Here is a 56,150-nt window from a genome sequence, read left to right as displayed (position 1 = left end):
CAAAACGGAAAGTCCGTAATCAAATGGCAAATTCAAATGATAAAACACATGGACAACAACTATCATATTTACAGGCATTTTCAAATGTAAAAAACAACAAGTTCTTGGTTTTTCTGGTGATTTTTTAGAGAAAGGAAGAGACATACTTAGACATTTGTTCATCAACTTTCTGCTCAAGACTGGTGCATATGAAATTATGCTATTCAGATCATGTAAAAAAATGTATGTATTTCAAGATTATCGTCAGGTTGTGTGTTTGCGTACGTCATACAATTTCGTATTTTGCATGCTTTTGTAGTGGAAATGATGCCTTCTGAAATGCATTCGAAATAGCACGAAACACCTAAGCATGGACATATAAACCCAATAATACGCTGTATAATAACCTTTGATTTACCCTAGCCATTGAGAGTGCCATTTACTTAAAGCTGGTTAGAAATTGTAAGTTTGCTTATGTAATTGTTATTGCTTTCTTCCCTGAATTTTGAGGTAGAAAATAGTCGTTTTGAGTTCGCATTTTAATGGTTTTTCCTCATTTTTTTCCACGGTGGATAGCATTTGAGTACCAATACGCAATTATCGCGGAAACGCTTGTTTCGTGTAACTGCTTTGCAGACTCGTACTGTGAAAGGTAAAATCACTATTAAATATTAAACTCCGAGGCAAATTCGAAACGGAAAGTCCCTAATCGAATGGCAAAATTAAAAGCTCACACAGATCTAACGAAAAGATAACCCCCGTCATATTCCTAAAATGGTACAGGCATTTGCTTATGATTACATTTCATAACTCATCAATTTCAAAAGCTTTCTCTCGATTTAATGATAAATAGTTAATATCCTAGTAAATTCTACCAAAGAAACAGAAGAAATGTAGCCAATTGATAGATGATAACAACTAATTGAGAATTTTAGAAGAGTTAATTATTATTTCATAACGTCACAAATGTCTTCAAATACAATGCAGGTATTTAAATTAAGGCAACAGTAGTATACCGCTGTTCGAAATTCATAAATCGATAGAGAAAAAACAAATCTGGGTTACAAACTAAACTTGAGGGAAACGCATCAAATACAAGAGAACTACGACATAACACAAAATGTAACACACAAGAAACGAACTATAATATAACAATGGCCATTTTCCTGACTTGGTACAGCGCCTTTTAAGAAAAAAAATGGTAGGTTGAACCTGGTTTTGTGGCATGCCATACCTCCTGCTTTAATGGCAATGTTAACTATAACATTAAAATGACTAACATTACATGACAGGACTACAATGCAAATAAATAATATAGGACAGAGAAACACACGAATAAAAGCCAACTAAGGCACCAAGTTAAAAATTTAGATAGGTTTCGGCTTGGTTGAGAAATAAATATTACTTAGAATGCAAGGTAGCATCAGTTTAAAGAGATGAACAATTAATCTTGATGTTTAACTTGTCTGTTGTGAATATTGCCATTTTTTTAAACTGAGTAAAAGTTCGTGCAGTGAAAAATATACCCGCTAGTAAAGTATTTCTAGAAATAATGGCATCTGTTCATTTGACAGTAAAACATAACATTGTGTTGGTAAATAAATTCGCATCCACATCTGATGAACGTAAATTTTTGTATCTACTGGACAGATTGTGTTCATGCATGCAATAGTTTTCCCTGAACGTCAAACCAATGAAAGAGTCAAAATTCGAATAACAAAAATATCGAACTCCGAGAAAATTGGAATTTTCTGATATAGAAGATGGTGGATTAACCTGGTTTTAACTTAGCCAAATCTCTCTTTGTATAAAAGTCGCTCAAAACTTCATTTTATTAGCAACAATGTATAAACAAAACAAAATGCCAAACACAAGGGAACAGTAGTCGACATAATGTTATAACCGTAATTACTATAGAAATCAAAGAAATATGTAAACAAAGAAATACAAAAAGGCATATAAACAAAGCATACAAGCAAACATTGAAGACAAGAATAACCAAAGCACAATGAATGGGATGTATAAGTACCAAACCACGTCAAATAGATAACACCAAAAATAAAAGTAACAGTTATCAAACATAAGGTCAAATACATAAAAACCGAGCTCCGAGGTAAATTCAACATGGAAAGACCGATTCAAATGGACAAATTAAAAGGTAAAAATATCATTAATAGGGACGATACAGCATTCGACATCGTGTTACAACTTTAATCACTATTAAAACAAATCAATATATCAACAAGGAAACGCAACAGGGCATACAGACACAGCACACTAGCCTCAACAAAAGTTCGTAATAAAAATAAATCCCCATAGCACAACAAAATAACGGGATGTATAAGTACCGAGCCACGTTAAATTAACATTACCAAAAAATAACTAATCAGTAACAATAATTGCTCTCAAAGTAAAGAATATTGTAAAACGTTATTAAAATGAGAAACAACGAACGTCGGCACCCAGAATCTACACTTCAAGACCATCGTGTATTATTTGTGAAGTTGACATCGAACATTTATCAACAAGGACTTAGGATCTTCGATGAACTTTTTTTTTCTGAAAGGACGAGACGTTCATTGATATAACCCTGGTTCGTCAACTTAATGATCGGACACAGCTGGTGACGTTTTACAACGTCTGAGTTGCGATGCAAGCTCTTGAATATCGAATAAGTTACGAAAGTTAGGAAATGTATATACCATATGCAGGAGAGTTGGTATATTGCAATTAAGGTATGGGGAGATTTGAAATTTGAAAATAAACGAACACTATTACACGTAATTAAGATGATAAACAATGTCAGAAACAAGAAACTATAAGTCAAGACCATCGTCTATTATTTTGTGAAGTTAATACGGAATATTGTTTAAACAAGGTCTTGGTATATTCCAGAAATTCCGATAAACGTTTTTATGAGAATAAGGGCGGGACGTTCTATAACGTCACCCTGGTTCATCAAGTTTTTACTCGGACACTGTTGACATTTTATAAAGTTTGAGTAGAAGCTGCAAGCTTTTGAATATCGGACTAGTTGAGAAATGTATGCGCCGTATGCAGTTAAAGATGGTATATTGCTACTGAAGTGGCGGAAAATGATAATAATAAAATTAAAAATCGTCTAGTATGTCATAGATTTTGGGACTTGGATGATCGCTTATGCCAATTTCAAGGTATAAGTCTAAAAATGAGGTAGATGAAGCTGTGTCTGTCCTCTTTGATTTCTTGTTCTGAAGGATGTTTAAGTTTGGATTGTTAATGAAAAGAACACCATCAATGTAACTGAATGTGCAATTAAATTATCTGGATATCTGACTAAAATTAGAGGAGGTCGACAAGGAGAGGCACACAGTTCCTTCCTATAGGGAGTACACCACTAATTCATGGTTCCATTGCTTTCTATGTTAAATTCCTCCATTTCAAGCAGGCACACCTCTTTCATTTTAAGTTCAAATAAAGTGGCAATCATTGCATGTCAAAGCAACACTTTATGGTGTCTTCTACTGAAAAAATCAACATACCCTTAATGGCATATAAGAAAGAACTCGAAACTTCGGATGTACCAAACAGGTACTTCAGATCTGACAAACAGACAAAATGTACCCTCTTTTTAAAATTTAGTGCAGTTTTTTTAATATTTAAAATTAAAAGTCCAAAAGTGTTCTACAATGATCACCAGTCCTTCAGCTTTCATTTGATGCCAAAAATACCTAAATATTCTTCATATTTTGAAAGTTACACTCATGCGTAGGAACTATTTTGCGTTAAATATGTACTACTTTCTGGTATGTGCTTTCTGGCAGGGCCCGAATTAGTGGTGTTACACCTATAGGAATGACAGCAATTTGTTGAAAATGCTTCCTCTAAATTCAACAAATATAATTAAATCAGAAACTCCAGCTTACTGATTATTTGTTCCTCTGTGTAGTATGTTTTACCTTTTTTGTTCACTATTAACAAATTTTACCGTATGCTTACACAAAGTACTAAATTTATAGCGTATGCTGCCATTTTTGTGTTTAAGTATTATGGATTATTTGTTTAAGACGATTTTCCAATTTCACATAGGAAATGGTGGTATAAAGGGTTTTGACAGATCTTATTTCAGAGACAGATTGAGTTAATTATTCATACGTTCTTTCGATGTTTTTTTAGAATCCATATATGGATACCACCACTAGTATTTCAGAAGACAATCTTTTACTGCGGACATATTTTTTGTCAATCTAATGAACAATTCGTTCTCCGAACATGCAGATGAACCGGCAATGTACTGTTTGTACTGAATTTTGTGAAGCTTAGATATCCAAGACAAACAAGATAAGTCATTTGATTTGCTGTTCATTGAATCATCGTAGGACTTAATTGTGATTCGCAAAAATCTCATCCTTGTCAAATGATATTATGTAGTGCTTCTTTCAATGGTGTGATGTTACACTATCGTTACAGGTAAGGGTGAAGGTTGGTACATATTAAAACGTTTAAAACCGCTGCATTTGTTTGCACCTGTCCTAAGTAGGAAACCTGTGTTCAGTGGTTGTCGCTTGTTGATGTTGTTCATAAGTGTTTCTCGTTTTTTATATAGAGTGACTGTTGGTTTTCTTGTTTGAATTGTTTTTGCACTAATCATTTTTGAAGCCCTTTATAGCTTGCTGTTCGGTGTGAGCCAAGACCGTACTTTGACCTATAATGGTTTACTTTTATAAATTGTTACTTGGATAGAGAGTTGTCTCATTGGTACTCATACCACATCTTCTTATATTTATTGTATGAGGGATTAGCTGAGTGCTCATTTGTTCCTATTTCTTTTATAAGACATTTCCAACTTGAAATTTAAAGTCGGAAGAGCATAAGTTAGGGAACAATTAAGATGGAAATATTTTTAGGTAATGGAGCTTCTTTTCGATATATCTGATTTTTAAAAAATGACGGGATAAGGCTAACTCAGACTTATACCTTATATCTGCATTCATTTTGGGGTATCAAATCGAAAGAAAAAAATAAAAAATATGCTAAAATTTTGGTAAATGACATTTAATGAGCTTTTGAAGTCTCAGATCAAAGAAAAATGGGTGTTATGGGACAAAATAATTTACCATGTATTGAAGGAAATAAACTATAGAGTCCGAACATTTGATACAAATTCCGAAACCTCGCAGAAGTACATCCTTAAACACTAGAATTCATTAAAAAAAACCAAGTGATTATTCAAATATAGATATTTTATATATTAAAATAAGTGTTACGTAACTTGTTTATTGAAATGATGATTTACATAAAATTACACTTCATATATCACAAATGCATGGATGTTACAAAGTGTCTCTTCCACAATCAGGAAACGCACTTTTTACCTGAACATATCCAACTTAGTGATGATAATTCTTACCGAGTTAGCTCCCGTAGTTTATACTATGACTACATAGATACGATTATCTATATTTTCAAGTTACTTGTAATATCAAGTATGAATAGACAACAAACACAATACCGCTGCCTGTATGCATGTATTATATGTTCTTGGGAGTTTTTTGAAAATATCGCTGCAATATTGTTTTCAATCGGCATCGTAAAAATATCGGCTTATTTATTTAGTCACACATATTGCATAAAGTGTATCTATAGCTGAACCTTCTAAACATAATCGTATGTGTAATGATTCTCGTTAATACAAATGATGATATCAAACATTTACATAAGCTATCTGATATTATTATGTTATACAAAGTAAACATTCCAACATTTTACCACATATGCTGTATTTCTCTGTGTTTTAATATGAACAAATTATGTTTCTAGTTGTTTTTAACTGCCCTATATAATACAACCATTCTTTCTGAATAATGTGGTAAGAGCATAAGAAATATATAATGTGTTTAGTTCAAGAGACCAGTTTGAGCTTCCAAGCTGTTGGCGCCCTATTCACTGTAAAATCGTACAACGTCCTTTAACGTCACTTGGGTCATTCGTCTTAAACACTTTCATAAAAAGTAATGACAGATGCTGTCTCTTTCAGTCTATACTTTTCCATTTTGTTTGCCAACTTCATCAGCTTCCAGAACAACTTCAACTTGAGTTTCTGTAATGTCTTTGTGGTGATGTATGAACAACAGAATAGCACACATTATGGCTCCTATTATATAAAAACAACCTGTCATCAGGAATGGATAGACATATGATCCCGTCATGTCATATATAAAACCTAAAATTTTAAATGTTAAATGGTTAATTGTATAGCAACGTATTCAAATATTTGAGTTATTATGTGTGACTTATATAGTTACTTACTTCTACGCCATTTTGGTCTTTGGTGGAGAATTGTCACATTGACAATCATGTCACATCTTTTAAATTTGAGATAGTTTGTAAAATGGTAGCGCCAGTTACACCGGAATTTATTTCAAACTAGGTTTGTTTTATTGTACTACAAACTACTTGACTATATAATGTATACTTAGATATTGTCAACTTTATGACGTATTTTAAATCATGTAAAAAAAATGTATATGCCATACGATGGCTCAAAACATCAATCTGGTCAGTTTTGGGTATGGTTAATTCGATCGTTTTGCAATATTAATAATTTGTGGAACATGTTCCACATCTTGTCATAGCCCGAATATTATTTCACTTTTTGATACAAAAAACATATAAATAAGATGCTCTTAACCAAAACGTTATTGATGTGTATTGCCCCTTTGATATTTAAGAGTTTATGTATTTCGAGGTTGATGTCCTTTTGAGTACAGTATATATGTATGTGTCATTAATCACAAGACTTGTATTCTAAAATTGGACTTTGTGGTTGCCATTCTTATTAGAAATTTCAAAGTTCAATCGAAATATTTTACACGTAAGACTTAAATGTCAGAGAACCGTGCAGAATCAAAGCTTACGTCGAATTATGATTATTTATATAAGTGTACAGTGGCGGATGCAGACATTTTCATAAGTGGGGGCCCGCTGACTGACCTAAGAGGGGGCCGCTCCAGTCACGCTTCAGTGATTCCTTTTATAAGCAACCAAATTTTTTCCCAAAAAGGGGGGCCCGGGCCCCCTGGGCCCCCCTCTAAATCCGCCTCTGGTGTAGATACAATTCATTTCAATATGATGAAAAATTTAATTTAGTTAAAATTTCAATCTTAAATCGGAACTATAAAATTATAACTATTATGTAATTTTTAAAATACATATAAAATAAATAAACAGACATGATAGGTAAAAATGACAAAACATTGTGTTATAATCTTAATCTACTTAGAACTACTTGGACAAGTCGACACCAAGTGCCCCTAGAAACCATGCCCTATGTTGTTTCTATTGTTTTACTACCATCAATAATTACCTGCTAAAGGTGGATCGATAATAAAAGTAAATCCTTGGAAAAATGCAATGATTCCAAATGCTACTGTCAGTTGATCAATTCCAAGAATATCAGCAATCAGGATTGTACGTAGGCACACTACTGTACCTGGAATAGTTAATAATAATATAACAAACGAAATTCTTGTCATCAAAATCTTTGTATTTAAATTATGATTTAACCTAAATTTCAAGTTAAAAGGAGTCGGTCATAATTTTTTTATTTCATTATTTAGGTTATAAGACATGCTTGCCACATAACATTTATTTGCTTTCATTAAACGTGTTCAACGTATACTGTTTCGTCAAGAAAATGTACTGAGTAAGCTTATGTTTTGTTCTTCCTAATTTACACCTTGGAACAATATATATGTTCCTAATTTACACATATTTCAATACTAATATGCCTAGTGCTAACATGATTGGACAACATTCATCAATATACTCGTTTCATCCTCCTCCCTCCATAACTGGCTAACCTATACAAGTTACTCTTGAAATCATTTTTTAATTGAATATAGTGGTTTTGGCCACCAGGGATATTCATCAAAATTAATATGCAAGTTTCCTTCCTTTTTTTTTTTGTACATGTTCAGCAATTATCATGTTTTTATGAATAGTTGTCTTTCTTGTCATCGAGATTAGCAGGCATATAGAATGAAATTCAAAACAGTGTGGCTGTGGCCATTGATTGACACATTAAATTCATCCATTGACTGGGACAATTTAGGTGAACGTTTGTATGTAACGACCATTGCTCACTGTGTACTTTTTAAAGACACTTAAACTATGGGGTCACCAAAGGTCCTCAACACCTTAATAAAGTATTTCGAAAAATTAATCGGGAATAACACGATGTTTTGATTTATATCAATTGTATAAATCAAAACATAAAGGTTATTCCTGATTAATTTTTCGAATTATTTTATAATTAAAGGCGTTAAGAAACCTTTGGTGACCCCACAGTTTAAATGTCTATTGTAGGTACGTCGTGAACAGTGGTCGTTACAGACACACGTTCACGTAAATTATCCCAGTCAATGGATGCATTTAATGTGTCAATCAATGGCCACAGCCACACTGTTTTGAATTTCATTCTATTAAAAAAAAAACGGTTAAAGGAAACGAACGTGTTATTTTTCCTGCTCAAATAGGATACTGTCTTTTTTATCTGTGATACATTATTTAACAGCAGGATGTTGCGAACTGGATAATCTGGTCTTAAATATGTTATCATTCGTTTAATTTTTATGTATCACATGAACATGTCTTTATTTATAGAAGTAGTATAATAAGAATTGTCATTAGTGACTTTATCGTTATACATATAAAGAATAATATGCAATCAAGACACCATTTAGCTAATACACGGTAATGAAAACATCTTCAAGGAAAATACTAGTGCATAAATGTCCCTACTACAAACAGCAACCCATAGACCGTCTCGATGCCAAAACTGGTTGACACTTTGGTTCCGCGGGTACCATCAGCCAGTGTCAACGTGAAATACCATTGCATTTTGATACGGTAATTTTCGTTTTTAAAATCTTGAACTATTTGAAAGAAATTATTATTTTCTACCCCAGACATAGATGAACTTAAGTGTATTTGGCACAACTTTTCGAATATTCGAGTTGCAATGTTCTTCAAATTCGTGTTTGTTTTACATTTAATTGTTTTTCATTCGGGTGCCACTGATGAGCCTTGTATAGACGAAACGTGCGTCTGTCGTGACATAAGCCTTGCATGCTTGCTAGGTTTTCACAAACAAATATTATGTATATTATAAATTTAACGAATAGTCTGTATTGAAGTAAAACCCGTATTTTACTATTAAGCGTCGAAAATATTCTACGAATACATGCATCGCTTGCGACATCACTCAAATGGAAATACAATGTATGAACGATAATCATGCTTTCAACAACATATTTAACATGTATAAATATTATTGTGTCTCTGCATGCATGTTTTTTTTGTGTTCTGACGTTTCATTCGAAGCTAAGAAGTGTTTAATTTAAACATTTCGCCACTAGGTCTATAATGATAACTTTCAAAAAGCCTCGGGAACAGGCACACGTTTTACAATCTCATGATTTTCAGGATGAATTACCTCTTTATCTGTCCGCGAAACTTACCCCTACCTATCCACCCCTGTTTCTGGTGACCTAGGTAGCGAACCTGATAAAAAATAAAACATAGTTGCGAAAATACTGATTTCTTACCCGTGTCATGCAACATGGAAAGAAAGATAGAAAATGCATTATAAGAAAGAAAATAGAATAAAGAAATCGGATGGAAGATTTAAATAGATTCACAAAATGGCAATTTCGGGTAACAATGTGATAAATCAACCACCATACATTCAATTTTACTGTTTCTTAATTTATAACACCGATAAAATAAGTTATCATGGTTGAAACATTCAATCAGTTTATAGAGGTAATGTTTTGCAATCGAAAAATTTTACTACGACTAATGGAAAGTAATAAAAATCTGAAAATACATGAAATTCTAAGAACATGTCTGAATTGCATCATGTTAGGCAAAATAGCAAAGCGGTTTTTTAAATGCACTTCAGTCTAAACATTCAAACTTTATTACTTTTCAAGAAATACGATTTTGGTTTTTACTTTTCTTATTTCAACCATGCATTTCTATGCTTATTATATTTAAATCAAACCCTAAATAAAAAAATAAGTATACTAATTTCTTTACATCATTTCCTGGAAATATACATGTATCTTTAAAAGTCTAAGGTATGATAAGGCCACCTTTAAGGACCGTTGAATTCGAAATTCAGAAATGTATTATAAATCTACCAAATGAAATCCTTCAAATGTTCATAAAACATAAGTCTGTGGGACATCAGTGTTTATAATTTTTCGAATGTTGCCTAACATATTGGAATTAGGGATTCGACTTCTAATATTAGTGCAAACACTGCCAAAACTACTCTCATTTTGAGATCTTGTCATTAATATTTAGATATGGGCAACAGATTTCCCTAAAAGATATTTTGCTACAAAAAAGATTTACCCTAAAAGAAATTTTGCTGCAAAATATATTTTATAAAGATGTGTTAATGTGTGTAAATATTTTTTGGGTAAAGCTTATATAAATTCTATTCACAAACTATGTGTGACCATTTAAAACGGTCAATTTCGTCATTTTAATTTTGTGTCGTTGTTCTCCTCTTATATTTAATGCGTTTCCCTCAGTTTTAGTTTGTTACCCAAATTTTGTTTTTTGTCCATAGATTTACGAGTTTTGAACAGCGGTATACTACTGTTGCCTTTATTAATGACTTCACAATATGGTGAAATCACAGGTGACCTTCTATAGTAAAGTGTCATGGCCATATAAACCACTTATGAAAAAATAGTTTAGACAGGCAATTTAAGTGACCAAATAATGTCTATTTTCATATCTCCTAGCTTTCAATCAAAGAGCAGTGAAGGCCACCGTAATCGCTAACATTATACATAGGAGGTCCCATATTGAATGTATCTTTGGCTTGCACGAATAATTTCTAAAAATGTAAAATATGGAGATGCGGTCAATCTAATTATAAACCGATCTCTCATCGCTCCTGTTTCTGATATGTCGCGTGGGAGATCTAACGAAACCCGCTTTGAGGTCGCATGTGAGGGACCTCGTAGGTGTGTCTTTTTCGACCAATGAAATTGAGTCTTCCACGATCTTGGAAGTTTAACGTAAGGCAAAGGGATGTAACTCATTTTATTTACGACGAAATCGTCAGTCATAATAATTCATAAACTTTTTTGATTGGCTTATTAATAGGTCGTCAACTCATTTGCATATCTTTATAAATTCATGACTTTTAGTTCACTCACATGTGACCTCAAAGCGGGTTTCGTTAGATCTCCCACGCGACATATCAGAAACAGGAGCGATGAGAGATCGGTTTTTAATTAGATTGAGATGCGGTATGATTGTCAATGAGACAACTATACATGTTTTATTTGACTAGACATAAAAATAGTACCCCAAGTGATTTAAATGTTTCATTTATCACTTGATGTGATTATTTTTTACCAATTGCTCATATATTCCAAACATGTATTATCAAATTTAAAATGGCAATATGTATTACTTTTATAAAATAATTTTACTTGACTCATTACATTTATTTTTTCTCAAAAATATACTTTATCGTTCCGATCATGCTATCGACTCAATCTGAACAAAAACCTGTTGAAAAGTATGATGATATTGGTTTGACAATTGCAGTCTATTTCACGCTATATAAAAACTGTTTATTTCAATCAGCGTTAATGACAAATAGCAAACTTGTTCAATTGAAGAATTGTTCTCGAAATCTTTAGTTTTATTTGGTGCAGGACATACATGACTTTCCAAGGCTACGGACGTAAAGTTATGAAAATGGTTTACATGAATCTTAAATGCAGATGAGAGTAGTACTAGTAGAATTTAACCTGCAAACATTTAATACATAAACCCTTAAATGTAGCCTACATGCATTTATAAAGAGTTATGCCGGTTTGCAGGCGTGAAAGAAAACTGAATTGATCTGATGTGTGTTGTATATTGCAAAACAGTAGTGATTTTTTTTATTAGTTGTAAAGTCATTGAGAAGGATTGTTTGAAGGATACAATTCGCCATTTCAGAATCTAATGCATCCTGGGTAATATTTTCAAAAGCGTACACCAAAGCGTTTTGATTGGTTTAAACGTTATAAACAATGGAAATTCAACCAATGACGTAACGTTATTTTCACTTTGGGGTACGAACAATGAAATTACCCATGATGCTTTAGATTCAGAAACGGCCAAATTGATACAATAAAATACGTTCCTGATGAAGGTAAATCTAAACAAGCGCTTCGTGCGCATGACATTTATAACGTGTTGTTTTCATATTTTTATATTGCTAATTTATTGAGTTTGTGAGAGAAAAAAAACATAAATATAAACACTTTAAATAGGCCTTTTAGTGCTTGGCATACCTTCTATTTAGTAAGTTTTCCATCTTTGCAAACATTCTTAATGTTTATAATGAAAGAAGACTATACTTGATAGAAGAATAAATGCAATATATTAAGATTTTAGTGAAACCTACCCATACATATTCCGAATCCAACAGCACATGTCGCTAGTAAAGGAAAACTGTCACACCAAGGTAATGCAATGTTGGTTATCGCCCCTAAACACAATGCTCCAAGGTAGAGATGGATACTTCGTACATGGAAAAAATCTACCGTAAATCCCGCTAAAATCCTGACAACGGTATTGGTTACACCAATAATTGATATCAACATGGCGGCATGATATCGTGGGATACCCTTTGAAACCACCATGTCTGGTATATAAGTCATAGTAATAGACTGTGCTGAAGAAAATGAATAAAAACAAATGTATTAATTAATTGTGTGTCTCTTTGTTAAACAAAATATATTTTTATTATTAATTAATACCTTGCAATTGTTGAAGAGATTTGGAAAGTTGAATATTAATAGGGTCGTTTGAATAACAATTAATCGGTCCCGACATTTTGCAAAACATAAACATTCCATTTAAATTGAAAGTGAGGTAAACAGAAACGTATCAATTTAAATAAGAATTTAAGGGACTTCTGTGTTTGGTTTTTTTATCTGTCAGATTGCATTATTTACTTCTCCCGAGCGTCCCTGACATCATTGTCATTTTGACCAAGTTTTTTTTTCTAATTCGGTTTATTCTATTTGTATAGAAACTTATCTCATGTCCATGAACTATGTTTACCGACATAAAAATATTTTCGTTGTGCCCGTTTCTTTAAGCAATATCGGAAGTAGGAAAATGTTCAACGCACATTGTTTTTTTCGCCTACGTGTTTTTATGAACCAGACAAAAGTTTTCATTCTGAGACGTTAGCATGACGACGTTTCCGTAGATTTTACTTTTTCCAGTGAATGCTTCATCTGTTGAATTATACTGTGAACGTTTTGTGAATATTTAAGTATATTTACCTATTTGAAAGCCCTGCATAACGTCAAATAAAAAAAGATAACAAATTGTTTAATCCCTATGAAAACTTGTAAGTTTTTGCTGCTATTTTTGCTAAACTGAGGTGCAATTTAAGAACTGTACGTTATGCATACATGTATGACTATAATAATTTTAGATCTACCGTGTAAACTTCATCAAGTAAACTCATGTCCAACACTTTTGAAATCAAAATAAATACATTGTTTGGGAGCACGAAAGCCAAAGAAGGCTTTAAAATTCAGAACCATACATGGTCAACTTAGCACTATTGAAATGCAAGTACACTCAACAATGGAAATAGGTTGAGCATTTCCTAAAATCTTGATGACTTAATTTCAACAACGTAACATATTCAGTGGCGGATCCAGGGGGGGGGGGGGGGGGGTTCCGGGGGTTGGAACCCCCCTTTTTTTTTGGCCGATCAATGCATTTGAATGGGAGCATATAGTTGGAACCCCACCCCCCTTTACTCTGGGTTGGGACCCCCCCCCCCCTTTTTTTAAATGGCTGGATCCGCCACTGATATTGGTTTATCAGCTTCATTTAAGAATTACATAGAAATATTTACACTTGCATATTAGTTCACGAAGGGTTAAAATTGGCCCTAATAATTTGGTGCTTTCTTAATCAGGCAAAAGTTCTACAATTTTACATAGAAATAGATGTGACATAACTATCATTCCAAAATAACTTCTTTTTGGAACGACGCATTATAAATGACGATCGAAGCAATGACCCCTCAGGTATGCATTATTTGTGTTGTAACGTCAATTTTAGCCAATTTGATCCGTTTTTAACATAATTTACTTTGGGCGCCACCCCTAATACAGATTTTTTTTGTGTCAAGAGATTTAATATTATAATTGGAAACTTTTTGCTGCAGAATATTTGAATCCTAGGTTGCAGCCAAATGTTTCCCCAAGCTCTTGAGTGAGAAAAATCGCGGCACAAAATCATCGTTTTTTGACGATTTATTCAAAATTGCAGACTTTGAAGCAAATAATGTACTATATGTGTTTAACCTAGTAGTAAAGGCTTTTGAAATAGATCCATTCAAGAACCAAAGTATGGCCATTTTTAATATTTTATGATAAAGTTGTATTTCAAGGCCATATTTGACCAAAAGTTAACCTTGTCCAATGGCCTTTACTGAAAGTCAAACAATTACTCGAAAATATTTGCATCATAATGTATTAAAATCATTTGACATTATAATTATAAAGTGATTGTTGTATATCATCAGAAGGTTATTAAAAAACCGATCTAGTGTTATTCGGAGCACATTCAGCTAAATACCCAACAATGTATTCACATAAAAATAAGGAGTATACTTACAAGTCCACATAACCATGCAACATAACAAAAGAGTAAATCGTAGTTGCCTAAACATCTGTATACAGCTTAGAAACAATGAATCTTTGTTTTCTTTTGCCTTCTCAGTTTCATCTTCTAAGCCGTTTTTGAACTTGCAGTCGTACGAAGGTAAAAAGTTGACACTTCCGGAGTAAAACACGTCGCTGCGTAACCTTGGTGATAGAAAAAAATGATATTCTGTTTTCCCGACATCAGTTGGTTTTATCGAGTTTAAATGTTGTTCACTGAAAAATTGTCTTTTATCAATATTGTCATTTATATTTGTGTTAAGAAATGACTTTAGTTCTTCACCAATCCCTGAGGTTGAGTTATAAATTTTAGTTGGTGAAAAAGAGTCTTCGTTCTTGCATCTGAAAGATAACATAGATCGTCTTTCATCGGAATCGGAAACAGAGTTTTCCTCTAAACATTTACAAGCAGAACTATCTATGTTTCGTCTCGTTAATGGTCTGAATAAAGCTCCACACACTACAGCGTTCAGACACAAAGCAGCTATGATTAATAATGTGTTTCTCCAATCATACATGTCCAATAATAATTGGGTGAGATATGGGTAAACAATCACACCTAAACCACTTCCGCTCATCGCTATGCCTGTTGCTATGGCTCTTCTTTGAGTGAAATAGAGTCCAACCGCTACTATTGACGAAAGAAAGAAAAAACATATTCCAATTCCTGAAAATGAAATGTAAGATTTACAGTGAACTGTACTGTTAACAGAATTGTCATAATTAGCCATTATAGAATCTACAGGACCTTGTATACTTTTATTGTTCATACACCATAATGAAAACAACGTCACTTCATTGGTTAAATTTCAAAAGTTGGGATGTTGTAAGCCAATCACAGCGTTATGGTGTAAGCTTATAAAAATGTTACCGAAATACATTAGATTCTAAAAGGACGAATTCAAGTTATACATTCTCATACGCAAAGACAAGTAAAATTCTTCATTTGCGATGAAATATTTGAAAAATGTTTATGAAAAAAGTTACTTTCTGTCGTATACACCTGTTAGGTTATATTCTAAAATCTTTTTCTCGGCAAAAAGATGCTCGACGAAATTGTTGAATGTATATCTGTACTGTATCTGCAATTTATATAAGTTCACACTGTACATACTACTCACCACAAATAACGCCATATGTGAAAATAAGAACAGTCAGATTCGGTGAGAAAGCACCCGCCACTGTGCCAAGAAAAGCTATAACGCCTCCTGCTATCGCAACAGTTCTAACTGAGTACTTAACAATGAGAAAACTTACAACTGGACCTATAGTAAAAATAATATCCATATATATATATATTTAGTAGATATAGAAAAACATTTTCAATGAATTAATAGTTGTAACAAGTTCAAAAAATTTAAAGAGATACATGTAAGACACTTGTAAATATACTCGACCTTTGTTTGTTCTATTTTTTCATATAGCTACTATTAAACATTAAAAAAATGCACGAAAACCGGATATTTTTATTCGTTTTGCTCCTTCTAAAGTTTCCGGTTTGTGTTTAGTGGACTTTTCGACGTTTTCGACAATGTAAAAACAAAGAATGAATTGTTTTTCTCCATTACAGGTTTTCTTTTCAGGTTCCTCTCATGTTGTCTGTCCTCCTTATAATGCACTGTTTCTGGTTTAATTTCTTATTGCTTTTTGTGCTATCATACTGCAACAATATATACGAACAACAACGTCTTTAAAATGTATGACAAAACTGATTAAAGATGTCTGGCTTATAATTTGGTACGACAGGCGCGCGTTCGGTTACATAAAACTCATTAGTTGTGCACGAATCAAAAACGTCTGAACTTTTCAATTAACCTTTGAACTTTTTTCATTCTCTCTTTGAAATTAATGGTGGTTACGCTTCAAAGGCAACCAAATTCAACCCCGGCTTGAAGTGAAATTCAGCCAGTTCTATTGTTTATTTTCCTATCCCATGTTTAATGTATTTTGCTGTTTAAGAGATGGTATTTGTCTGTTTTCTTTGAGACGACTAGGAATTGTTGCTATTGAGTTCCATTCCATATCATGCCATTTGGTTTTGATTGGTTGCCGTATGATGTACTTACGATTCGATTGGCTAGAATTGATATAGACTTTGGGACACGATATAAAACTACAGTAAGCGTATTGAAGATCCGATCAGCAACTATTGCTTTATGTTGACGTAATTTAAGACACTGCGCTTTTGACACTTTTAAGAAATTTAAACTTTTTCACATTTTTCCTGCTATCTGACTTGTACTCACCCATCATCATGCTTAGGCCAAGTTGGGATGAGCTCACCCATGCTGTAGCTGCTTTTGTTTCACCAAAATATTTTAAAAATGCCATCATCTGCACTCCCGATGAAAACATAGTTCCATCGGCAATAAAATTGGCAAAAAATGTTCCAATACAAACAATCCATCCCCATCCTCCGTCTGGGGCTAAATCTGTATTGTCTTTATTATTTCTAGCGCCAGATTTTGCCATTCGTTTTACTCTGTTAAACTCATATTATGTCCAAACTAAATGAGAAATAAAAGTTTAATAGCGACCTTATTGTACTTTGTACGCAATGCATACTTGAATAGTATAGATTCCGGACTTGCGACATAACTAATACAAACGTTCTACTTAACGGATGTATCAAGAAAATGATGCATAATGAACATGATTCAAATTGGATTATCCTTCTTTCTCCCAAAGAATATGTGTTTGATGGTCAGTGGCAAATATTACATGTACGAGAACATGTTACTGTGATATGAATAGGACTCTTACGCTTCACTAGACCGACACGCCTCGGCTTTTTGATTTGTTTGAACTGCTAAATAAAGGCAACAGTAGTATACCGCTGTTCGAAATTCATAAATCGATTGAGAAAAAAAAACAAATCCGGGTTACAAACTAAAACTGAGGGAAACGCATCATATATTAGAGTAAAACTACGACACAACAGAAACACAATATTAAAATGTAACACACACAGAAACGAACAATAACATAACAATGGCCATTTTCCTGACTTGGTACAGGACATTTTAAGAAAATAAATGGTGGGTTGAACCAGGTTTTGTGGCATGCCAAACCTCCCGCTTTAAAGGCAATGTTAAATATAACAGTCAGCAGGAAGTCATTCGTCCTGTTAGGACACAATATTTTGACTACAAACCGACAGACTCAAGTTTTGTTTTATTCCTAAATGCCACGTTCTTGATGAGCATGCAGCAACTATCATTTTTTAAGTCTTCGACTCGGAGAGCAAAATTCAATCACTCTTAAACAATTCAAATTGTCTGAACACACACAAAAAATCACCTGATGTATAAATATAGTTATTCAAGTATTTACTAGCTTTTATAGAAAGAAGTTCCGTGTATTTATAAACTGTATGAAGTTCTTGAACTTTTGTAAGTACAGTAGTTCAGGATTTACAGAAATTGCAAATGAGGACATTAAAATGAAGGTCAGATCAGTTCAAACGATGCATTTAAGATGAAATCTGCACTAATAAATAATGGAATGAGCAGATAAATAGAGTTATGAGATCAGACTAATGTAATTATGAAGGTGGCCTGCATAAAAAATAGTTTTCTTTTAATGTAACTTGTTAAACGTTGAACAACATAATATCATAAAGATTTGAAAACAAAATAATAAAATAACAAATAAAGAAGTTGGAAGTATCGGTCATAAATTAAAAAAATCGGAAATGCAGATAATCCTTTAAATCTTGTAACTAGTTACAAACACTGAAAACAAAACTCGGCAGCCCGGATAATTGTTGCTATGTCTTTAAGTGTCAAAAAACATGTTAAATATGACACTGGCATGTACATTCTTGTTGGGTACATCCAAATAAACCAATGCTATTATTTGCAGATCATTTATAAAAGGGATGAAAATGGTGCAGTAGCCGCATTAAGCGTTTTCCTACCCGTTAAAAGATGAGATGAAAACCCAATAGCCCAATGGTGTAGTGGTTAGTGCATCGGACTACTAACACAAAGGTTCCTGGTTCGATTCCCGTTCGGGATGAAAATTTCAGGAACTCAATTTTCGGCTCTCCCTTGCCACCATTTGCGAGTATGGTCTTGAGCAAACGATGATAGTCCGTCGGAAGGGGACGATAAATGACTGACCCTTGTTAAGAAAGAGCCATATCTCTTGCACGTTAAAGACACCCTTGTAGATTTCAAAAAAGAGTAGGCTAATGTCGCTACACGGCAGCATTCGCACCCGCAAAGTGGAAAAGGATTAATATAAGTTGCAAAACGTGTTTCCCAATCCACTATAAATAAATATGTTAAAACTAACCAATATAATTATGATAAATCTTAGACACCATTTGCCGGTAAAAGCTATTAAGAATCGTACTTACTGTATGTTTATATATACGTTTATCCTTTATCATGTACTATATTCGTGTTAAGTCGGATTACATTTGTTGACTTACACAGTTGGATGAGATACAGCTGACAGATAGTAGTAACCTAAAAATGAGAAAGAAAAAAATATTAATTTATCGGTATGTGAGCATAGTTTTTATGACCCCGATCTGAACTCCATGGTAATATTTATTCTAAACTGATTTTTTTAGATTTAGGTATTGACGATATGCTTACTTATGTTTTATAGTAAAACGTTAATGTTTAATACCTACAAACGAAATTCGATTAAATTTTTTTTTTTTAAATTAAATTAAGAATTCATAGATAGCTGATTCAAAATTTCGCCATATCCAAAAATAATGTCTATCGAATAAGTTTTAATTAATGAGATGAAATGGTATGTAATGTTAATAAACTAAAAATAACGTTGACACCTTTTTTGCAAGACTACATGTTAATATATTAGTTTAAGGTAAATACTTACAAAGATAACCCTCAGACTGTTTTGATATACGATCTTTAAGCAGTAACTGTTTATAACTTCTTATTTATATATTAGTATATGTCACATGTCTAGGTGACTTTAAACTCATTTCTTAGACGTCATATATCAGATTTCTTCAATTCAAAATTAAATTAGAAGTGCATATCATAGAATTTAAAAAGCATCATTTGTGCATGCCTACGAGTTTTATGTAGGAGAGAGTTTGAATGCACTTATGAGTTGAGTAACTAAGCATGCGCATTGTATGTAGTTGCGTTAAATAATACCGCATGCAAACTACTCTCAATGTCTATACACATACAAACAGACAGTGGTGGGCGTTTGTAAAGATCCCTTTAAATTCCAATAATCAAAAAGTGCAGAGATATAAATGTACAATATTAGGGCAATGTAAGAAAAATATAAACTGTTCTTATATGAAGCTGAGAAACTGGGGAAGAGCGAGGTTCTACCGAGCCCTTCCCTAGTTTTGCGCCGAATACAAAAAAGTTTATATTTTTCTGACATTTACCTAATATTGTTTTTATACGGCAACTAAAATTAATATTTTGATAGCTATTTAAATTGTAAAACTAATTTCAAACTTATTTTCACCCTTAACGAACCCCGCATATTGGGCTAAAGTATAAATATAAATAGTATAGTTTGGTGTTTAGAGAGCATTTCATTTCAATCTATTAATTTATTCCGTCATCGAAAAGTGCGTTCAACCTGAGGCTACTATACTGTGTTATAGTAGTCTCAGGTTCAACTTACATTATGATATGATTATATAATAAAAGTAGTTGTAGCACGGCATACAAAATAACGTTGATAACTATCTATGTTTGACCGCAAGCGTATTTGGTTCACGTTGGTGATATAGTAAGGGAATATCTTAATTTATAGCAAAGCAGGTGAACTTAACAGCAAAAGTAATTACTGGTTGATTGGGAGTTTTGGGTAGGGTGAACCCATGGTAGCTGAATAAGATAGGAATATCCAAAACATATTATTAAATATCAAATATATATATCTTTTAAAAGAGATTTGGATTATTAGTTCTGCAAAATTACAAAATGTGTCCACTGACAGCCAATGAACATTAATATCTGTATACAAGTATATAACTTTTGAGATATTTGAAAGAAATACCGAGGATGGCACTGGTCCCAACCCAAGGTTTAACATCCCAAAAAAGTTATCATGATTGGAGTGTCAAACCTATAGCAAAGGCAATCTAAGCAAGGGGAAAGAGGTGGTAGTGTGTGAACAGTTTTACATGTGCAGAAATTGATCGCATCAATCTTTCATGAAGCACATAAAACAAGAAATATTATATAAATTGTAATTGAAATATGAGCAAGCCTTGTAAAGTCATTCTTTTACCCCGAATAAGGATAACGAGGGCCAGGGTTACCTCAGTACACTCGCAAGATACATTCCGCGTTGTTCTCTTGGGTGTGTTTATGTATAAACATGCACCCTGGTCCCATGTCATTTTTAATGAATGCGGTGTTTCCAATTCTTAGAGAGTGCTACTATCTCTCTAAGGGAGCTACCATTTGATTTTTATGGGGGGGCTAGGATGAAAAATTTTGTCCTGCTTTTTTTTTTAGTTGTAATCCCTGTCCTGCCTTTTTATTTTTTACTCTATTTGGTCCTGCCTTTTTTTTTCTAGTTTATCCTGACTTTTTTTACACAAATTGTCATCCTGCCTTTTTTTTTACCAAGTTGCTCATCCTGCCTTTTTTTTTTACTCAAAACTCCTGTCCTGCCTATTTTTTTCAAATTTCATCTTAGCCCCCCCCCCCCCCCCCCCATAAAAATCAAATGGTAGCTCCCTAAACGATGACACGAATGAGCAAACACATAATTCCAATAATCAAATATCACATAATTTTTCATGTTTTTATGTAAAAATAAAAAATTCTACTCTCAATTTAATTCTTAGTTCTGAACATAACATGACAAAGTTTACGATATAATGCATGTAGTACATGTAACTCTACTTCATCACTGGGGCATTCAGTATTGTGTCAACTAAGGTATTTGCGATAAATACTACGACTGCTTGCACTGATGAAGCTTTACTATCCAAAAGCTAGGCCACGGTGACTGAATTCCACGTCTATATATATATTCGTGTATGTGTAATGATATAATCAGCGAACAGCAACATCCTTAGTGTAACACAAAGTATAATTTGGTGTGAACGACCTGTCATTCAAGTATGTCCTTCATAAGTTTCCAGTAGACGGCTTTTCATATATCTGTATCCTTATTTCGAGACACTAATGATAGATAATTATTTAACGTCCAGTGGCAAATTAAACAGATATTCAGGACGAGAACACACTGAGAGAACACATATTAATATGATATAAGAATATAAAACCTGCTTTATTTCAAACGGGATAGCACTTCCTATTTTTAACAGAGATGCTGTTTAACGAGCCCAGAAATTTAGAGACAATACGGTGTAAACTAATCGATCCTTTAAAGTCAACTTATTCTAAAATGTTACCAATTCAAAACTGTAATTAGATCTTTAAATATTGTTTTTTTATTGTTATAAATAATTTGACTTAATTATCATTAAATTAAAACCAAACTAATATTATTTTCATAAACATATATATATATGCACATTCACGGTTCTACAAACTGTCGATATTTGTATTTTGGCATTGCACAAGTTCATGTTTTTCTCTGACTGTTAATGAAGTCTTTACGCTAAATCCATTGGATGTTGGATTTGTACTGATTGATACTGTAGATACCTGATTTTTGTATGAGTTGTTATTGGCTTTGAACTAGCTGTCAGTATAACTGCGCGTATCGATCTGATGAGCAAAGCCCTTTTCAACTGATTTTTATAGTTTGTTCATATGTTGTGTTGTTACACCACTGTCTTAGATTAGGGGAAGTGTTGGGCATCCGCTAACATGTTTAACCCCGCCACAGTCTATGTGTGCCTATCTCAAGTTTGTAGCCTGTAATTCAGTTGTTCTCGTGTGTTGCTGTATTTATCAGATTTGTATATCTTTCATTGTTTTGTACACAAATTAGGTCGTTTGTTTTCTCGTTTAAATCATTTTTCATTTTTGTCATTTCGGGGCCTTTTTATGCGGTATGGGTTTTGCTCACTGTTGAAGGACTTACGGTGACCTATAGTTGTTAACTTCTATGTCATTTGGTCTCTGGTTGAGAATTGTCACATTAATATTGACAATGATACCACAACTTCTTATTTTTAAATTCGTACTTGACCAATACGCTTATTCGTATTTCAAACGTGCTAGTTCACAAGGTAACAGTCTTAATCGACCAGTCTAATGCAGCGTGAATGTCGGAGAAGCAGCAAACATTTCGAATTCCTGTTGACGCAAAAAAGGGACTTATTGTTAGTATCAACGTTCTATAATGATTTCATTCACAGTCATATTTTTATGTTATCTCTAAAAATTAAATATTATTTTACAACTATGATCGTCTTATCATGTTCCTCCTTTTTCAACACGATAATGACAGAGTCTTTGCTTTTAATTAATTATCCCGAATATTCTTCAAACGAATTAAGTGAATGTTAGTCTTAAGTTGTCATGCAAATACTCACAAAGTATAATACTCTTTTAGAATTAAAATGATTATAGTGCATATGGTTCCCCGGTACAATTTTTAATTCGTCTATCATCTAAACATTCAGATGATGCCCCCACTAGCATGTAAAGTTAAAAAGGGTCATAACTCAAAAACTGTAAAAGTGAAGCTGCCAAAAATTGAACTTGAACTGAGTTTAGAGGTACTTAGAATTATATAAACATTTCATTAAATTTAGTTGAGACAAACTTAAGTTAAGAGAACAGAAACGAAAAAAAATCCTAATTTTTCCACTTGTGAAGAGGCATAACCCTAGAATGGTAATCAAAGTGCTTGTAATCACTGAATGGCAAATATTGTTTTAATTTATCAGTTGGAAGTAAAAGTGAATATTGCATTGTATATTGTATATAGCATTGATTTAAGTTGATTCAACTACTATTCTGGACAAAGAAAGATAACTCAAATTTTCAAAGAATAATAATCATGGCTAAAAATAAACAAAAAAGGTTCATAGCAACATTTTATATTGGCAAATTTCCAACCTTACACTGCTTTTAAATTATGTAATTGTCCATTAACCTGGAAACCCTTTTCCCCCCTTTTTTGCACCTTATTCCTTAACAGTTTGAGCCATAACTCCCAAAGACAATTCTTACCATCCTTTGTGGTATTCCAATGTCCAAAATCTAAATACATGGTTAGATTCAGCATATATCATAGAACCCCAAGAATTCAATTTTTGATGAAATCAAATAAAGTTCAATTTTGACCCTTTAGACCTCACTGTGGACCAATTTGATAACCGGGCCCAAATATCATAAATCTAAACACATGGTTAGATTCAGCATATCGAAGAACCCAAGATATTCAATTTTTGTAGAAATCAAACAAAGTTTAATTTTGGATCCCAATTTTGACCAACTTGAAAATTGGGCCCATAATCAAAAAGCTAAGTACATGTTTAGATTCAGCATATCAAAGAATCCCAAGAATTCAATTTTTGTTAAAATAAACTAAGTTTAATTTTGGACCCTTTGGACCTTAATGTAGACCAATTTGAAAACGGGACCAAAAATAAAGATTCTCAATTCACGGTTAGATTCGGCATATCAAAAAAAACCCATAGTTCAATTTTTAATGAAATCAAACAAAGTTTAATTTTGGACCCTATTGACCCCTTATTCCTAAACTGTTGGAACCAAAACTCCCAAAATCAATCCCAACCTTCCTTTTGTGGCCATAAACCTTGTGTTTAAATTTCATAAATTTCTATTTACTTATACTACAGTTATTGTGCGAAAACCAAAAAAATGCTTATTTCGGCCCCTTTTCAGCCCTAATTCCTAAATTGTTTGTACCAAAACTCCCAAAATCAATCAAAACCTTCCTTTTGTAGTCATAAACCTTGTGTTAAATTTTCATAGATTTCTATTTACTTATACTATAGAGTTATTGTGTGAAAACCAAGAATAATGCTTATTTGACCCTTTTTTGGCCCCTAATTCTTAAACGGTTGGGACCAAAACTTCCAAAATCAATCCCAACCTGCCTTTTGTTGTCATAAACCTTGTGTTTAAATTTCATAGATTTCTATTTACTGTTACTAAAGTTATAGTGCGAAAACTAAATGTCTTCGGACGACGACGATGACGACGACGCCAACGTCATACCAATATACGACCGCAAAAATGTATAAAAAGATGTGGTATGAAGTCTTGTTGAAGGTTTTCATCTTTATTTATTTCCTAGTTTAGCCTATCTATTTAACAGTTTGTGTATTTATCATAATTGATTCAGTTGCAAAATCGTTATTTTATTTAGGTTGCATGAACCGAAGTATTTTTGTACTTAATTTTTTAAATTCTGCTTTTTAAAGTACAGTAATTGCGTCTTGCGATTATCGTAGATATACTTGAACGCATAGTGAATTTAATATATTAACTTTCAAATTTGGGTCACTGAAGATAATGTGTAAAACAAAATCCCAGATTTAAATGGTATATAGTGTCATATGGAGATAATATGATAAATAATGGATATATATGATTTAATTTAAATAAATAGTTCGTCCGTAAACACTGTGTATCATCGCCACCGGAAATTGGGTACTAACGAAGCGGAGAGAAATAGAAAAAAAAGTAAACAAGTTAAGAATTCATTCAATTTGAAGCATTTCCACTCATTTGATGAGGGTGCCGCTTAAGAAATGGTTTTCGAATATATAATTCTTTAAATTATTAGGCCGATAAGTACAAAATTAATACAAGATTTTGTGTAATACTCCAAAACTTGCCACTTAGTACCGAAAAATTTCGAGGACGATCGTCCTCTATCGCCCCATTCTCACGATATTGAACTGTTTTTCATTATTTTTCTAGACACGTTTTTAGATTATTATAGTGTGGCATCATATTTACTGAAATTTGTTGTCAAAAAAATGTATTTTAAAGAATATAGACCATAAAAAATAAAGTCTAGGGTACGGCAACTTGCTCGTGGTGACAAATTTACTGTATGGCAACTTGTTTTCAACTGTATGGCAACTTGCTAATTTTAGAATATTCATTTAAAGTATGAAGTTCAAATATCTAAGGTGGGGGGATGTACCTTTTTTTATGTTAAACTGTTTTTGTCCTTTTAAAGGTTTTGTTTAAAACTGTTATTTGAGATAAATTTAAACTGTTAACTGTTTTCGACCTACTGTCTGTAATCTGTTCTGTTAAAATTTGCAATGTTGTTAACTGTTTATTTGAAATTGGGATTCCTGTTATCTGTTACTTAATACCTAAAGTGTTCACTGTTTTTGACATCATTTTCTCTGTAAACTGATCTTAACTGTTATTTACAAGAATCACATTAAAATTTGCTGTCCATCTCTTTCTTTACGTTGCTTCCGCAAAGGAAAGACATAAACAGCATATATGTAACTGTCTTTAAAAGTCTTTGAGTATAGTAAATCCTTGATAACATTGAGAATGGAAATGAGGAAAATGTTAAAGAATCAGAAGCCCGACCAAATAGAAGAAAACAACCCAACGCAGAGAGAACATTGTGCACTAGGGTTGGGTGGCAATACACAGATAGGAAAAAAATTTTAAATTGACACTCATAATTTTTAAACACCCTCTTTCCCTTCCTTCCTAACAAATAATGCTTAATATTTGAGTTATGCATGTGTATATTTATGGAAAGAGAATCGTCCATAGATTTGATTTCCAATAGTTATAATGGTGAAATATAATTTCTTTTTTTGTGTGTAACCATGGCAACAATTAGCATTTATTTAAAACCAAATATTGCAAAATAGGGGGTTGAACATGTCACACAAAGATCTCAAAAATTTGGTCCAAAGGAAAATTTCAATCAATTAGAGTGATACCTTTCCTGAAACCATAGACATATATATCTATCAAGAGATAAAAAAAATTCATATGCATTTCTGCTGGTTTTCCATAAAATTAAATTAAAAAGATCGAGCGTCAAATCTTTGTTGAAAAACAAAACAAAATTTCTAAATCTATGGCGGTACGGATAGGAAAATATAGACAGTCAAACTGAAAAATGGCTTATAAAACATGCTAAAAACAAACTAAATGTTCATATAAACCCACTATGAAGGCTATATTATACTTCAACTATCTAGAAATCAATTCAATTGTACAAAAACTTTCATATTTAGAAAATTCACCATGGCCATAATACGAAATTAAACTTGTAACTGTGTATTGGTATACATGAAGCTGTCTCCTAAGTGAGCAATCATTTAACTACAAAAAGGGGGTAGATGTTCAATGTTTATTTCCTGAAACATATAAATGAACCAAAATTTAAAAATTAAATAAAAACAAGACTATATAGCAGAGGTTACGGACTCAAGTTGGGACATGCGGCAGTGTTAAACATGTTTTGGGATATCTCAATACCCCCCTATACGTCTAACCAATGTAGTTATTTCGGGATTCTATTTGTAATGTATCCAAAACTTTAAAAGGAAGGGCCACTTCTTACCCAGCTAAAACCCTGGTCAGTCCTATGATGAAAATAATTCAGATGTATATGGAATGTTTGATAAGTTACATTGACCCAGAGTACCTGACTGGAATGGTGAAAAATGAAGTACCTTTTCAATTTGCAATCCGTAAAATAACTGAACAGTGTGGCTCGGTAGAAAAGGCCGAAAATGAGGACTTGGTTCTCAAATGGATGAGGCCCCCCCTTTCGTTGGAAAAATTTGGTTGATTATATAGGGAATCACTGAATCATGACTGGAGTGCCCCCCCCCCCTTAGGTCAGTCAGCGGCCCCCTCCCCCTTATGAAAAGTTCTGGATCCGCCACTGAGAAGGAGCCTCCCTTTTGCTGTTTGAAGCATTTTTGATTATTCATGATAAAGTCATTTTTCTTGGAGTCAATCACTCCGTCTGCTTTTCCATCCGTTCAATTGTCTGTCCATGTGTCAATAAAAAAATATGGTACTTGCGTGTGTATTGTATTCTGAAAATTAGACAGCTTTATAAAAGATTCCTTATGAAGCTTTGCATTCTGCGACTTTGTACAGTGGTTTTCAAACTTTTGAATATATTGAAGATATGCACTTCATAGGCGGATTTAGGGGGGCAGGGGGCCCGGGCCCCCCTTTTTTGAAAAAAAATGGTTGCTAATATAGGGAATCACTGAAAAGTGACTGGAGCGGGCCCCCTGTTAGGCAGTCAGTGGCCCCTCACTTATGAAAATTTCTGGATCCGCCAGTGCACTTCCCCTTTTCATTGCTTTTGGGTTCGTTTGGAAAAAAGGGTAAATTAAAGTTGCTGTTAACTGTTATCAGTATTTAAAATTTGTTGTTAACTGTTTTTGCCAAAATCGAGGTGTTGTTAACATGTTAACGGACCCCCTATTGCGCCCCCCCCCCCCCCCCTCCCCCTATAATTATGCATTAGATAAAAATTATAAAATGCATTAGATAGAAATACCATTCGCTTGACAGCATTTAAGATGTATACACATTATATATTTTCAAAAATAAACTGACAAGAAAATTAATTCGAAATGCAATTCACGATTTATTTCTCCTTACTTTTACAAATGAATCATTTCAGAAATTAAATAATCAAACAGTGTATTTAACCCAGCACATACTTTATGTGTCTGTCCGAATTCTCGATCCTGTGGTTCGGTGCACGTTGTCGTTGGTTCATCTTATCATATTTGTTGTTTTTCATAAATTGTTTTGTTATGAGTTAGGCCGTTAGTTGTTTTCTTGTTGATTTCTTCCACATTTTTCGGTCGGTGCTTTTTAAAGCCGACTATAAGGTACGAAAACTCGTTGTTGAAGGCTGTACGATAGCATATATTTGCTTACATACACTTTATTTGATCCTGATGGATAGTTATCTTATTTGCTATCATACCACATGTCCACTGCCTGGTTTTATCTTTAAAAAAAACTAGCATCAACAAAAGATGAATGGGCTGTTTATTTTATTGAACTTACAAAATTTCACCCTAACAACAAATAAGACAACAGTCGTTAGTAGTATAACGATATATGAATGTATTAAGGATAATATGGTTGAAAAAAACCTTTTTGTACAAAGTCGAATAGCGGGACGCAACGACGACTTATGAACGGAATTAACGGCATTATATTTAAGAATGTTTGATAAGCAAGTCATTTTGTATATTTGTAAGCCTGTAAAGCTTTGATATCAACAAAATGTCGTCACTCGATATTATCTAAACAGTGATTAATTTCCTCTTAAAATTATAATATATTGCAAGACGCCGTACAGACAAAAGTTGTTATTTTGCAATTCGCCGTACAGACAAAAGTTGTTATTTTGCAATTCGCCGTACAACGGCCTGCAATTCGCCGTACAATAAACAAACAATGTTTTTGTCCGTATTCTTTAAAAACCATCTTTTTGACAACAAATTTCAGTAAATATGATGCCACACTATAAAAATCTAAAAACGTGTCTAGAAAAATAATGAAAAACAGTTCAATATCGTGAGAATGAGGTGACAGAGGACGATCGACCTCAAAATTTTCTGGTACTAAGTGGCAAGTTTTGGAGTATAACACAAAATCTTGTATTAATTTTGTACTTATCGGCCTAATAATCTAAAGAATTATTATATCAGAAAATCAATTCTTAAGCGGCACCCTCATCAAATGAGTGGAAAAGCTTTAAATTGAATGAATTCTTAACTTGTTTACTTTTTTTTCTATTTCTCTCCGCTTCGTTAGTACCCAATTTCCGGTGGCGATGATACACAGTGGTAAAGATGTCTTTAAATGCATGCATCGAATATATATACTGTACGTGGGTTTATAATTTAAGTTTATATAATAAAAAATCCAACAAGATGTGAGATGGTTGCCAAAGAAACAACTAACCACAAAGAATAACGGACTAGGATGTTAACCTCGTTCTACTTTCAACAATGCTCAAAACTATGGATGGATTACAAGCACCTGCGTGGCTTGAGACGGACACATGCAGAATTAGGGTTAAACATGGCCAAGACATAGATCACTATGGCTTTATAACAGGAACGAGGGTGGTTTTTAATGACCTGGACTACCCATGAGGGTCTTGCACGGTCGGTATAATAGGGAGATGAATTGGAGAGAGAAAGACTTTTTTTTTCAAAAAGTATAGGAAAAGTATCAACCTTTAGGTTTTCTCCTAGCCTTAAATCAAATAAATTTAAAATACCGTGAATTTAAAAAAAAAAAAAAAAAGGAACACCTTCTTGCACGACACCCCTCTTACGATGAGTATTTTCATATGGACATCAGAGGCGGTTTTAGGGGGGCAGGGGGCCCGGACCCCCTTTAGTGGGAAACATTTGGTTGATTATTTGGGGATTCACTGAAGCATGACTGAAGCGGGCCTCTGGATCAGCCACTGGACATAAAAAAGTTTATTTCAAAATAACTATAGTTGTGGTATACTAGCGCTGTTAAAAGGAACATGTCTTACCCTTTTTCATATGATTCACTTCTAATGTTCACAAGAGACTACTAATTCGAACAATTTGTCACCTCTTTACAGGAACACGATTCTGAAAATAAGTTAACATACTTCGGACTTGTATGATATATATAAAAGTCCAAGGTCAGTGACTGACAACTGATTTGGGATCTTGTTATCAACCTGTAATGCTCACGTTTAAAGTGTTTATCTCATTACAAATTTATTGTTTGAACAAAAAGGTTGATGTACTGTTGTTATATGTACGTAAAAAAAATGAGAGGCAAATATCCAGTAGGACATGGAGGCTTTACATGCGACATTAATATCATACAAATGATTCCAAACATGTGATTATGGAATAATGTTGTCTAAAGGTTCATGAACTCTGATAATGACATTTAATGCATCGAAACAAAAATATTGGGGGGACGGGCTTGTGAATGGTCTTTAGGATAAATCTAGTTCAAGCAAATGCTTCACAACGGTTAAATTGATAGTAAAGACAAAATATGAATTCATGGAAACCATTTCTAACTAGCTGTTTATCAAAATACCCTGATATAATTTTGAGGATTCGACATAATAGTTAGCAAAGGTACCAGGAATATAATTTAGAACGCAAGACGCGCGTTTCGTCTACATACGACTCATCAGTGACGCTCATATCAAAATATTAATTAAGCTAAACAAGTAAAAATTTGAAGAGCATTGAGGATCCAAAATTCCAAAAAGTTGTGCCAAATACGGCTAAGGTAATATATGCCTGGAATAAGAAAATCCTTAGTATTTCGAAAAACTCAAAGTTTGGTAAACAGGAAATTTATAAAAATTGTGTTTTGTGTCGTTTACATCCATTTCATTGGGAGGGGCGGAAACAAGCTTCATATTGTAACGGTAAATTTTCTATAGTAAAAACAAGCTCGGTAAAATACTTTGCTCCATTCGTTTGATGTGTTTGAGCTTTTGATTTTGACATTTGATTAGGGACTTTCTTTTTTGAATTTTCCTCGGACTGCAGTATTTTTGTGATTTTTTTCTTTCAATATGCAATTTGTTTTGAAACTCAGCAACAAATAATAGGGCATAATTTAATAAGAATGATTCTATAAGGGACACGAAAATAAATAAATCCACAGTACCTTCGTCATTTACTGGTTAAAGAGAGATAACTCTATATTTCTTAAAATCAAATGATAGTAAAGAGTGCTTATTAGCTTTAAGACGTTAAAAGATCTTCAAATAGAAAGATGTAAATCAGAAAACGAATTTTGCCTTTGCAAAATGAAATTCCATGATCATTTTTTAACTTTTCCGCAACTCTTGATGAAATGAATTTTAACAAAGTATTCAATTGCAATAAAAATTTAACATCTTTTTTTTTGGGGGGGTATCAACTTTCAATCCCATAAGAATAAAAAAAATATTTATCACTTCAAATATTTGTAATTTGTTTGGGTTTTTTTTTTTTTTTCTTATTTCATTTTTTTTTGCTCATTTGATTTACGGCTAGCCGCAAATACTTCATGCATGCTCAGGACGATGCATTCATTATAAAAAAAAATCGTAATTTTGTCTTACCAGTTTTGATTAACACATGCGTCTTCTGCGCCTTCTGCTCTCAGAATGATTTTGGTTAGCGCCATGTATTAGTATTATTACTCATAAACACAAAACGTATACGCAAAATTAATTGACCTTGACATGTTAGAAAGTTACAATACACGGAATTGTGCTAATTAGTGGATGAACATTTCATGTAAATTATTTATAAAAACTGGAAAGTTTCCACGTGCAGAGAGTAGCGTGCACGTAATTACCCCAGTACTTACTTTTCTGATTGTCAATAGTGTGCCAGATGAAAAAGTACTATGGGAACTTTTGATTTTTGATTCCGGAAAGTATTCAAGGAAATAATTACCAAAATGACTGAAAGGAGGTGTGGGGTTTACACAAATGAGACAGCAGCGAAAAGGTTTAATTTTAGAAATGATTGATTGATTGATTGATTGATTGATTGATTAGTGTTTTAATGTCACTTTCAATACTATTGTGTTATTTCATGGGAAATAGTTTTTATTTCTTTATTTTTTACTTACCGTAATAAATGCTTACCAGTATCGCATAAACACTTAATTGTTATATTCAGATACATAGTTGGGTTTTTTTTCTCCCAGAGACAAGTGCCTAAGCAGTAACACTTAACATGTGTTACAGTGATATACTTGTATATATGTAATGTACAAGTCTGTTTTGCTAACAACAATCCCTTTGTACAAATGTACGTTATAGATACAGCAAGCTGGATTGGAGTTGATTAGGATCAGAGACATATAAAACAATAGATTGGCAACTCGGCGAAATTATATGTATTAAATGCCTCTGTTAGGATAAATATTAGGATATATAATTTAAATGTTCGCCATAATTGGCAACCATATTCTGCCATTACTTGGCAAGACAAATTTGTTTTTTTGCAGTTTGCAGAGTTTCTTCCAATAAAATTAAACTTTATATTCACAATTGCGATATGTTTTTTACACTTACACTATCAATATCCGCCTTGAGGTTTCAATATATAGCAATATTGTGTTTTACTACTGTAAAATGTTTCTGATAGCCAGTCTTCAGTCTGTTGACTTAATTCATAACATACATGCAGTGGCGGACCCAAGGAGGACCCAAGGAGGACGTCTGGGGGATCTTACCCTCTTTATTGTGGACGATCATTGCCTTTGCATTGGAATATATGGTTCGACCCTCCCTTTCATCCTTGGTTGGACCCCCTTTGAGTCACAAGTTTTGATTGTAAACAGTTTTGTAAACCTTTTTTTAACATTTTATGTATGTCTCACTCTCAAGGATTTAACTTTCATTTCGCTTTTAAGAAGATCGACCTCAAAAGTTTTGATTGGCGTTTCATGTGAAAAGCCGAAAAGGAGAGCACATACTCTTGCGGTATATGAAATACATTTTTATTTTCAGATATTTTATTTTAATCTTATGAACTTAAATATCTTTATAATTTTCAATCATTGCCTGCATGAGTTATGAGTTATGTTGATCGTAGAAATAGAAGCAAAAATATCTACTACATGAATTCTTTGTTTTACACACTATGCATTAATAATTTTATCTCAAAACGGATTTGAATGGTCGTTAGAACCTTTAAAACGAAGTCCGCACAATACAATATTAAACATCAGCTGTATTTTAACCGAATGACACCCGTGAATAGGGTCTTTGCATCGGAATTAACTCATTTATTTGGATATCATTTTGGTTTAAACGTTGCATATCTATATTATTGGCTAAATAGTGTCGGTCTGCCTGAATTGCACTTGACCGATTCTCAGAGTTGAATCTTTCAAACTTATTTAAAGACGTTTTTAGTTGTTGTTTTTTTAACTTTCGAGGTAAAGTGTTGAATAAAAAAAAATAGCTTTAATGTTCATCCTCATCAAAATAGTTAGAGGCTCCAACCAGTTGCAGGTTTATCAAATGGTAAAAGAAATACTGATTTCTGATTACTAGTAATAAGTCTGGTCACGCATTATCTTTCACGATCAAAATAATGCGTTGCCTGATCTTGCACGATCAAGTTTGTTGGATATTCAACAAATTCAAGGTTTTCATATACACATTAATGCTTTTAAGAGAAGAATATACCTTCATTTTACTGTACTATCAGAACAGAACAGAACATATTTTATTTCCAATTAAGGGCCCACAAGGGGCATACAGAGCATACATGAATAAGGCAAAAGAATGTTGATTTGCATAGATACATAGATACAAACATTTTTTTACATACAGTTACAATACAATTACTAACTCATATTCACTTTAATAAATTTACCAACAGCATTAAGGACCTGATTGTCTTCACAGTTTAATAAATAAATAAATTTATGCTGATTATCAAGTATAGAAAAATTCGGAATTCTTTGGCAAACAAAGTCAAAGAGAGCATCTCTATCCGATTTAAAATTTTCACAGTTAGTTAAAAAATGGATTTCATCTTCAACACTATCAGATACACCAAAGATTAAATTTCAAATATATCACGATAAACTGAAATGTGACCATTATAGGTACAAAAAGCGTGTTAGTTGTAATTAATTTCATAGACATGCTTTTCGCCTTTTGTGTTTTTTCATAAAGTACTGCATATTTTCTCTATCTTATTTCACAGTTATGTTGAGGAAGTTAAACCATTTTGACACACATATTTTTTTTGTTCGGATTTGTTCCGCATTTTGAAAATTAAGGTGGCTCGTGGGTACAAAAATTTCAGCAAAAAATTGAACCTTTATTTTTTCATAACAAATTTTATTTATTACACTATTAGTTATTACTTTATGATATGGTAAAAAAATCAACCCAAAAAATCGATTCGGTTTGGCCACAGATGACTTTTAAAATGTTTATATCATTGAAAAAGCTCCAAATTATCTCCCTTTGGTGCAAAAATGCCATTTTTGGCATTAAATTTGAAATATCTTTTTTAACTCATCGGTGACCTATATTTTTTATTATTGTTTTCATATAAGCTGTACATAAACTAAATAATTGTAAAATTTAAGCGATTTCTGTAATTAGGTTATCTTTTTATTTCGATATTACCTCTATTTCTCCTATTACATGTAGTTCAACAGAAAAAAGGACATTAACAAAAATGTATGCTTCTTCCGGAGGCAGATTGTGAGCTGAAATGAACGGTGACCCCATTTTTTTTTATTTCATTTTCCTATTAAGTATATGATAAAGTTCATTTATAAAAAAATATAGCGAAATCCTATATTAGAAAAAAAAATTGATTTATACCCAGGAGCCCCCTTAAGCGATTTTTTCAAAGATTCTGACCCAGAATTTTCATTTAATGTCTTTCACGATCCGTTACCAGAGCTTTCACGATCGTCTCTCAATACTTGACCGCCGTTAGATATTCTTTCACGACCATTTCTCTCGTTAAACCGAATGACACCCGTTATGTTTGTAACATTTAAATAATCTAGCTTTCAACTACAAGAAACATTTTGTGGATGGAAAATATATATACATGTAGTTTATCACTCTTATTTCGACTATTATAAAAGTAGAAAGGGGCAACATTTAAAAAAAAACATATATAATGCATGCAATATAAACTTAGTTTAAGAAATCAAAAACTTAAAAAATGTTTTAAAAGTTGTAGTTCCTTTCAATCAAAACATCAATTTCTTGGAAACTTAAGAGTTGTGACTTATAAAGATTTGTTAAAAATTGAAAACAACACGCTTAATAATTTCGTTCTTCCGAAGCACTTTTCAAACAGCCAAACATTTGAAATCCGAAGATGAATAAGTACAGAAAATCGTTGAAAAGCTATATGTCAAAAATACCTAAAATAAAAAGCCAAATTCATCTAAAGTTAAATTTGTCTGAGGGAGTTGAAACCTTAGTTTCAAATTAGTTTAAACATTTATAGACGGACACTTTTAGTAAAGTTTGTTAAATCATGTCAGTACCGGAGACTACTGAGCTGATGATACCCTCGGGGACTGATGGTCCATCAGCAGAGGTATCGACCCAGTGATGTAAAAAATTGAGAAAAAAAACACGTTTAATAATTTCGTGCATCAGAAGCGCTTTTTAAACAAAAAAATATTTATATGAAACTTTACAAACAAATTCTGATAAAATCTATATATCTTCAGCTACCACTTTATTCCCTCGTTTGACCAAATTTTACCGGGACCAAATATTTGTACGAGTTATAGTTCTTGGCGTAAAGAGTTTTATTGATGATATAGATAGGGCCGAAAGATTTTAAATAATTTACAAGAAAATGATATAAAATAAAGATTAGAGCTTATAGAAGTAAAATGGGGCACTGCATATACACTTACCTCAAAAAAGTTTTTTTAATATCCTTTTCCAAGAACTTCTATTTCTTCATTAACCTACAAATTAAAAAAAAGGGTCATTATTATCTTAATAGCATAGCACCAAAATGAACACTCATACATTATACATATAATACTTAGTTTTGTGATATCAATATACATTGCAATGCGTTTAATTGTTTGAATAATCAGAACGTATCAAGACATTGACCTTTTGACAAAGCTGTATTAGGCCATAAAAAAGAATAGGTTTGTTTGCCCAAACCCTACCTACCCAGAAAAAAGCTGCCTACTCAAGTTCTTTTATTGTCCTGATTTGAAGAATTTTTTTTTTAATCAGATAGGCATGAAGACTTATAAACATCCAATACGTAAATTTCTTTAAAAAATAAAGAAAATGCCTACCTACCTACCCACTGTCTCAACCTTGGGTAGGGTTTGGGCAAACCAACATATTTTTAATTGTGGCCTTATCAGTTTCCTTGAAATATTGAACTAGAGAAAAGAAACAAACAATGTGTGTCTTCCATTTGTCCTGAAAGTTTTACCTTACAGTTTTATACTTTTAACGTGAAGGACATTTTTTGTAAAAATAAATATCTTTTACCTATCCAGTACTTTTTCAATAAACTTTTCTATCAATTGAAGTAAAAGACTAAGTACTTTATATGTATATATTATTTTGGGGCCCTTTATAGCTTGTTGTTTGGTGTGAGCCAATGGTGTTGAAGGCCGTACATTGACCTATAATGGTTTACTTTTATTAATTGTAATTTGGATGGAGAGTTGTCTCATTGGCATTCATACCACATCTTTCTATATCTATATGTGTATTTTTACGGAGTTACAAAAAATTCTGGTACTTTAATTTACTGGTACGAGACTGAAGCTGCAAAATTAGGATAAGAACAAGTACAACAGTTAGAATGTACTAAATCAGTACATTATTATTTACGTGCTGTGTCAACCTGTAAAGTTATTATACTAAAACGTTAATCTATAAAACTAGTTTTGCACTATTCAAGGTTGCATAAAACTTCAATCAAATTTGAAAAAAAAACACATTTAATTTAATTTATTTTTAGCATCCAACTTGTTGATTAATACCTCACAGGAAAATAAGAAGTACTGATAAGTCATTTAAAACTTTATTTTAAATAACTCAATATTAATTATCTTTTATAAATATACTCAAGAACTCATAAAACGCACCACATGTATAATATATTGATTTACGTTAGGTTGAGCTTGACTTTCAGTCAATGAAAATATAAACAACTTTAATGTAAATATACATTTTCTGACCCTCTCAATGAAAAGATTGAAAATGCCAACTTCTTCATCAGGAACAAATCATCGAATACTTTTAAACTCGTCCAACGCTCCTGTCTGTATAGGGCTCACTGTATGAGGGTAAGGATGTGGTTAACAGAACAGAAAAAATAAGCCAATTCTCCAACAAAATATATAAAGGATACAGAATAATAATAAAATACAGCCGAGCGTAGCGAAGCGAAAAACAAATTATTTTCGATCTAATGCAAAAAAAATAATAAAGCGTGAGAAACTTGATTTTTATTTAGTTTTTTTATTGCGTTTAAAGAGATCAGATTCGCCGTCCGTCTACGTCTAATCAAGTTTCATCACTAGGACTTTATAAAATAATCACTTAAAAGGGGCCATTCAAAACAAACATCTAACATCAACTCCAAATTTCTCCAAATAAAATACATAAAAGACAACAAATTTAAGAAATGGCACAGGACAACCACTGACGATGTCGCTGTAATAGAACGGGCGAGTCATGAATATGTGACGGGATTTTTTTTCTATATTAAATCTCCCCCTTTAACTTTCAAATTGGATAAGTTTTAAAATGAAGCTGTGGTATAATTGCCAATGAGACAACTCTCCACAAGAGACCAAAATGACACAGAAATTAACAACTATAGGTCACCGTACGGCCTTCAAGAATTAGCAAAGCCCATACCGCATAGTCAGCTATATAAGTTTACTCATTTTACGGAAACGAAAGAAAACACGATAAAATTGTTACAGCAATTACTGTAAAAAAAAAAGACGTACAGTTGTGTATACAAAACTTGTACTATTCTCTAAAATAAGTGTAAAAAAGATATATATAACATTTTTTAAAATGAACATTATTACTGAGATCTACTTACCAAAATAGATATATATACTTAGTAAAAACCAGCACATAAATAGTGGCACAGTCAAAAAAGAAATATCAATAATATCTGTGTGTTGTTATTCTAGTTGTTCATTATACAATATTATAGTGAAAAACCACATCAATCCAGATCGAGCTGGTAAGGCCCTTCTCTTCACTGAAACCGCTCATGTGCAGCTTCTGATGTCGCATACATACTTATATTTGCCACGGTTAAAAAAGTTCAAATACATTCAAGGGTCAATTCATTACATTGATGTCTAGGTACGGAAAAGTTAAATTCCTTGATTGATTGAAATCTATATATATATATTTTTGCGAGGAAATAAATTTATTCAAGAGGACTGGATTGTTTTCATGCTCGGGTACTATTGAAAATCTTATTGTGTTGTCGACCTTCTATGTTGTATATGGTGTTCCTCGCATCAAGCATATCTGGCCTTACAGTCATAAAACTTTCGAGTCAGTTTTTTGTACTCGTACTCGAAAATCAACTAATCAAAATGCTGGATTTCATGTTTCGAGCATGATTTTTGTGCTCCAAGCACTGAGCAAACCCCATTTTTTTTTTATTTAGACTCTACCGCCTATCCATGCCGTACATTAAATAGCGATGACGATCAGTGTTTATTAGACAGCTTGAATTGAAATTACGTTATTAGTTTTGGTCGTGTCTCCTGAATGTTGTTTCAGAGAGACACGTTGAACGCCTGGAATAATAAGGATTTTTCATCTCTTCTTCAAAGTCTTCTTCAATTTACTGATTCGTACTAGTGCCGTCAACCTATTTTAGTGCTATCTTACACCAAATCTAACAACTGATGTTCAAATTATTTGTATTTGTACACTCATTATTTTGTTGACGTACTTAGAAGTAGATATAATTTGCATCATAAAGATTACATTATTTTTTCACGGATTGAAAGTAAATGCCATCCATGAAACTGATATTCCACGACAAGCGTGTGGCCTTAGCTCTTCTTTGTATAAATCAAATCGCGTTGTTTATTATTTCTTATGTTACAAGATTTTACACCTGAAGTCGTTTAGTTAAAGTTTGTTTTACTTACAACTGTACGTAGTGTCTAGAGTGAAATGAGATATTGCACAACTCTCGAAAATTCATCATTTTTTCTTAAGTTTTTTTATTGCTGGAGGCTTCTTCTTTGATTGTAATCGAATTTTAAGTTTCTATTTATATGTATACATTTGTATAAGTATGTGCTTTCGGGGCGGATCCAGGAATTTGGGAAAGGGGGGGCGAAGTTTTTAATGTTGGCCTCGCTTTTGGGACCTTTTTTAGGCTTAAAACCATAAAATAAGTGTAAAATGCACATTTTAAACAGTTCCTGACGTGGGGCATGTATATTCTATAGTTGCTGTAAAGTGTAAGTGTTGGACATTTTTTTTATGCTGTATTCTCCCTATTGATTGTCTGTCATAAAATGATAGTATGGATCCACAGCTATGTACTGATATATTTGATGTGGGACTTGTCAGTAAAAAATAAACATGGGAAATTCTCGTTTGTTGTACGTTAAGTTAGCATAACCTCACAGATTTCTTGTTGTAAACAAGAAATACGTCGGCCTATTCTATGAAATTTACAATACGACCAACAAAATCAAGGGGGGTGAGGGGTTCCAAATCAACCAAAGGATACGAATGAGTCTGAAATGAGAACGAATTTATCAATGACGGTCGACAAATGGAGACATAAGGCCACACTCAGCAGACAGGTTGCATTCTGGTCTTGAAAAAAGTATTCAATATATCAGTTCAGCGAAACAGACATTCCGGTCAGACATGCAAACCCCGGCCTCAAACAAATACGCCCATTTTGCATTCATCATGTTCATTTAATACTAAATAATTCTGTTGGAAATTTTAGTTTCTAATAGCAAAAAAAGATTATTGTTTTCAATCCAGATACGGCCAGAATTTTATTTAATGCAAAAATCAGAGTCAGATTTTTTTCTCTCAAATACCTTAGACTTCCTCCTCAAATCAAATGGTTCGTACCTTAAACTTTAAATCTATCTATAGCTTATACTGACTGGGGGATCATTATTCAGCTATCACGCTATTTTAAAATAGGCTGGGGCGTTTGGGGTTAACATGTTTTCGTAGGTAAATAATATTGCTGTGGATTTTTTTTCACGAGAGTGTAATAGAGTATTACTTTCTGTTTGGTTGAATTATGAAATAGATATCACTACGTTCTTGTTCAATCCTGTGTCGCATTGAAGGTATCATGGTTGTCATCATCAGCCTAAGCAATGTGTTACTGTAATTTGATTTCAATATAACTAAGTGCCGTTTTATTTTACGCACTGATCAACTCCACCATGTAGCGAATCACATGACTTTGACATAATCAGTAAATACCAGCGGAAAATATCTTTATAAGTAAAGAATTGTCGCATGAAAATTAAATACACGGGAAATGGCAAAGTTCACGAAGTCTAGTCTGATTAATCATTTTACAAAAAAAAGTCCAAGCAAAAAGGGGCGTACGCCCTTTACTCCCCCCTCTGGATCCGCCACTGGGCCTTTTTCCTACTCTCGTATCCATCTTCTAAGGAATTTTCCACAAATTTAGAATAAACAAGAATGTATCCCAAGTACACGGATGCCCCAATCCGCACTATCATTTTCTATGTTCAGTGGACCGTGAAAGTGGGATAAAATCTCTAATTTGGCATTGAAATTAGAACGATCATATCATTGGGAGCATGTTTACTAAGTTTCAAGTTGATTGGACTTCAACTTCATCAAAAACTACCTCGACCAAAAACTTTAACCTGAAGCGGGACGTCCGGACGGACGGACCGACGGACGAACGGACGGACGAACGGACGCACAGACCAGAAAACATAATGCCCTTAAATGGGGCATAAAAAGCCAGATCAAACTTTACAAACAAATAGTTACTTCCAGTGACGCAATCTGTAACCCCCATCCATACCCTCATGCATTAGAAGACGGTCAATTCATGCATTGTCAGAGCAAAAGCACGAGCGTTCAATATAAACAACTGACCTTGCATGTTACTTGGTTTGTGATAAATGTTATTTTGTGCATTTTTCCTTTGATCTTTTTTTGTGATAATTTTTCATATCGTGCTTCTCGCTTGAGATGGAAAATTATCGCTAGAAACGAGGCAAGCACGTGGCGTTTCTAAGGAAATTGACATGAAATTGACAACGTTGTCATTGGTAAAATAGCGATAAACAGATTATCATTGGTCACCTCAACTGGATTGTCTTTCTCACTTTCGCCGATCTCGTTGAGATGATCAACGATAATCTATACGTATATTGCATTGTAGTAAAGTTCTCGGTCTGGTTGTCTACATGTAAGTACTTCTTTTAATTGTTCACGTGTAATAACTGCTGTTTTTTCTGATGATTAATGTGTTGATATTTGGTCCTTGAAACAGATCATTAAGTCTAGGAACTCTTGTTATTGTTTTTTCAGCTTTTCTAGAGAGGATGAATCTTATGGTGCGACAAGGTATACTCAAACAAAGTGAAACATATTTTTTTTGTGATAAACTAGAGATGACAACAACTATATTTATAGTATATTTCATCATTTAAATGACTTGTATATTTTTGTCTTGTATATAGTTTAAGGTAAATAGGGTAAAAGGTAAGTATTGTTATTACAACTTCTGTACGACCGTCATCCTTTGTGATCTTACTCTGGTATTCGGACAGCTTCAATCGAAAAAGTCAACAAAAACCTATAAGCCATCTGTAACTTCATTAATTTTCTTAAGTGCTGTATGTTATGTTCGCTGACACTGACTTGATCTTTCCTGCATTTTTTTTTTTTTATTAAAAACAATTTTTGGTCACAGTACATGAATTCAGAAAACGTAACCAACATTGTAAATAAAGTCTTAGTATTATATATTTAAACATTTTTATCATTTGTATGTCGTTGTCTTGATATGTTTTTAAGTATATATAAATAGTCCCAACTAATAATATAAAAGGTTTTTTTTCAGTTTTCGAACAGAACTCAAAAGTGCTTTGAGTAGATGTCATGAAATTTCGATGACTATTTTGTATCTTTTAAAATAACCTCCCTTTAACTCTTTTATAAATATCCGAAAAAGCGACGGGCGTATCATGCGCTCACGGCACAGCTGTTTATTTCGTTTAAGTCATTATTTTTTTTCGTCTCTCTTCGATTTGTGAGTTTTCATTAACTATTTGGAATCTTACTATTCATTTTTCTTAATGTCTGTGGCGAATTCACATTCGCAGAAAAATCAAGCAGCCATTCAGGGATACTGTTAAAGAGGATTATATCATTAGGTGGTGTGAAACAACCCAAACCTACAATTATGTGAAATCACCAGAATTGTTTGTCAGTTTTCTAAACAAGAAATCAAATCAAAACAGCAACGTAGAATTGCAATGGCAATAAAATAGTATTGAGCTGTATACTTAGAGAAGGTTGTGATACCTACACGCTGATTGTAAAAATAAATAGCATCGTGTACTATAAGTCAATAATTTGTAGGAGAATTTCTGGCATTGTCAATATATCTGTATTCCTTTGTTTATAAGAGTAGAAAGGAATATTTTGATTTGATAAATGCATGTCCTGTCATTATTTCTGACTAAATGTTGTCTTTTTGTAATATGGAGAATTTGACGTTGATGGGAAATGATTAAATGTTTCTGTAATATATATATTTTTTTGCTTAATGTCCAGTGGCAACCAGTGGCAAATATTTTATGCATGTTAAGGACAAGAACAATGTACAATAGATACAATAGAGAGGTCATAAAATAATGGTTGTCCGCGATATTGTAGGGAAATTTCAACTGATTAATGAGGGTACATACATTTGACCTAAAAGCTTGTAACAGGACACCTTCGGTCCCTCAAAGGTTTATTACAAGAGTTCTTAAAGTGCATATACATGTAGTGTGTCACTCTATCTACACGAGACATCCCCATTCTGACCAGACGTGACTGCGTATTTATACATCCCGCACAGATAAAGGCGGGCCAGTCAAAGTCATGGATTGAAAACAAACTGACAACGACATGGCAAACAATAAAAAGACAAACAATTGTACCTAAGACACAACATGGAAAACTAAAGATTAAGCAACTCGAACCCCACCACAAACTCGGACTGACCTCAGGTGCTCCTAAAAGGTAAGCAAATCCTGCTCCATATGTGGCACCCGTCGTGTTGCTTATGCTATTACCAATCCGGTAAATAGTCTAATTCGGTAGGTCACATTCGTGAAAAGGGAAGGGTATTGTAATAACGACATAAGGAACATGTATGTACTTCAATTTTTTAAGAGTTTACTTCCGGTTGGAAAAAGAAGGTGATCAAATTTCTATTCCCCAAATCTTAGGGTTTAGCGGTGAATACAGCTTGGCATACCAAATGTTTTATCTAAATGTATTTTTGTTATTTTTGTCAATTGGTTGCTTCTTCGTTGGCGTAAAAGCAACATCTCTTTTTATCATGTTTATATAGAAAAAAGACAGCTGAATGAAAAGAGGATCGACCACTGTGAGAATTGGGATGACTTTTCTCTTTTATTATTATTAAGCTTTCTTTATTTTCTTGGTTTACACTTGTAGTTTTATACTTTACATTGATTGTGGTTGTTGCTTTCATTCCTTCGTGTTGTTTGTCTGAATCTGTCATATACTTGACCCTTTTTTTTTCTTCTTCACAAAACATGTGACGACTTCGGCAATTTATATAGATTTTCGAACGGTGTTGGTGCTTGTCGATCATTTAAGTAGCTTTTAACTGATGTTCTTTCTGTTCATTTTTAGAAATAAGCCGAACTCTACAATGACTGCAGCTTTGAAATGACTTTTTAAAACTTATATAAGGAATACTAACATTTGACATTCTGATGTGAGAACCAGTGTAATGTAAGCATGCCTTTCCGACGCCCCTGAAATAACTCAATGTTTTAATTCACTATGTTTTATACCTTCATTGTTGTCTGTAGTTTATTGTAACTGCATGGGGATCTTGTATTTTAAGTTTTTTAAGGTGGAGGGATTTTTATTTTAGAGGAGAGTTCGTTGTATGTCGGTCTACTTTAAGAGCTACTATGCATAATGACTTATTGATCTGGCTAATTCTTCTGTTTCTCATTCACGATTTTTTTTCTCTCACATGGCAGTTCTCATGAGCTGCTAGTCAGGTGTACCTAACGAGCGTTAGACTTATATTCCTTGACAGTACTGGCGTTGCCTAGTTTCTAACAGTATCAAAACAGTTGCATTTTTTCTACTTTTAAAAGCTATACTAGGTATACCTATAATAAAAGGTAGCAACGTGTTTTTCCCTTCCCCATTGTCGTTTAACGGTTTTACTACACGTGAAGGCTCGAGATTTTATTAGATTAAATACATAAAAAAAATGTATTTGTATATTTTATGTATTGTGTACATTATAAGAGAATATAATATAACTATACAATTGAAATTTAAAACATTGTCATTTTTCCATTAGTGCGGAAACATATATGATATTAAAGACAAAAACCGTGCGCTTTCGTACTTACAAATACATGTGTGTAACTCCAGATTATATTTCATTGTTGCATTATTTCAAATTATTTATAAACTTAACAGCATAAATAACGCACCACATCTTACGTGCACCATATATAATAGTAGACACTAGTTTCACAATGTCTTGTTTTAGCTACAAATTTGGCACCTTTTTTTATATTTTTGTGTTTAAATGTGTTTATTGAGACTAAAAAATATTTATACTCTAACAGAATTTGGTGTTCTTGACTTCAGAAATATTATAAAATTTTTACTTTCATTTATTTAAAAAAAAAATTATGCATGCAATATAGATATTTTTACTCCTAAGAAATTGATAGAGGTGGTGCACTTTTTTATTTATTGAGTTTAAATTTAAAGTACTTTATGCATTTAAAATTTACATCTGCGTATCAGTATTTCAATTATGATGGATAAGTGAAATGCAGATTATCACGTGATTCCTCTCCATTTAAAAAAAAACCAGAAATGACAATATGAACACCATGGTCACATGACTTTATATATTAAACAGAAAGGTGAAGGTGAGCCATATCTAAACAGCTTTAATTTCATAAATAGTCCCGAGTTTTGTATAGATTTGCCTCAAGTAGACGACGTTCATTTGGTAGTAGTTTAATCATTCTTGTAATGTATCTATTCGAATGAATTTTGTCCCAAAAAGTTAAAAATGATGAGTGGTTTTCACTTGTAAAGAAAAGGTATTGGATTAAGATTAAATATGAAAGTCTATGTTCTATATGAAAAGACAATAAATAATAAACTTAATCTTACCACATCTTCTTTTTATATTTTTTATCTATTCAGAAGCGTAGATATAAGTGGATGGATAAGTGGGGTAGGATTGCAAAAAATTACGAAAAATTGTTAAATTTGACACTAAAGGGCAATAACTCTTTATGGGGTCAATTGAACATTTTGGTCATGTTGACTAATTTGTAGATCTTACTTTGCTGAACATAATTGCTGTTTATAGTTATATCTAGAATAATAATCAAGATAGTATGACCAAAAACCAAAAAAAATCCTTAAATTATTAATTCAGAGGCAGCAGTTGCCAACCCAACCATGAGTTGTCTGATGCGTCTGAAAATTTCCGGCAGATAGTTCTTAACCTGATAAACATGTTACCCAATTTACAAATTTGCTCTAAATGCTTTAGTTTCAGAGATATAGGCCCAAAACTGCATTTTAACCATGATACGCCATATTAGCCTATTTTCGGCCATAACGGTCATAGTGGCCATAGCGAAGTAGTCGTACACATTTTTCAAACTAAATACCCCAATGATGATAGTGACTAAGTTAAGAAAATCAATAACGGCATACTTTTAATTGCCTTTTCTTAAAAATATATTTATATATATAATATAATGTACTAGGTAAAATTAGCTAAGAAATTTCAAGCTGTTGCAGATTGATTTGTGTCAGTCACTGACCCAATTTTATATACATATGACAATGATGTTAGAGTCACATGTTAGCATTGTCAAGTAAATACCTTTATTTATAAACAATCTTCTCCATGAGTTATTGCATGTTGTTTTTCTGTGGACTAGTTGACATCACAAGTTATAGTGACTGTCATTTATTATATTTTTATAAATATCATAATTTTATGTACAAGAAGTTGCTTTTGATAATGTTATCAACGCAACCAAATTTGTATTATTCAATATGCTTTTTGACGCTCATTTTTATATAAATTGCTATTTGATGCTCATTTTCAGAGGCGGATTTAGAGGGGGCCCCCTTTTTGGGAAAAAATTTGGTTGCTTATATAGGGAATCATTGAAGCGTGACTGGAGCGGGCCCCCTCTTAGGTCAGTCAGTGGGCCCCCACTTGTGAAAATTTCTGGATCCGCCACTGATTTTTATATAAATTGCTATTTGACGCTAATTTTTATATATATTTTCATAAAAGTAAAGATCTGAAACCTATTTCGCAAAAAAAAATCATCGGGAAAACATTTTTGAACAATCTAATAAAATAGACATTTGAACGATCTAATAGATTGATTTGTGTCAGCCACTGACCCAATTTTATATACATTTGACAATGATATTAGAGTCACATGTTAGCATTGTCAATTTATAAACAATCTTCTCCATGAGTTATTGCATGTTTTTTTTCTGTGGACTAGTTGACATCACAAGTTATAGTGACTGTCATTTATTATATTTTTATAAACATCATAATTTTATGTACAAGAAGTTGCTTTTGACAATGTTATCAACGCAACCAAATTTGTATTATTCAATATGCTTTTTGACGCTCATTTTTATATAAATTGCTATTTGATGCTCATTTTTATATAAATTGCTATTTGACGCTAATTTTTATATATATTTTCATATCATAATGACATTTGAACGATCTAATAAAAATAGAAATGCACAAACAACAACAAATTACCAATCACGTGAACTCAAATTTCAATGACATACTGAAAAGGGTACTTGATAATCATGGGTTTTGTATGAAACTGTTCGATCCGTATATAATATAGCTTTGAAGTTACAACTGAACATCAAGAACAATGGTACATTATATCAGGTTTGTCAAAGAGTTCAAATGCATCGCAAAGCTATCGTTCATGTCGACTTGGGTGCCCTAAACTTTTTCTACTTCTTTGACCAATTTCACATTTCTCCCGTGAAAAACTTAAGTTGAAACATGTCTAGTTATTGGACTATCATGTATAGCGTTTACAAAAGTGACGGGTCGTTATCCTTTTGTTATTATTAAAAAATGTGTATTGGATTTCAGTCAATATAAGTATATGTGATCAATATCGACTTCCAAACATAAATATAATAGGACGAACCTTTAAGGAGGGGGGGCAAGGGGGGTCCCAATAACAGCAAAACAGCAAATTGATTTGGCTCATAACAGATAACAAGGAATTAAAATGGACAAAAACAGATAACAAGGAATTAAAATGGACAAAAACAGATAACAGTAAATGAAATATTAAAATAATATGGTCTTTGACAAATCAGTATTTCTTATTACGGCTATAATCCTTTGTAATGCATTCCATTTTCTATGACTATGTTTTTAGTATTAATTTATGTATCTAGAATGTGTTTAAATTACAACTCAATATATTATAATATTTTTTATACGCTCGTTAACGGAACGTATTATGGTATACTGTTGTCCGTCTGTTCTCAACATGTAGGACATTAACTCAAAAACTCTTTAACCAATTTGCATTAAACTTTGGGAAATTGTTTATATCTATTGACGTAAGCTCCTTTTTTTTTTTTTTTTTTTTTTTTTTTTTTATAAATTTTCGATTTTAAGTTTCTGGGTAATGGGTTTTTATTCAATAAAATTTGTGTTTTTTTTCCAGTTTTCTGATAATATTTCAAAAATGCTTTCACAAAGCAAGGAATTTTGGTGAATTGTTTATATCTATTAACATGAGGTCACTTTCAATTTTTATAAATTTTAGATTTTACGTTTCCGAGTTAACGGGTTTTATTAATTAAAAAGGGGGGATTTTCCAGTTTTCAGACATTAACACAAAAATGTTTTCAACAGTTCTCATAAAACTTTGCTGAAATGTTTATATCTATTGTTGTAAACTCCCTTTCGATTTTTATTAATTTTAGATTTTATGTTATTGAGTTAAGGGATTTTATTCATTACAAAAAGGTGGTATTTTCTAGTTTTCAAAAATAACTATAAAATGCTTTCAGCAGTTCTCATGAAACGTTGGTGTATTGTTTATATATATTGACTGAAGCATCCTTTGTTGCTAATAAAAAAAAATGACCCAAAAGAGTTTGAATATTCTGATTTTTTCTAAATGACCATCTAATGAGGTGTGTGAATTTTTCTTAATAAGACTATGAGGCAAAGTGGTATATAGGGTAGAAAAATCAAAAGCACCAATTATAAGCATGCAATTTATCAAGTACTTCGAACGAATTTTGACACTCCAAAAGCAATTTATTCCACTTTTTCAAAGGCCTAATTTGAACAATTTTTTATCAGGTTTTTGATTGTACATGTACCAAGTGTACTAGTAAATAGAATACATAGTTTAGTAGGGAGCAATGGCTTGAAACGAAATAAATCTTTGTTTTTAATGAGTTAACTTATGTGCAGCTTCGGACGCAAGTACATGATTGGAACTTTCATTGTACAATGCATTTGGTTCTGCTTTGAAAAGAATCACAGAGCTGAGTCTATGTACCATAGTATATAAAAGGTTAAGTGGTTGTTAGGACCTAGTCCTTAATTGAGATCCTTGTCAGATATTCCTGGCCATATGTTTTCCTTTTTGTCATATTAAGAATTGTTTTAATTTAATATGTTCGTAGGGGCAACAAGGAACATTATTCTCATACAAAAAATTAAGATAATTCTAAATACACATTCATAAAAAATGGAATTTATTACAAAGGATAATCGTAAGATATACTTGAATTGTCCTGGACCTCACTTCTGTGATGGGTATATGTCAATGGAATCCTTCTCTGAATACGGGACAAACATATTAGTAGTGGTAGACCCCAATGTCCAATGATCTTCAATTTATACCGAATATTGACTATAAAAAAAAATGCTAACATTCCAATTTTCAATAACAGTTAACAGAAAATACATTATCACAATAACAGATAACAAAAAAACTAAAAGCCCAATAACAGCTAACAAAGAATAAGACAATAACAGCTAACAGCAAATATATTTTCAAAATAACAGATAACAAAGAATTAAATTGCCCCATAACAGCATAACAGTTACACCCCTTGCCCCCCCTCTTTAAGAACCTTCTGCAGTTGGGTGGTTGGTGAGCTGGGGGGGGGGGGGGGTCAATAAGATTACCAGCCCAAAAGTTTTCAAGAATTATAAAGAGCGATTGTCATTTATTTTGAGGCTAAAAATTACTTTTCAATATACTTTTTTTTTTATTATTATCAATATATATAATATATTTATTTCTGACTGCCTTTGGGAGATTTTCTATGTCTGCCCAGTCCATTTATTTCAAAATACGCGTGTCCCCCTCCTTATAATAACTACACGTTCCTTACATGTTCACATTAATTTTACTTACTTTCTTTTTTCATTTTCTTTGTTATTATATTTATCCGTGAAATAGATGTTTGTATTATGAAACTCATGGTATATCAAGCAGTACTGAACTGATACATGTAAACAGTAGCACGTGATAACTATAAATAGGTCAGGATGTCAACAAAACATTTCAACGTTTTGAATTATTTACATTAATTTACTTGACTTTTTGAAATGTTTTAAATAAATTACCTTGAAGTGTTTATAAAAGGCAATTAAACTTAATTATTCTTATATTTGGAAGTGCAGTAAACATTAGGACATGAACCCCCTGTACGTGTCACAGGCAGTTGTTTCTATCCATTGGAAGACCCACCGACTGCTCGTGGGTCTTCCAATGCGATACGTGTGCTCATGTTTAGTAAGAAGGGGGGTTGTAAATGAAACAGAAAGAAAAGGGATTGGAAATAGAGAAAGAAGGGGATGGATGGGAGAAAGAAGACCAAAGAAGAATATGAGGAAACAAATAAACAAAATTAGTAAACATGATCTAAATGACGAAAAGTGACTTACATATACATATGTATATCTAGTATAATGTAACAGTTTGTGGAAAAGACGAGTTATTTGAACCAGAAGAAGCAACTTTCTAGTCATTTGAGAGATCCAGGCGAAGCTGAATTGTATAATTAGGCGATCACATGTACAAAATTTCTGATGCGTCTCACACCTAATTCGAATTCGATTCGTATTAACTAATTCGAATTAGTTTAATTCGCATGAAAAACGTTTTACATCCGAACGTAAATTCTTTTTCAAGTTACGAATTGCAATGCGCGTCAAAATAATCCAAAATCGTTAAATACTGCCCGAACAATATTACCTTTTATTCGCATTTTCAATTAATTATATATAATTTAATTCGAATTACAATTTAGAAAGTCTCGAATTAAAACGAATTAACTAATTCGTATTAATTAAAACGCATTTTATTGCTAATTCGAATTGAAAAAAATGAAGAGCACGTGAACGTGATTATCGAATTCGATTCGCATTTTATTCGAATTCAATTCGTATTAAAGGTACGTGTGAACGAAGAATTAAAAATAGGAATATTTTTTTTTTATTTTTACATTAAGAGATATAGTGGGAGAAAGGAGAAAGGGTGGAAAGAAGAAGAATGGGTGAGAGGCTGTGAAAAGGGAAAAGATTGCACTTGTCCTCTCCAAATTCTATATAGTTCATTCTGAAGTACTAGGCAAAAATAGAAAGCTATTAAATCAAGAGTTCCAATTGGAGCCTTCAAAGTATTATGGACACCTATATGCGTTTGTTGACCGCTATCGAATTTATGTTTCACTGATTACGGCGAATATGTTCCTATTGTCGTAACCACAGTTTCGTTTTTTTTAATTCCTCATTGTTCCTCGAGTGTGGCATCACCAAAACAGAATTATCATCGAGTTTATATTTACGTAAGTAACACGACAGGTGTCACATGTAAAATAGGATCCGCTTTTAAATGTACACCTAAACCTCACCTCAGTTTTGGTGGGGTTTGTATTGCTCAGTCTTTCGTTTGTTTTGTTTTTTTTTGTGATTTGTATACTGTTGTTAAACTTTGTTTTTTGTTGTTTTTCGTGTTCTTGTCATGGCTTTTTCAGTTTGTCATCTTCTCATGAGTTTTAATGAACTTTCTGTATCTTCATTCTCTGTTTTTTAGTGAACCCATGATTAAAAACGTCCATCAAATCTTTTTTAAGAAACCAACCAATCAGTGGATGTTGTTATTTATATATCTACAGCCAGCCAATGCATATTCAAACCGAAATTGTTTTGATGTTGATAAAATATTATTCATCTGATTATCATAAGACGTACGTACATTTTACGATTTTTAATTTAGTATCTACACATGACAATGTCTGCTTCGGGTGTCTTTTTATTGTGTTGCATTGTTTGGAGTGTTTTGTGCTGTATTCGTGGCTTTGCTGAAATTTCTGTTCCTTTTCACAAGCATGTTTTGTCAAATGAAAGTACCCCATTTTTTTCCAATTGTCAAACCTCTGTACAAGAAACCATTTTGAAGCTTCAGATTTTGTCGCTGCTTGGTGTATGTTTGACAGTGTCATTATATTGATCTTTCAAAGATCATGTTTGCGTCAAACAATAAAGAGGTGTGATACAATGGCCAATGAGACAACTTACCTATCTGACACCAAAGAACGATGATGTTAACAACAATAAGGAGGTGTGATACAATGGCCAATGAGACAACTTACCTATCTGACACCAAAGAACGATGATGTTAACAGCAATAAGGAGGTGTGATACAATGACCAATGAGACAACTTACCTATCTGACACCAAAGAACGATGATGTTAACAACAATAAGGAAATGTGATACAATGACCAATGAGACAACTTACCTATCTGACACCAAAGAACGATGATGTTAACAACAATAAGGAGGTGTGATACAATGGCCAATGAGACAACTTACCTATCTGACACCAAAGAACGATGATATTAACATCAATAAGGAGGTGTGATACTATGGCCAATGAGACAACTTACCTATTTGACACCAAAGAACGATGATGTTAACAACAATAAGGAGGTGTGATACAATGGCCAATGAGACAACTTACCTATCTGACACCAAAGAACGATGATGTTAACAACAATAAGGAGGTGTGGTACAATGATCAATGAGACAACTTACCTATCTGACACCAAAGAACGATGATGTTAACAACAATAAGGAGGTGTGATACAATGGCCAATGAGACAACTTACCTATCTGACACCAAAGAACGATGATGTTAACAACAATAAGGAGGTGTGATACAATGATCAATGAGACAACTTACCTATCTGACACCAAAGAACGATGATGTTAACAACAATAAGGAGGTGTGATACAATGATCAATGAGACAACTTACCTATCTGACACCAAAGAACGATGATGTTAACAACAATAAGGAGGTGTGATACAATGACCAATGAGACAACTTACCTATCTGACACCAAAGAACGATGATGTTAACAACAATAAGGAGGTGTGATACAATGGCCAATGAGACAACTTACCTATCTGACACCAAAGAACGATGATATTAACATCAATAAGGAGGTGTGATACTATGGCCAATGAGACAACTTACCTATCTGACACCAAAGAACGATGATGTTAACAACAATAAGGAGGTGTGATACAATGGCCAATGAGACAACTTACCTATCTGACACCAAAGAACGATGATGTTAACAACTAAAGGATAATCCTAAAATAGCAATACATATGTCTTCTTAATTTATTGTTTCATATCATGAGTGTCCTCATAAAATATGCATATGTTTATTCTAAATATCCAGCTGCATACTTTTATATAATCATTGCACATGGTCGTGCTTTGTCTCAGACTGTTAATTATGTGTTTGGGTATTTACCGATTAACACGCTTAATTTATAAGTGGAATACAATTGAGAATGGAAATGGGGAATGTGTCAAAGAGACAACAACCCGACCAAATAAAAAACAACAAAAAAACAACAACAAAAAACAACAGCAGAGGGTCACCAACAGGTCTTCAATGTAGCGAGAAATTCTCGCACCCGGAGGCGTCCTTCAGCTGGCCCCTAAACAAATATATACTAGTCCAGTGATAATGAACGCCATACTAATTTCCAAATTGTACACAAGAAACTAAAATTAAAATAATACAAGACTAACAAAGGCCAGAGGCTCCTGACTTGGGACAGGCGCAAAAATGCGGCGGGGTTAAACATGTTTGTGAAACTTGTTTTGAACTAGTTTTCAGTAACTGCAAGTCCCCCAAGATCGATGCTGTTTGATCTTCTCTCCTTTGGTAGGTTTTTATATATGCCAATCTGATGTGTAATACCCTTCTACTTGATTTCTATAGTTGTAAGGGATGAAATTCCAAAATTATTTTAGACACCCTTAAGACAAATCACACTTTGGTTGAAATGGGTTCCATAGTTACAGAGATGATCTTTGAAAAAGTTACTAAATGTAGATAGAACGAATAGTGATCGATAGCACAAGTTTCCATGGCCCTTTAAGCTAGATAAGCTAAATACGTCTAGTGCATGATTGAAGTGTCACTATATGCATTTTTCTTCTCTACAAAACTGAATTATCTAGAAGGGTTGGTAAAAAATAAAGATTACTACGTCAAAATGTCAAGGGCTAGAGCCTAGATGTTATGGTTGAAGTATTCTAGATAATGGTCGGAATCTATGATGAAGAAGTTACAAAAGAAGATATCGTTGAAGAAAAAGCAGGTACTATTTTGTCCCATATTTCTACATGTTCAGGGAAATTAATCCAAAACTCAATCCCAACCTTTTCTTTGTTATGGAACATTGTGGTACAATTTCAGAGCAATTGAAATACTTATACACAACTTATAATATTGTCCTGGAACTAGATAAATGCTTGTTTTCGGCCCTTTGGGCCCTAATTCCTAAACCTTTGGAACCATAACCCCAAAAGTCAATCCCAAACATTCCTTTTATGGTTATAAACATTGTATTAAAATCTGATTGAAACCATCCATCTTCAGACGACACTGACGACAAAAACATGATACCAATATACGACCCAAAATGTTTTAACTTTTGCGGCCGTATAAAGCTGCAAAATTTCCTTAAAATTACTAATTCAGGCCCTGAATTAGTAATTTTAAGGAAATTTTGCAACCCAATCTAGTGTTGGGTTGCTGTCCCTGAATTTCAGGGACAACAACCCAACAATAGATTGTCTGATTCGTCTGAACTTTTCAGTGCAGATAGATCTCAACCTGATGAAAATGTTTGTCCTGTCAAATTTACTTAAATGCTTTAGTTTCAGAGATATAAGCCAACCAGATGCTCCACAGGGCGCAGCTTTATACGACCGCAGAGGTTGAACCCTAAACGGTTGGGGCAAGTATGGACACAACATTCAACCTGGATTCAGCTCTAAATTTGGATTGTGATTAAATAGTTGACACAGCATAGGTTTCTGAAACAGAATGAATGTGGTCTAATGAACTTAGACTATTTGTTTTGCCTTTAAGCAATTCACTATGCTGTTGAATATTAATCCTCTCAAAAAATGTTTGAAGAAATTTTCTTTCTATTTATGAAATCTGAAATGAGAAAAATTTAACCCACCACCCCCATTTTTTGTCGAGCCTGCAACTTTTGTTGCAGAAAGCTCGACATAGGGATAGTGATCCGGCGGCGGCGGCGGCTACGGCGGCTACGGCGGCGGCGTTAGCTAACTTTTTAAAAGCTTTATATTTTAGAGGGTGGAAGACCTGGATGCTTCATACTTTGTATATAGATGCCTCATGTTACGAAGTTTCCGTCAGTCACATGTCAAATGACCTTGACCTCATTTTCGTGGTTCAGTGACCACGTGAAAAAAAATTCAGATTTTTTGTAATGTTGAATTCTCACTTATTATAAGTAATAGGATAATTATATTTGGTATGTGCGTACCTTGCAAGGGCCTCATGCCCGTCAGACAGTTTTCACTTGACCTCGACCTCATTTCATGGATCAGTGAACAAGGTTAAGTTTTGGTGGTCAAGTCTATATCTCAGATACTATAAGCAATAGGTCTAGTATATTCGGTGTATGGAAGGACTGTAAGGTGTACATGTCCAACTGGCAGGTGTCATCTGACCTTGACCTCATTTTCATGGTTCAGTGGTTATAGTTAAGTTTTTGTGTTTTGGTCTGTTTTTCTCATACTTTATGCAATAGATCTACTATATTTGTTGTATGGAATGACTGTAAGATGTACATGTCTAGCGGGCAGATGTCATCTGACCTTGACCTCATTTTCATGGTTGAGTGGTCAAAGTTAAGTTTTTGAGTTTTGGTCTTTTTATCTAATACTATATGCCATAGGTCAACTTTATTTGGTGTATGGAAATATTTTATGATCTATATGTCAGTCCCGCAGGTTTTATTTGACCTCGACCTCATTTTCACGGTTCATTGCTCAGTGTTAAGTTTTTGTGTTTTGGTCTATTTTTCTTAACTATAAGTAATAGGTCAACTATATTTGTTGTATGGAAGCATTGTTAGCTCTACATGTCTGCCTGTCATGGTTTATCTGACCTTGACCTCATTTTCTTGGTTCATTGGTCTTTGTTTAGTTATCTTGGTTAATGCTAAGTTTATGTCACAGTTTTTAATAAAGCTTTATACTTAGGACTATCAACATAATATCAATAATTAGTAAAGAAGGCAAGACATT

The 56,150-nt window shown here is 33.0% G+C and overlaps 1 protein-coding gene across 7 annotated transcripts; it reads right to left on the bottom strand.

Moving 5' to 3' along the window:
- Positions 1-5,183: 5,183 nt before the first annotated feature.
- On the bottom strand, positions 5,184-32,017 carry LOC139524128 (monocarboxylate transporter 12-like). Of its 7 annotated transcripts, none has more exons than XR_011664740.1 (9): positions 31,755-31,887; positions 19,099-19,210; positions 16,982-17,242; positions 15,857-16,000; positions 14,689-15,402; positions 12,446-12,715; positions 9,480-9,522; positions 7,325-7,450; positions 5,184-6,181 (listed from the first exon to the last, which is right to left on the bottom strand). XR_011664740.1 is itself a non-coding variant. In XM_071318708.1 (8 exons), exons 3-8 carry the CDS (start codon positions 17,205-17,207, stop codon positions 5,997-5,999), a joined length of 1,665 nt encoding a protein of 554 aa, XP_071174809.1. In that variant the 5' UTR covers positions 17,208-17,242; positions 19,099-19,210; positions 31,755-32,017; the 3' UTR covers positions 5,184-5,996. The 7 variants fall into 7 exon arrangements, 5 of the variants coding, with proteins under 5 accessions (XP_071174809.1, XP_071174810.1, XP_071174813.1 ...); XR_011664739.1 differs by having other exon boundaries at positions 9,455-9,522; positions 31,755-31,852; XM_071318708.1 differs by lacking the exon at positions 9,480-9,522 and having other exon boundaries at positions 31,755-32,017.
- Positions 32,018-56,150: the final 24,133 nt, after the last annotated feature.

The sequence above is a fragment of the Mytilus edulis genome, chromosome 5 (assembly GCF_963676685.1).
Source record: "Mytilus edulis chromosome 5, xbMytEdul2.2, whole genome shotgun sequence".
Taxonomy (NCBI): domain Eukaryota; kingdom Metazoa; phylum Mollusca; class Bivalvia; order Mytilida; family Mytilidae; genus Mytilus; species Mytilus edulis.
Note: the sequence above shows the minus strand (reverse complement) of the source record. Positions and strands in the feature narration are given on the sequence as shown.

Excerpts from the sequence above, each read along its gene's own strand:
- LOC139524128 (XM_071318708.1), bottom strand. The coding sequence starts at position 17,207 with ATGGCAAAATCTGGCGCTAGAAATAATAAAGACAATACAGATTTAGCC. Across the intron at positions 12,716-14,688 it reads TTGCATGGTTATGTGGACTT|CACAGTCTATTACTATGACT; the intron begins GTAAGTATACTC and ends CATTTTCTTCAG. Across the intron at positions 6,182-7,324 it reads TATCGATCCACCTTTAGCAG|GTTTTATATATGACATGACG; the intron begins GTAATTATTGAT and ends TTAAAATTTTAG.